The sequence below is a fragment of the Hemitrygon akajei genome, unplaced genomic scaffold (assembly GCF_048418815.1).
Source record: "Hemitrygon akajei unplaced genomic scaffold, sHemAka1.3 Scf000110, whole genome shotgun sequence".
NCBI classification, from domain to species: domain Eukaryota; kingdom Metazoa; phylum Chordata; class Chondrichthyes; order Myliobatiformes; family Dasyatidae; genus Hemitrygon; species Hemitrygon akajei.
The window spans coordinates 1,279,571-1,343,427 of NW_027331996.1; the positions used below are offsets into that span (position 1 = coordinate 1,279,571).

Genomic DNA, 63,857 nt, shown 5'->3' on the forward strand with positions numbered 1-63,857 from the left:
TCTCCACAAGGTTTCTAAATTCGAAAGACAAATTTTGGGGCTCTGCGATGCTGGGAACGTTGCGCGAAAGTGGCGCTGCGGTCAAAGATCAGGCATGTTCTGAGTGAAAGGCAGAACAGACACAAAGGGCCGAATGGCCTGCTCCTGTTTCCTTTTTATAAAGTCCGAGTTTACCTTTGCGCCTGGTTCTCCCTTGACCTTCAGCCTGTCCTTTTGCACAGGGGAGCGCTCACAGCACCGGAGATCCATCGGCAGCCGCTGCGGGCCAGCTCCCGTATCCCAGCAGCAGGAGACAGGACTGGGAGGAAACTCCGGACAATAGGCCCCGATCCACGGCGGGGAAAGACCGGGCTCCCTCTGTGTGGCTGAAATATCTCACGGAATCTCCGCCCGAATCTTCACCTCCGCCATCGGAAGGATTCAAAACTCCGGCCGCTGTTGCAGCCTTTACCCGGGGAGCTGCTCCCAATCTCGGGTCTCTCACCGGGTCCACTCGTTCCCGATTCCAAACTTCGGTCCGCTCAGCGTACCGCCCACTGACACTCCTCAGCCAATGGAGGCAGGATTCTCCCAGTGGTGTTCTCTGATTGGCTTTGAGTGTGTCCGAGGGCGGGCTGCTGCCGGGAGCCGGAGATGTCAGTCACTGTTTGTTCTCAGAATCAAAGCAAGTTCCCCGAGGCTCAAAGTTCAAAGTAAATTTTATTATTATTTTTAAATTTTTTAAATTTTTATTAAACACAAACAAAAACAGAAACACTAAACATATGCTAAAAAAGCCAGGGAGTCACACAAAAGCAGCAACAAATATATAACTATTAATTTTAAATATACAAATAAACAAGGAAATCCGCTCTAAATATTGTTGGACAGAAGGAACTGTATCTAAGAGGAGTCACAAAACAGGAACATTTACAGAGATAACTTTGACAGATTTGTACAGTCTTTACAGCCTTCTGGCGATGGGAAGTTTTCAGAGGATAAACGTATAGTTTGAAGTCTGACATCAAAATATAAATGAAGGTTTCTTATTGCTGTGATTGCATTTATGGATATAAAATTTGCTGTAAATAACAAAAGATTTATGATAAAGAAATGATCCCTATGAGATTTGGTGTTATTAGTAAACCCAAATAAGACGTTTTGAAAACAAAAAGTAAAATCCACATTAATATATTGATCTATAAATTGACCAACATCAAACTAAAATGTTTTAACATTTTCACAATCCCAAAACAGATGAAATAAATTCTCTGGATATAAACCACAAAAAGAACAGTTAGCTTCAATATCAGAATTAACCCTTGTCAAATAAACACTGTTTGGATAATATCTATGTATAATTTTAAATAAGCCCCAAATACTCCTCCACCTCAGATTCCCCAAGCGACTATTCCAAAAACTAACAGAGTAGGTATAAGTCGCCACATACAACTCCTACAAACATACAGAGCAAAGCTACAGAACGGTAACTATATCTGGATCACTGAAAGATCAACCAGAGTGCAGAAGGCAACAAACTTCACCAATGCAAATAAACAACGAGAACATGAAATAACCGCAGCGGCTGCCGATAGATGTCCGGTGCGCTCAGCGCTCCCTGTTCAATCTGACAGGACAAGAAACAGTGAGCCGCAAAGGTAAACTCGTGTTTCAGAAAATCAGAAAGAGGTGTGGCCATTCGGCCCCTTGCGCCTCTTCTACCCTTCACTCAGAACATGCATGAATTTTGACTTCAGCACCACTTTCCTGCAACTTTCCATCACCGCTGAGCCCCAGGATATGTCTATTCAATTTAGAAACCTTATGGAGATAATTGAAATGAAACACTGCACTCTGGGTGAGGAAATTTCTCCTCATCTCAGTCCTGCTGAGTTGTCCTTGGATTTTGAGTCTGTGAGCGCTGGTTCCACACCTTATGGGAAACTTCATTCCAGCCCTTCCGCTGTAAGTATCCTGTGAGATTGAATTACTCTAATTATGAGACAGGAATGTGATCTGTCTCAGTCAAACCATCTCTTATTTCACTCATTTTGAGACAGTCCCAGTATGATGATTTGTTGTGGGAGCATCTCTATGGATAGCAAGTGAGTGCAGTTATCCTGTATTGTTCCACAGACTGATGGTTGAGGGGTAGTAACTGTTCCTGGCCCTGGTGGGGCGAGTCCTGAGGCTCTTGTACCTTCTACCTGATTACAGCAGTGAGAAAAGAGCCTGCCTGTGTGGTGAGCCTGATCACAGCCACCTGTATCACCGTCCCCTCTGGCCTGCCCTATCCGGGACCAAAGGGATTGTGGAGAGTAAATGCGGTACTCTGTCGAGTATCACTGTGATCCGTCCCCTCTGGCCTGCCCTATCCGTGACCAAAGGGATTGTGGAGAGTAAATGTGGTACTCTGTCGAGTAACACTGTGATCCGTCCCCTCTGGCCTGTCCTATCCGGGACCAAAGGGATTGTGGAGAGTAAACGTGGTACTCTGTCGAGTATGACTGTGATCCGTCCCCTCTGGCCAACCCTATCCGGGACCAAAGGGATTGTGGAGAGTAAATTTGGTACTCTGTCGAGTATGACCGTGATCCGTCCCCTCTGGCCAACCCTATCCGGGACCAAAGGGAGTGTGGAGAGTAAATGTGGTACTCTGTCGAGTTCTACTGTGGTCCGGACTCTCTTCCTGCCTCTTATTATTCTTGTCTGTGATTGCAGTACGACAATCTCTGGCCCAATGTGCTCTCTTTCTACAAACCCCGTTTCTGTCCTTTGCCAAGTGTCCTCTTCATCTGCCCCGTCCGCACAATCCCGCCACCCGTTCTGGGTTCTTCGTTCGGACCCGAACTCCATCTCCTCACTACCGGTTCTCTGTGCACACTCTCGCTTTCCCCCAGTCCCTTTAAAGAGTCACTTGCTCCATATTCATCAGAATTTATGTCACCTGGGGCCAGGTCTGACACAGCGAATTGAGATTAGTTAACTTAAAGGAGTGGGCAGGCTTGTGTCTGAGACAGTTTAGAAAAGTCTGCACTGCCAGCTGGATATACTGATCAGTCCAGGGGTTTGCCGGCATTGGACTCTCACGTATCCTTAAAACGAGCTATAAAGTACGCAAGGGATTCTCCTTTTTTCTGTAGTTATCGGGTAAATTCACCAAAATCCGCATGCAGTCGGTCTGTCATTCAAATGGGTTCCCTTTCCTCAGTGACCCACCGTGCCATGGCTTGTATTACATCAGCCCCTCTGGTGGCTCCCGGTCACCTTCGGGCGTCTGCCTGGGAAAGGGGAACCCACTCCCTGTCCCTGTCCGAGAGGTTCCATATATAACCCTGAGGAGTGGCACAAGTCCCCGGGCAGGGTCTGGAAAGGGGAACACACTCCCTGTCCCTGTCCGAGAGGTTCCATATATAACCCTGAGGAGTGGCACAAGTCCCCGGGCAGGGTCTGGAAAGTGGAACCCACTCCCTGTCCTGCCCGAGAGGTTCCATATATAACCCTGAGGAGTGGCACAAGTCCACGGGCAGGGTCTGGAAAGGGAAACCCACTCCCTGTCCCTGTCCGAGAGGTTCCATATATAACCCTGAGGAGTGGCACAAGTCCCCGAGCAGGGTCTGGAATGGGGAACACACACCCTGTCCCTGTCCCGAGAGGTTCCGTATATAACCCTGAGGAGTGGCACAAATCCCCGGGCAGGGTCTGGAAAGGGGAACCCACTCCCTGTCCCTGTCCGAGAGGTTCCATATATAACCCTGAGGAGTGGCACAAGTCCCCGGGCAGGGTCTGGAAAGGGGAACCCACTCCCTGTCCCTGTCCGAGTGGTTCCATATATAACCCTGAGGAGTGGCAAGTCCCCGGGCAGGGTCTGGAAAGGGGAACCCACTCCCTGTCCCTGTCCGAGAGCTTCCATATATAACCCTGAGGAGTGGCACAAGTCCCCGGGCAGGGTCTGGAAAGGGGAACCCACTCCCTGTCCCTGCCCGAGAGGTTCCATATATAACCCTGAGGAGTGGCACAAATCCCCGGGCAGGGTCTGGAAAGGGGAACCCACTCCCTGTCCCTGTCCGAGAGGTTCCATATATAACCCTGAGGAGTGGCACAAGTCCCCGGGCAGGGTCTGGAAAGGGGAACCCACTCCCTGTCCCTGTCCGAGAGGTTCCATATATAACCCTGAGGAGTGGTACAAGTCCCCGGGCAGGGACTGGAAAGGGGAACCCACTCCCTTTTTCAATGAATTCAGGTAAAGCCCCTGGTCCGGATGGTTATACTGCTGAATTTTTTAAATCCTTTTCTTCTATACTCGCTCCTTGGCTTTGCAAAATTTTTAAAGATGCGTTAACTGTAGGTAAATAACCACAATCTTTTTATGATGCCTCCATTTCTTCAATTCTTAAAAAAGATAAAGACCCCACTGAATGTTTTATGTGAATTATTTCCATTAAATATGCAAGTTCCAATTTATAAACACTTACCATTTAAAGTTGTCACAGATCATTTTACTTATTTGGGTATTACAATTACCAAGAAACATAAGGGTTTATTTAAAGTTAATTTTTTACTTTTAATTGAACAAATCAAGCAACTTGTTACCAGGTGGTCCCCATTATCTCTGTCAGTGGTTGGTCGAATTAATACTATCAAGATGATAGTATTACCCAAATTTTTATATTTATTCCAAGCATTACCAATTTTTATTCCTAAATCTTTTTTTTGATATTATTGACTCCAAAATATCCTCGTATGTGTGGCAGAATAAAAATCCGAGATTAAGTAAAAAATATTTACAGAAGCCTAAGAAGGAAGGTGGTTTTGCTTTGCCAAAACTGAGATTTTACTATTGGGCAGTTAATATTCAGTATTTAATATTTTGGACACAAGAATCGGTCATAGTACCTTGCCCACAATGGGTAAATCTGGAGTGTAAATCTGTACAAGACTTCTCATTGTTTTCTATTTTAGGATCTTCGCTTCCTTTTGCTTTATCTAAACCGAATAAACAAATAACTAATCCTATAGTTAAACATACATTAAGAATATGGTTTCAATTTCGTAAATTCTTTGGCTTGAATAATCAAGCCCTATTATATCTAACTTCTTTTTCTAGCCCTCTTTTATGGACCAAGCCTTTGTGTTATGGAAAACAGAAGGTATAACATGTTTTCGTGATCTATTTTTAGATAACAGTTTTATGTCCTTTGAACAGCTATCCAGCCTAAAACTCTTTTTTTTTTAGATACTTGCAAGTTAGAAATTTCTTGAATGTTAGTATTTTCTGAAATTATGACCAGTGGACATTACAGAAAAAAATTCTAGCTCTGAATCGTGGCCAGAAGGGTTAAGTAGCCATCATTTATCATATGATCATGAAAATACAGCCAGGAGTATCAGAAATAATTAAGAAGGAATGGGAAAAAGAACTTCACTGTCTTATACCCACAGAGCAGTGGGAGAAAATTTTACAATTAGTCAATTCTTCTTCTATTTGTGCTAAACATGCCTAATACAATTTACGGTTGTTCATAGGGCTCACATATCCAAGGATAAACTCGCTCAATTTTATTCTAATGTTAATCCAACCAGTGACAGATGTCATTCTGAAGTCGCTTCATTGACCCACATGTTCTGGTCCTGCTCCTGTTTGCAAAATTATTGGAAAGATCTTTTTGGTATTATTTCAACAGTTCTGAATATCAAATTGCAACCGCATCCTATTACTGCAATTTTCAGTTTACCAAAGGTGGATAATAGTCGTTTATCCCCCCCCTCAGCCCGGCGGATGATTGCATTTGTTACATTAATGGCTAGAAGATCTATCCTATTGAATTGGAAAGAAATTAATCCTCCAACTATATTTCAGTGGTTTTCTCAAACTATTTCTTGTTCGAGTTTAGAAAAATTACAAGTGTTGTCTTTGACCCTTCAGTTAAATATGAAGAAACTTGAAGACCATTTATTCAACATTTTCATATAAGCTAAACTGACTTTTCCTAAACCTTACTTTTATATAATGCAATGGCCCATGTCGGTTAGGTTTTTTTTTCATTTTTTTGGGGGGAAGTTTTCTTATTTTCTCCATTTTTTCTAACCACTATGAGTTTGGGAGGTTAATATCATCTATTTGTATTTATACTTTAACCTATTAATTATTTACCCTCAAGCTCTTTGTATTTATGTTTGTTTAAAATCAATAAAAAAATTTAAAAAGAAAGGACTATTCTGAGGAAAGGGTGGAATAGGCGCAACGGGCCGAGTGGCCAGGCATGCTCCTGTTACTTATTTTCTAAAGCACGAGTTTACCTTTGCGCCTTGTTCTCCCTTGGGTTTCAGCCGTTCGGATTGCACAGGGGAGCGGTGAGAGCTCCGGAGATCCATCGGCAGCCGCTGCGGGCCAGCTCCCGTATCCCAGCAGGAAGGGACGGTTCTGGGAGACAACTCCAGACAACGGGCCCCGATCCTCGGCGGGGAAAGGCCGGGCGCCCTCCGTGTAGCTGAAACATTTCACGGAATCTCCGCCGGTCTCTTCAGCTCTGCCTTCGAAAGGATTCACGACCCGCCTGTGGTGCAGCCGAAACCCGAGGCGCAACTCCCGGTCTCCGGCCTCACTCGGCTCAGCGTCCCGCCCACTGACACCCCTCAGCCAATGAGAGCATCCTTCTCCCAGCGGTGATCGCTGATTGGCTGTGAGTGTGTGAGGACGGGCTGCTACTGGGAGCTGGAGATGTTAGTCACAGTTTGTTCTCAGAATTAAAGCAAGTTTCCCGAAACTCAAATTGCAAAATAAATTTTATTATCAGAGTCCAGATAAGTCACCACATACAACCCCGAGAAGCATTTTCCTGCAGACATACTTAGAAAAAGTATAGAATATTAACCACAACAGAAGCAGGCAGTGAAAGATCAGCCAGAGTGCTGAAGGTAACAAACTGTGCAAATACAGGGAAATAGCGATAAATAACAAGAGCATGAAATGACCGCAGCGGCTGCTGATGGATCTCCGGAGCTCTCACCGCTCCCCTGTGCAATCCGACAGGCTGAAGGCCAGGGGAGAACAAGGCGCAAATGTCAACTCGTGATTTAGGAAATAAGAAACAGGTGCAGGCGTTGTCATTCTGCCCGTTGCGCTGTTCTGCCCCTCACTCAGAATTTGGCTGATCTTTGACCTCAGCGCCACCTTCCTGCAACGTTCCCCACATCGCCGAGCCCCTAAATATGTCCGTTTAATTTAGGAAACTTGTGGAGAAAACTCCAAATATTTACCGCACTGTGTTGGGGAAATTTCTCCTCATCTCAGTCCTGCTGAGGTGATCTCGGATTTTGAGTCTGTGATCCCTGGTTCCACTGCCCAGCCAGGAGAAACATCATTCCTGCCCCTACCCTGTAAATACCCTGTGAGACTGTGTCTGTCTCAGTCAGGAAGCTTCTCCATGTGAACCTTGTGTTAATGAAATTGGTGACAGTTCTTTCAGACCAGCAGCTTTGACCACAAGAACACCAGACAGTGGTCAGCACGGAATGTCCTGCAGTTACTGCAGGAGAAGGACTGGATGGACACAGTGGAGTGGTTCCCTGAGCAGACAGTCCAGACCATCTGGCAGAATGTCTCATCACCAGATCTCACCAACAGGCACCAGGACCTCACCTGTCTGGCGGCGAGAGGGCCCCTCCCAGTCTGATCCTTGCTGCATGCCCGGAGATCACTCCCACAGCGCAATGCCCCGAGATTACTGCAGTGGAGACGAGACGGTCACTCGCCTCTTTGCGGACTGTGGGCTGGTGAAGATCTGTGGAGAAAGATGCAAGGGCCTGTGCCACAGCAGCTGCGTGACAGAAGGCTCACTGATCCTCGGGCTGTTCCCAGGATGCACAGGAAAACGGACAGCGAGTGCTGCTGGAAGATCATCAACTCGGGGAAAGAAGCTCGAAACTTGTTGGCCTGCCATCACATCGAGATGTCCCGAGAGCAGCGGTTCCCAACCTGGGGTCCACGGTTACTGGTATTGGTCTTTGGCATTAAAAAAATGTTTGGGAACTGCTTTCGTACAGGAATACTGCCGACTGACACATTCCAGTCTACAGGGACACCATTGGGACTACAAGGATTCTCTGCACTGGACAGGGAGTGGCCGGGTTGGCTGAGGAAGCCTCACAGTTATTGTAGTAGTGAACCACCCCAGGGGGACACATGGCTTCTCCTTTCAGCGCAGGACTTCAATCGTCTTCCAGGGGAAGGTCCTTCCGACCGCAGGGATGAGGCCTTTGGAGATTCAGCTGACGTTTTTGTCGCTCTGGGTTTTTAAGAGATGGGTTGGTAGCCATACAGCCAACCGTCCTCCGCTCGTAGCAGGGTTTAGACAGTCCATGGCCGCGTTTTCTTATCTGTTGCCTGTTTAATGTGTTTTTGATCCCACACTAAACATAGAAATGGCCAGAATTTCCACTGAACACATCCAGCAAAACCATGTTCATTCCCCGAGTCCGCAGCGCGCGTAGTGGACAATCGCGGTACTGCAGGGGATCAGCAGCTCCCCGAAAGTGAAAGCATTCTGAATCAGGAAGTGCTGGGAGTTAACATGGCTTCGAAAGGAGAGACCGAGAGTTTGAGCGAGGAGGTAATTTGTCCCGTCTGCCTGGATTTCTTCACCGATCCGGTATCACTGGAGTGCGGACACAACTTCTGTCGCTCTTGTATCACACAGTATTGGGAAAGGGAGGAGAGAAACTCCTGCCCGGAATGTAGAGAGGAGTTTGCTGACCGCACCCTCAGGGTGAATCGGGCCTTAGCAAATCTGGCAGAAAAATTTCGAAATCTAAACCTGAACCCGAAAGGGAAGGAAAGTAAACGTCACTGCGAGGAACATGAGGAAGAACTGAAGATGTTTTGTGAAACGGACAAGACACTGATCTGTGTGATCTGTGCAGTGGCGGAGGAACACAGAGAGCACCGCTTCAAGCCGATTAAAGAAGCTGTTAAAATCTACACGGTAAAACTAACATTAATTTAATACTTAACACATTTCCTTTCTCCTACGTACCATTACACGAGCCTACATAACTAACACATCATTCTCTGCAACTTCCACCATCTCCAACGGGATTCTAGCATCTCTCCGCCCCACAGCCCAACTCCGCACCCTGCAACTCTCCGCTCTCTATACGGATCGCGGTCCACGTACTGTATCGCCCTGATCCACTCTCTCCTCCCCACTGATCTCCCTCCTGGCACTGACACCTGCAAACGGGACAAGTGCTACACCTGACTCCTAACCTCCTCCCTCGTCACCATTCAGGGCCGCAAACAGCCCGGTTCCTCCCGTTTCTTCCATGGTCGATTGTCCTCTCGTATTAGATTCCTTCTTCTCCAACTCTTTACCTCTTCCACCTGTCCCCTCCCAGCTTCTCACTTCATCACCCTCCCCCACGTTCCCCCTCACGTTGTCTCACCCGTCACCTGTCAGCTGGTTCTCATCCCCAACCTTTATATTCTGGCTTCTGTCCCATTCCTACCCATCCTAATAAAGGGTCTCATCCCGGTACACCGACTGTTTATTTCCCCTGAATAAATGCTGCCTGACTCACTGAGTTCCTCCGGCATTTTGTGTGATAATCGGGTTTGATCACCTGTTTCTTTTGATGCATCTTTGTTTCTATTTCCTTCACTCTCTGACGTCCAGGATCAGCTAAAATCTTCCTTAGACACTCTCACAAAAAAGAAATCAGACTTCCAGGAAAAGGAGCAGCAACAGAAAGAGAAGATTTCCGGAGTTCAGGTGAGGCTTCCTGAGCGGAATTTCTGATATTACTGTCGAGTTTTGCTCCATTTAATGCAGAATAGCCGAGTATCGCAGCTCCAGTGACCTGGGTCCGATCCTGACCTCTGCTGCTGTCTGTGTGGAGTTTGCATGTTCTCCCTGTGGCCATGACAGTTTCAGACACATCCCAAGGACATACTGGATGAATGGTTAACTACAATTAACCCTGTGAAGGTGGTGGAGGGTGTATGTGAATCAGGTGGGAGTTAATGGGTCATTGAGGGAGAATAGGTTTCAGGAAAATGTGAGGGAAAGGGGTTGACGGGAATGTCTCAGAAGTAGTATAGACCTGAATGGACTGAATGGTCACTTTAATGTCATAAGGAAATACAACACAGCAATGCAGTAAACTAATCTTCACCTTTCATTCGACAGAAACAGTCACACAGCGTTCAGACCCACATCACATCCCAGTTTGCTGAACTGCGCCAGATTATCACTGAGAAAGAGCAGAGCTTACTCAGGGATCTCAGGGAAGAAGAGAAGAGGATTCTCAATCCAATGGAGAAAAATCTTCTTAAGATTCAAGAGAATATAAGGATTATTCAAGAGGAAATCACTAAGTTAAAGGAACAGATGGATCAAAAAGACAGTGTGATGTTTCTCAAGGTGAGGAATTACATTTCAATTTATTTCTGTCAAATTGAACTAAATGAACAGTGGTATATTTGAAATAAACACAGCACAGCGGCCAATTCTACCAAATCAATTTCCGCTGCTGGTGACCTCACACAGAGTGTTCTCCTTGCATGACGAACCTCCAATCACTTCGCTAATGACATTCTAAATATCGGAGATAGATATTCGATCCTTTATCGGCAACATACAATATTTAAATGATGAAATTTCAGCATAATTCATCGTAAATTAAACTGCAGTGAATCGGTCAACAAAAGATATGACATCTACCAGTCCCAGGGTCAAAACAGCCCAGAACAAAGAATGAATACGTAACTTATTCCCTTCGCTTTTACCACGTCCCCACTCACGTGACTGGTTATCGTAATAAACACATAACACAGAATACAATGCAGATAAAAAAACAGACGTGTTACTCCTACACACAGCATTTACAAATGGCAGTAAACTGTTTCTCACCAGACAATTGATGCAAATATTCAGGGTTGTTGTTTCCCCAAAACTGGACTTCCACAACTTCTGTACATCCCAGGACAGAATGTAATCTTTTCTGAAATGATTTACTCTGATCATAACACAGAGCTGCTGATTGTGTCCTTAATTACTGCATTAAATATCCTTTAATACTCCCATTAACACCCAGTTCCAGTCACAGGCTGTGAGTATGTCTGGTGCGGTGGGTGTGAGGGTCTCTCTGTCAATTAGTGAGAACAAAGAATGTGACCCACACATCAGACTTATCCTCCATATCCGGTTTCCATCAGATTACAGAAACGTTCACTGTCTCTACTTTTTCGAATTAGTTTTACATGGGATTGTGTCCCATTCTCTGTCATGAGCAGGCCATTTGGTCCATCTTCTATCAGTTTCCCCTCTGTCAAAATCCTCCTGCCACCTACTCACCGCACCCAGCAACAGTGCCCCGAAATCTCTGGCCCCTCACGTGTTTATCCAGCCTCCCCATTACATTCAATCTCTGCTGTTCCATTTCATCCACTCCTGTGGCACTGAGTTCCACATCCTCTTCACTAAATTTCTTGTGGGATTTATTAAAAACCACCTGGCATTTTATTTTTGACTGAAGGTCTCCCCATAAATAGAAACATAGAAACAAAGAAAACCTACAGCACAATACAGTCTCTTTGGCCCACAGTTCTGTGCCAAACATCTACTCACTTTAGAAATTACCGAGTAAGCCATAGCTCTCTATTTTTCTAAGCTCCATGTACCTATGTAAGAGTCTTGTGAAAGACCCTATCACATCCACCTCCACCGTCGTTGCCGGCAGCTCATTCCACCCATTCCAAAACACTTACCCAACATCTCCTCCATACTACTTCCAAGCACCTGTGTCCTCTCGAGTTCGCCATAATGAGGTACTTCCTCCACCCGCACACAATCACATACATCACTGATCTTAAATTCCTCCATCCTATCTGCCTGACGTCATATCCAGATGATAATGCACAGCCTGTCCTGTCTTTCCTGTCAGTTTCATCCTCTCAGTAATGGTCTGACATTCAGAAACATTCCCTGTATTTACCCCGTGGTTCTGTATTGTCCGTGTGTGTGAGTGACTGCGGGAGTGGGAATTTTCAACACCTTGTAATGATTTGGATGAAATTCAGGATGTGGACATTAAGTCCAAGTCTAATCAGATTTGTATTTTTATTTATTTCAGGAGGAAGCTCATCGGAACAGGAGGTAGGACATGCTCTTTACTGAAATCCTGTATGGATTTGTGAAATAGTTCAAAATTCCAGTTTATCACCAGCAGTTTAACATTTACAGAATCAGTGACGATGTCCAGGAATTGTCAGTGACAGATGAGGCCCTACCGGTTGAAAAATTCGATTGCTTCTATTTGTTGAACACAGTGCTGAGAGAAACACTTGATGCCATTAACCGAGGTAAAACTTACAAAGATTCATTTTTACTTATTCATGAAACACAATTAATTTATAAGCTGAAGCAAGGATTGGCTGTGATAATGGACTGAAGGGGAACTGAAGTTTATTCCACATCAACCCCACCCACTGGGAGGCATCACTGTCACATGGTCAGCTGGAGATGTCAGACCCCTGGACACACCAGCACAGGGTCACAATACAACCAATACACGGGACTGGCAGATGAACCACTGTGTCCTGATCCCAGGCACACTGCACTAACACACCAGGACATGAGTTTGAATCTACCACAGGAGCTGGGAAGTTAATACTGTTTTGATGATATTGTAGGGAATAAAAGCAGGTATCAGTGTGGTGACAGGGATTGTCAGGAAAATACACAAGTCCTTCATGTGCCCTGTGAGTGCAGACTCTGATTGACGCAGGTCTTCCCCCTTCTGGAACCACAACTCTCACTGTTGTTAGAGGGAGAAGAGGGGAGCAGTAGTGACAGGGGATTCAATTGTCAGGAGACAGACAGGAGAATATATGGACGTGAATTGGACACCCGAATGGTATGTTGCCTCCTAGGTGCCAGGGTCAGGGATGTCTCCGATCGTGTCTGCAGCATTTAGAGAGGGAGGGAAAACAGCCAGATAACTTGTTGCATTTTGGGACCAATTACATAGGAAGTAAAAACAAAGAGGTCCTGAAAAGAATTTGGAGAGCTTGGTAGAAAGCTCAGAAGCAGCACCCCCAGGGTTGTAATTTCTGGATTGCTGCCTGTGCCACGTGCTGGTGAGGGTAGAAACAGGACAATTGGCAGATAAACCATGGCTGAGAAGATGGTGCTGGGGACAAGGATTCAGGTTCTTGGATCATCGGGATCTCTTCTGGTGGAGGAATGACCTGCTCAGAAGGGATGGGTCGCACCTCGACCCGAGGGAGAACAATATTCTCGGTGAGAGAGGTTTCATAGAGCTTTTGGGTAGGATTTAAACTAATTTGGTGGGGGGGGGCGGTTGAAACTGGAGTGAAGGGAGAGGACTGATGGTAAAAATGCAAAGATTGCGTGCAGTCAGACTGTCAGATATGGCGGACAGATGCGAGGAGAAAATTACAGCCAGCAGGGTGAGTATCAGTGCATTAGGGATGCAGAATTAAAAAGTGTAGCAGATACAGTACATAAATTGTTATATCTCAATGCATGGAGTATGAGAAATAAGGTGGATGATCTTGTTGCACTAATACCGATTGTCAGGTATGATGTTGTGGCCATCACGGAATCGTGGCTGAAGGATGGTTGTAGTTGGGAGTTGAATGTCCAAGGTTACACAATGTATCGGAGGAAGGAAGGAAGGCTGATGGGGTGGTGTGGCTCTGCTGGTAAATCAGCAGCTAGATGTGACATAGGATTGGAAGATGTTGAATCCTTGTGGGTTGAGGTAAGGAACTGCAAAAGTAAAAATGACACTGACACCAGTCATATACAGGCCTCCCAACAGTCAGTGGGTTGAGGCCCACAGATTACAACTGGAAATAGAAAAGGCTGATGAAAAGGACAATGTTATGATAATCATGGGAGATTTCAACATTCAGGTCAATTGGGAAAATCAGGTTGGTAAAGGATCTCAAGAGAGTGAGTTTGTTGAATGCAATGTGATGGCTTTCTAGAGCAGTTTGTCGTTGAGCCTACTCGGGGAACAGCTCTACTGGATTGGGTGTTATGTATTGAACCAAAGGAGAGTAGTTAAAAGAAACCTTAGGAGGCAGTGCTCACAACATGACTGAGTTCAACTTGAAATCTGATAAGGAGAAAGTAAAGTATTTCAGAGAAGTAAAATAAATTACAGTGGTCTGAGAGAGAAGTTGGCCAAAGCAAATTGGAAGGAGATGCTAGTAGGGATGAGAGCAGAGCAGAAATGGTGTCAGTTTCTGGGAAAATGAGGAAGGTGAAGGATAGATGTATTCCAAAAATAAATAAATACTCAAATGGCAAAATAGTAAAACCGTGGCTGACAAGGGAAGACAAGTTAATGAAAAGGCAAAAGAGAGGGTATACAACTAAACAAAAATTAGCAGGAAGACGGAGGATTGGGAAGCTTTTAAATATCTACAGAGAGGAACTGAAAGAATGATTAGGATGAATAAAATAAACAAGAAATTGATTTGAATTCAATTGACTTTATTACTTACATCCTTCATATACATGAGGATTAAAAATCTTTATGGTACATCTCCGCCTAAATGTGCAATGTGCAATTTATAGTAATTTATGATGAATAATATGTACAACAGGCTGGTTAATATAACATAGAAATTCAGTTGTGTCCACACGAGTTAATCAGTCTGATGGCCTGGTTGAAGAAGCTGTCCCGGAGTCTGTTGCTCCTGGCTGTTAATCTGTGGTTCAGAATAGCATTCAATTCAAGAGCAGGGATGTGATGCTGAGGCTTTATAAGGGACTGGTGAGGCCTCACCTTGAGTATTGTGCACAATTTTTCTAAGAAAAGATGTGCTGGCATTGCAGAAGGTTCATTTCATAAGGATGTTTCCAGGAATGAAAGGGTTATCATACAAGGAATGTTTGATAGCTCTGTGTCTGTACTCGCTGGAATTTAGAAAGATGAGGGGGGATCTCATTGAAACCTTTCGAATGTTGAAAGGTCTAGACAGAGTAGATGTGGAAACAATGTTTCCCATGGCGGTGGAGTTTAGGACAAGAGGGCACAGCCTCAAGATAGAGGGGAGTCGATTTAAAACAGATGCGGAGAAATTTGAGCCAGCGGCTGGTGAATTTGTGGAACTTGTTCTGTGTATTTAAGGCAGAGCTTGATAGGTTCTAGATTGGACACAGCATCAAATGTTATGGGGAGAAGACCAGGTAGTGGGGCTGAGGAGGGAAAAAAAGGATCAGCCATGATTGAATGGTGGAGCAGACACGGTAGGCAAATGGCCTAATTCTGCTCCTATGTCTTATGGTGATCAGACCACTACATTGAAGCATTGTGAGAATTAGCTCGGACACACCAACAAGCATTGACATGGGTCAAGATTTCATCTCGGAGGAAGCACACACAGCATAACCGGCCTGGCAAAGCTCCCTCACACACATACACAGGAAGGACTGGCAGATTGTAGTCAGAGCCTCAGCAATGTACGTTGTTATTCCCCTCAGTAACCTGGAAACTAATCTCTTCAGAGACAGTCATTTATTCATTTAAACAACTCAATCAAGTGTGACACACGGCCACAGAAATAGGCACAAATTCCCATTTAGGACTGAAATCTGCCGTCCTTACCCAGTCTGTCTGTTCTGTGGCACTGAGCTGCCCTCTGACGTGACGTCACATCAACACTTCACAGACAGACTCCGGGGTGAGATTCCTCAGGAGGATGATCTGGGAGGGTTTGATGGATGTTGAACTCACGGCCCACTTCATCAATCTGCAAGACTAAGATGTCTTCTTGAGCATGGACCATTTGTGTGTGTTTGCACCCCCTCATCCCTCTAACCATTTCCCATCTGTGTACCTGCCCAAATTTATTTTAAAATCTTTTATTTTTACTTGTTTCTACAGCGTCTGATGGTAAATTCCATTTACCAACCTCCCTCTCTATGAGAATGTTACCCGATAGACCACTCAGAAAAATTTCCCGTCTCACTTTCAATCTGAGGCCTCTGGTTCTGCACTCCCATTTCTTGGAAAAAGAAACTTTATTTAAGCTCCTTATGAATTATTTACCTCGATAAGGGGTCATACCTGAACATCCTACTCTCTGCTTTTAACCCAAGCCCCCAGTCCTGGTAACATCCTCCTGAAGCCTCCTGTCCAGTGTAATGACATCCTCCCCATATTCGGGAACCGGAAATGCAGACAATGCTCCAAGTGTGGTCTATCATCGACATCAAAGGCCTTGCTGAATTTCATGTGGACAGTGTGGAATAGGCTGATGAATACAGGACTGAAAGTGTTTTTTTAGATTGGGACAAGAAGGGCGGCGTGGGAGCTAAATTCTGAAGGAAAGCAGTTTTTTTTTAATTCTGATTCTGATTCTGATTAGAGAAAATGAAGAGGTGATAGACAGGAGCTACAGGGAGGTAGTCATCCCTAGGCTACTGGGGTCAGAAAACTGGGTGACTGTCAGGAGAGGGAAGGGAAATGCCCGGATAGTGGAGAGCACCCCTGTGGCTGACCTCCTCAGCAACAAGTATATCGTTTCGGATGCTGTTGAGGGGGATGACCTGACAGGGGACGGCCACGGTGACCGGGTCTCTGGCACTGAGCCTGGCGCTGTTGTGCAGGAGGGAAGGAGGGAGAAGAGGAATGCGGTAGTCAGAGGGGATTCCATAGTCAGGGGAACAGACAGGAGATTCTGTGAGCCTGGTAGAGATACCCGCATGGTGTGCTGCCTCCCAGGTGCCAGGGTACGGGATGTCTCGGATCGGGTCCAGAATATCCTGAAGGGAGAGGGCGAGCAGCCAGCTGTCTTGGTACATGTTGGTACCAATGACATAGAGAGGAAAAGGGAGGAGGTCCTGAAGAGAGATTTCCGGGAGTTAGGAAGGAAGCTGAGAAGCAGGACCTCCAGGGTAGTAATCTCAGGATTGCTACCTGTGCCACGTGCTAGCGAGGGCAAGAATAGTAGGATCAGGCTGATGAATGCATGGCTGAGAGACTGGTCCAGGGGGCAGGGATTCAGATTCTTGGATCATTGTTATCTCTTCAGGGGGAAGTATTACCTGTTCAAAAAGGACGGGTTACACCTGAACCATAGCGGGAATGTTTAATAGAACTGTTAGGGAGGGTTTAAACTAATTTGGCAGGGGGATGGTAAACCGGAATGGTAAAGTGGAAGAGGGGGAAAACAGAAATAAATCTAAGATAGTGAGTAGGAAAGATGTCAGGAAGGACAGGCAGGTGATGGGGCAAATTTGCAGCCACTGGAATGAGTTGCAGTGCAATCAAAACAAAAAAGTACCAAATACTGGACGTAAGGTATTATACTTAAATACACACAGCATAAGGAATAAGGTGGATGATCTTGTCGTACAGCTACAGATTGGCAGGTATAATATTGTGGCCATCACTGAGACGTGGCTAAAGGATGCATGTCTCTGAGAGCTGAACGTCCAAGGATACACGGTGTATCGGAAGGATAGGCAGGTAGGCAGAGGGGGTGGCATGGCTTTATTGGCAAGAAATGATATTAAATCATTAGAAAGAGGTGACATAGGATCGGAAGGTGCAGAATCTTTATGGGTTGAGCTAAGAAATAGCAGGGGTAAAAGGACCCTGATGGCAGTTATCTACAGGCCTCCTAACAGCTGCAGTGAGGTGGACTACAAATTACAACAGGAAATAGACAAGGCTTGCCAGAAGGGCAGTGTTATGATAATTGTGGGGGATTTTAACATGCGAGTGGATAGGGAAAATCAGGTCGACACTGGATCTCAAGAGAGAGAATCTGTAGAATGTCTACGAGATGGCTTTTCTGAACAGCTTGTTGTTGAGCCCACTAGGGGATCAGAGGTACTGGATTGGATATTGTGTAATGAACCAGAGGTGATTAGAGAGATGGAGGTGAAGGAACCGTTAGGAGGCAGTGATTGTAACATGATTGAGTTCACTGTGAAATTTGAGAAAGAGAAGCCGAAATTCGATGTGTCGGTATTGCAGTGGAGTAAAGGAAATTACAGTGGCATGAGAGAGGAACTGGCCAAATTTGACTGGAAAGGGACACTAGCGGGAGGACAGCAGAGCAGCAGTGGCTGGAGTTTATGCGAGAAGTGAGGAAGGTGCAAGACAGATATATTCCAAAAAAGAAGAAATTTTCGAATGGAAAAAGGATGCGATTGTGGATGACAAGAGAAGTCAAAGCCAAAGTAAAAGCAAAGGAGAGGGCATTCAAGGAAATAAAAATTAGTGTGAAGACAGAGGATTGGGAAGTTTTTAAAAGCTTACAAAAGGAAACTACGATGGCCATTAAGAGGGAAAAGATGAACTATAAAAGGAAGCTAGCAAATAATATCAAAGAAGATACTAAAAGCTTTTTCAAGTGTATAAAGAATCAAAAAACAGGTGAGAGTGGATATAGGACCGATAGAAAATGATGCTGGAGAAATTGTAATGGGAGATAAGGAGATGGCTGAGGAACTGAACGAGTACTTGCATCAGTCCTTACTGAGGAAGATATCAGCTGTATACCGGACATTCAAGGGGGTCAGGGAAGAGAAGCGTGCGCAGTCACAATTACGACAGAGAAAGTACTCAGGAAGCTGAATAGTCTAAGGGTAGATAAATCTCCAGGACCAGATGGAATGCACCCTTGTGTTTTGAAGGAAGTAGCTGTGGAGATCGCGGAGGCATTAGCAATGATCTTTCAAAAGTCAATAGATTCTGGCATGGTTCCGGAGGAGTGGAAGATTGTAAATGCCACTCTGGTATTTAAGAAAGGGGCAAGGAAGCAAAATGTAAATTATAGACCTGTTAGCTTGAGAAATGGTTGGGGGGTTTCTGGAGTCAATTGTCAAGGATGAGGTTACGGAGTCATATGACAAGATAGGCCAAACTCAGCATGGTTTCCTTAAAGGAAAATCCTGCCTGACAAACAAGATAAGAGCCCATGGAATTACGGGAAATTTACATATGTGGATAGATCGTTGGCGGATTGGCAGGAAACAGAGAGTGGGAATAAAGGATCCCATTCTGGTTGTCTGCCGGTTACCAGTGGTGTTCCACAGGGGTCCTTGTTGGGGCCGCTTCTTTTTACGTTGTATATCAACGATTTGGATTATGGAATAGATGGCTTTGTGGCTAAGTTTGTTGATGATACGAAGATAGGTGGAGGGGACGGTAGTGCTGAGGAAACAGAGAGTCTGCAGAGAGACTTGGATAGATTAGGAGAATGGTCAAAGAAGTGGCAAATGAAATACAATGTTGAAAAGTGTATGGTCATGCACGTTGGTAGAAGAAATAAACGGACTGACTATTATTTAAATGGAGAGAGAATTCAAAATTCTGAGATGTGTTACTAACCCCGTAACTGGGTCACTTACCAGCAAAGATAGAGAGGTCGGTTGAAGTCTGATGGTACTATTTTTAACAGTATTTATTGGTAAAAATACACAAAAATAATATCAATGCAAACATACAGATAATATACGTCGTCAATACTAAATCTAAAAGTGCGGGTATAATAATAATCAATAAGAAATAACTATCGTTGTCTAGGGGATAATGTATTGTCCGATGGAAATATAAAAGTCACTCAGTTCATGCAGGCTTCAGCATTTGGTTGGAGTCAAGAGAGAGTTTTTAGAAACTTGCCAGCTTTTCCTTTTTATGATGTCGATCCTTCGAAATTTCGTTGGTGGCCTCTTCTTTAGCGAAGCCGTTCTTCCGTGGTAAGGCCCCAATCCCAGGCAACGGGAAAGGACGCATGCGAGCCCTCCACCGGCTGTCGCTATTAAACGCTGTCACGGGATTTCTAACATTTCTCCTGGAGCGTCTCAAGGGGTTGTTTCCCAGACCCGCTTTTATCCTTACTCACGGGGTCTCAGATGTCAATCAGGTTGGGATGATGCAATCCCTCAACCAGACCACTCCGGTCATTCCCTGAGGGCTTCAATGAATAGTACAGTACTCAATACACAATTCCGTCTCCAAGAGACAATGGCCGTCATCCGTGGCTTAGTCTTGCTGAGGGGCCAGGACACATTGCAAAAACCTTGAGGATTCTCTCTCATTTCCTGGGTCCCAGACCCGAATTAAAAGCCTTCTTGCGATTCTCAAGAAGGAGGGGACGAATTTGTACCCTTCGGCCCGTGAGAGTTGTTGCACATTCGGAACAGATGCAATGGGACTTGGGAGTGCTCGTGCAGGATACCCTTAAGGTTAACCTCCAGGTTGAGTCGGTGGTGAAGAAGGCGAATGCAATGTTGGCATTCATTTCTAGAGGAATAGAGTATAGGAGCAGGGATGTGATGTTGAGGCTCTATAAGGAACTGGTAAGACCTCACTTGGAATACTGTGTGCAGTTTTGGGCTCCTTATTTAAGAAAGGATGTTCTGACATTGGAGAGGGTTCAGAGAAGATTCACTAGAATGATTCCGGGAATGAGAGGGTTAACATATGAAAAACATTTGACCGTTCTTGGACTGTACTCCTTGGAGTTTAGAAGAATGAGGGGGAACTTCACAGAAATATTTTGAATGTTAAAATGCATGGACAGAGTGGTTGTGGCAAAGTTGTTTCCCATGGTGGGGGAGTCTAGTACGAGAGAGCATGACTTAAGGATTGAAGGAGCCCATTCAGAAGGGAGATGCGAAGAAATTTTTTTAGCCAGAGGGTGGTGAATCTGTGAATTTCTTGCGGCAGTGGAGGCCAGGTCATTGGGTGTATTTAAGGCAGAGATTGATAGGTATGTGAGTAGCCAGGGCATCAAAGGTCATGGTGAGAAGGTGGGGGAGTGGGACTAAATGGGAGAATTGATCAGCTGATGATAAAATGTCGGAGCGGATTCGAAGGGCCGAGTGGCCGGCTTCTGCTGCTTTGTCTTATGGTCTTATTTGAATGCACCAGTATACAGAATGAGGATCTTGTAGCACAGGTAGAGTTTGGCAGGTACAAACTTAGGCAGGTATGACTTTGGTCGAAGGAATAAAAGCAGAGACAATTCTGCAAACAGGGCGAAATTCAAAAATCAGAGGTGCAAAGGGACATGGGTGTCCTTGTGCAGGATTCCCTGAAGGTTAACTTGCAGTTTGTGTCAGTGGTAAGATTGGCAAACTCAATGTTTGCTTTCACTTCGAGAGGATTAGAATACAAGAACAAAGATGTAAATCTGAGGTTTTATAAGGAATTGGTCAGACCACACTTGGAGTATCGTGAGCAGTTTTTGGGTCCCTTCTATTGGAAGACGTACTGGCATTGGAGAGGGTCCAGAAGATTCACAAGAATGATTCCGGGAATGAAAAAATTAACATATGAGGACTGTCTGATGGTTCTGGGCCTGTACTCACAGGAGTTTAGAGGAATGTCTGATTTATTATCTCCATCAACCCTATTCTCCCGCCTCCTCCCCATAACATTGGAGACACTGACCAATCAAGAAGTTTACTTATTAACTTCTGCTTTAAAAATCAAACATGAGAAACTCTGCAGATGCTGGTAATCCAAGCTACACAGGTCCTGATGAATGGTCTCGCCAGATCTCTCTGACACCTGTCGGGAGAGAGTTGATGTTGGGAGGATGTGGGTGGGTCGAGAACGGTAAGCACAGCCTCCGACTATAGGGATGTCCATTTAGGACAGAGATGAGGAGGAATTCCTTTATCCACAGGATAGTGAATCTGCCACAGGCAGCTGTGGAGGCCAAATAATTGAGTATATTTAAAGCAGAGTAACACAAACAAATTTTTGGGGGAACAGCAGGCTGGGAAGTTTCTACGGAAAAGAGTAAACAGTCCACGGTTCAGACTGAAACACTTCAAGACCTGTGTTGCTTAAGGGTTCCTGCAAATTCATCCTCGTCCTAATGAGGGGCCGCGGGGGATGGGGTTGTGGGAAAGGGGACAAAGTCATCCTCATCTGCCATCTTTGCCCTCTCTAGCTTCTCATTAGGTCTACACACACAGTTCACCCACGGGCTTTCCACCACTCCCCCTCCTGGTTCAATCTGATTTTCATCTCTCCCCTGCTGGTTCCCATTATCACCTCCTTTACTGTCTCAAACCATCACACTGCCCCACTTCACACTCACAGATGAATGTGAACATTGTATGACGGGCCTGTTCCTGTGCTGTACTGCTCTATGTTCTCTGTTCCCAGTTTCGAAGAATGAGATGAGATCTCATGGAAACACAAAGTTCTTTCAGGGGTCAACAGGCAGGAGTGAGGGAGGATGTTTCCCCTGTTCAATGGAAAACCCTTGGGGAGACATTAGTTTTTGACCCGCTTTCGTCGGGTCAAACCTCCCCCCGATCCCCGGGGCCGCGCTGCCCGAGTCTCCCCCCGATCCCCGGGGCCGCGCTGCCCGAGTCTCCCCCCGATCCCCGGGGCCGCGCTGCCCGAGTCTCCCCCCCCCCGATCCCCGGGGCCGCGCTGCCCGAGTCTCCCCCCGATCCCCGGGGCCGCGCTGCCCGAGTCTCCCCCCGATCCCCGTGGCCGCGCTGCCCGAGTCTCCCCCCGATCCCCGGGGCCGCGCTGCCCGAGTCTCCCCCCCCCCCCCGATCCCCGGGGCCGCGCTGCCCGAGTCTCCCCCCGATCCCCGGGGCCGCGCTGCCCGAGTCTCCCCCCCCCCCCCGATCCCCGGGGCCGCGCTGCCCGAGTCTCCCCCCGATCCCCGGGGCCGCGCTGTCCGAGTCTCCCCCCGATCCCCGGGGCCGCGCTGTCCGAGTCTCCCCCCCGATCCCCGGGGCCGCGCTGTCCGAGTCTCCCCCCGATCCCCGGGGCCGCGCTGTCCGAGTCTCCCCCCGATCCCCGGGGCCGCGCTGCCCGAGTCTCCCCCCGATCCCCGGGGCCGCGCTGCCCGAGTCTCCCCCCGATATCCGGGGACTCTCTAATTCTCTGCTTCTGCCCCCAGTCTCTGTCACCCTGGATGTGGAAACGGCGGATCCGTATCTCGAGGTGTCTGAGGATCGGAAGAGTGTGAGATGTACCGGGACCGGGATCCGGAGGGATCTCCCTGACACCGGGAAGAGATTCACATTCTGGGTTTGTGTGCTGGGATCGGAGGGATTCACATCGGGGAGACATTACTGGGAGGCGGAGGTGACGGGGAATCGGGTCTGGTGTCTGGGAGTCGCCGCAGAGTCTGTGCAGAGGAAGGGACCGGTCAGTCTGAGTCCGGAGACCGGATTCTGGGTCATCAGGCGGGTTGATGACGTGTTACATCGGGATTGTGACGTGTACCGTGGTCTCACCTCCCCCGAGTCCCGTCTCGCTGCCGGTCCCATCCCCGGGAGGGTGGGAGTTTATCTCAGTTACGAGTCCGGGACAGTTTCATTTTACAACGCGGAGACCAAGTCCCGTCTCCACACCTTCACTGGGAATAAATTCACGGGGAAACTTTATCCTTTCTTCGCGACCTGGGTTGTGAACCAGTGGCTGAGAATCTGCTCCGGTTCCGCTCCGGGTCTGTAAACGGGTCGGGTCCCGGGACCGGCGTCAGGAGTAAAGTCCCTGTAAATATAAATGTGCGGAGAGTGCAGCCAAATACGTGGCTAAGGAGATGGTGCAGGAGGGAGGGCTTCATGTTTCTGGACAATTGGGCTTTGTTCCCGGGAAGGTGGGGCCTGTTCCGACGGGACGGTTTGCCCCTGAACTGGAGGGGGACCAACATCCTTGCGGGTAGATTTGCTAGTGCTGCTCGGGGGGGGGGGGGAGGGGGTTAAACTAGATTTGCAGTGGGAGGGGAACCAGAGTGTTAGAGCAGATAGTGAGGTGGAGGATGATAAAGGCCATGCGAGGACTGCATGTATAGACAGAAATCAAAGGTTTGCACATTAGGTTGTAAATTAATTTTCACAGCTTTAGAAATTGTAGAAAATAAAGATTTCCAAAAAGATTTTGATGAAGAACATGACCAGAACATATGTGAAAAAGTGGCTACATCAGTTTTATAACTATCACAATAATTGTCTATGTCAGGAAATATTTTGGATAGTCTCTCCTTTGTTAAATAGTAACAGTGAGCAATTTTAAATTGAATTAAACACTGATTGGCACATATCAAACAAGAATTGACCATCTTCATTAACAAAGGTCATATTAAGTTCTCTCTCCCAATGTTGTTTAATATTTAGTGATTAAGGGGATCAGTATTTTTGCATTTATTTATTTTTATTTTCATTTATTTTGTGATGGTCGATTGAAGACTTTTTTAGAGTTAATTAGCAAATATTCTCTCTCTCATACACACATACTGCAATATCTTCAGGTCAGACATTTTTTACAAAAATAATTATCTAAGTTTCCATATATGCAAGAATCTGATTTGTTGGTTACTATTTTGAATATGAATCTTTTAGTAAGAGGTTCCATTGGTAGAATTTATAATTTATTTTAATACATTAATACAAAAAGTTAACCTCCCACCTAAGGTTTATACATGATAGAAATATTAGCTGTTTCAGACATGATTGAGAGGGAGTGTTGAAAGGGGGGGGAGTGGCATTACTAGTCAGGGAAAATATCACAGCTGTGCAGGACAGGACAGCCCGGAGGGCTTGTCTACAGAGGTCATATGGGTGGAGCTGAGGAACGGGAAAGGTGTGACCACACTAACAGGGGTGTATTATAGACCGCCCAATAGTCAGAGAGAATTGGAGGAGCAAATCTGTATAAAGATAGTAGACCGATGTAAGAAACAGGAAGTTGTAATAGTAGGGGATTTTAACTTTCCACATATTGACTGGGACTCCCAAACGGTAAAAGATTCATATTCAAAATAGTGTCCAAAAAAATCAGATTCTTGCATATATGGAAACTTAGATAATTATTTTTGTAAAAAATGTCTGACCTGAAGATATTGCAGTATGTGTGTATGAGAGAGAGAATATTTGCTAATTAACTCTTCAAAAGTCATCAATCGACCATCACAAAATAAATGAAAATAAAAATAAATAAATGCAAAAATAAAGATCCCCTTAATCACTAAAAATTAAAAGGGCTAGATGGCTTGGAGTTTGTCAAATGTTTTCAGGAAAGTTTTCTAAATCAATATATAGAGGTACCTACGAGAGAGGATGCAATACTTGATCTCCTATTAGGAAACCAGACAGTCAGGTGACAGAAGTATGTGTAGGCGAACATTTTGGGTCCAGTGACCATAATGTCATTAGCTTCAAGTTAATTATGGATAAGGATGGGTCTGGTCCTCGAGTTGAGGTTCTAAATTGGAGAAGGGTCAATTTTGTGGAAATGAAAAAGGATCTAGGAAGAGTGGATTGGGATAAGTTTTTTTTCCTGACAAGGATGTGTTCAGTAAGTGGAAGGCCTCCAAATGTGAAATTTTGAGAGTGCAGAGTTTGCATGTTCCTGCCAGGGTTAAAGGCAAAGTTAACAGGCATAGGGAACCTTGGTTTTCAAGGGATATTGGCAATCTGGTTAAGAAAAAGAGAGAAGTGTACAGCAGGTAAAGGCAACAAAGAGCAAATGAGTTACTTGAAGAGTATAGAAAACGTAAGAAAATACTAAAGAAGGAAATCAGGAAGGCAACAAGAAGACATGAGGTGGCTTTGGCAGATAATGTGAAGGAAAACCCGAAGGGTTTCTACAAGTATATTAAGAGTAAAAGGATAGTAAGGGACAAAATTGGTCCCCTAGAAGATCAGAGTGGTCGTCAATGTGTGGAGCCTTACGAGATGGGGGAGATCTGAAACAGCTTTTTTGCATTAGTATTTACTCAGGAAACTGGCATAGTGTATATGGAAGGAAGGGAAACAAGCAGTAGTGTCATGGAACATTTGTAGATTAAAGAGGAGGAGCTGCTTGCTGCCTTACAGCGCATAAAGGTAGATAAATCCCAAAGGCCTGACTTGATAATTTCTCGCACCCTGAGAGAGACTAGTGTAGAAATTGCGGGGCCCTGACAGAAATATTTACAATGTTCTCAGTCACGGGTGCAGTGCCGGAGGATTGGAGGGTAGCTCTTGTTATTCCGTTGTTTAAAAAAGGCTCCAAAAGTAAGCCAGGTAATTACAGGCCAGTGAGCCTGACATCAGTAGTAGGTAAATTTTTGGAAGGTGTTATGTGAGATCGGATATACAAGTATTTGGACAGCCAAAGGCTGATTAAGGATAGTCAGTATGGCTTTGTGCGTGGTAGATCGTGTTTAACAAATATTGTAGAATTTTTCGAGAAGGTTTCCAAGAAAGTAGATGAAGGAAAGGCTGTGGATGTTGCCTACATGAAATTTAGTAAGGCCTTTGACAAGGTCCCACATGGGAGGTTACTTCAGAAGGTTCAGACACTAGGTATCCATGGAGAGGTTGTAAACTGGATTTGAAATTGGCTGTGTGGGAGAAGACAGAGAGTGGTAGTGGATGGTTGCTTCTCAGACTGGAGGCCTGTGACTAGTGGTGTGCCTCAGGGATCTGTGCTGGGACTATGGTTGTTTGTTGTCTATATCAATGATATAGATGTGGTCAATTGGATCAGCAATTTTGCTGATGACACCAAGATTGGAGGCGTTGTGGATAGCGAGGAAGGCTCTCAAAGCTTGCCGAGGGATCTGGATCAACTGGAAAAATGGGCCAGAAAATGACAGATGGAATTTAATGCAGACAAGCGTGAGGTGTTGCATTTTGGAAGGACAAACCAAGGTAGGACATACACAGTAAATGGTAGGGCAGGGAGGAGTGCGGAGAAACAAAGGGATCGGGGAGTTCAGGTTCATAATTCCCTGAAATTGGCATCACAGATAGACAGGGTTGTATAGAAGGCCTTTGGCATTCTGGCATTCATAAATCAAAGTACTGAGTACAGGAGTTGGGATATTATGCTGAGGTTGTATAAGGCATTGGTGAGGCCAAATTTGGAGTATTATTTGCAGTTCTGGTCACCTAACTATAGGAATCAATCAGTAAGATTGAAAGAGTGCAGAGAAGATTTACTAGGATGTTGCCAGGTCTTCAGGAGTTGAGTTACAGGGAAAGATTGAACAGGTTAGGACTTTATTCCTTGGGTGTAGAAGAATGAGGGGGGGATTTGATAGAGGTTTACAAAATTATGAGGTGTATAGACAGTAGATTAGGAAATCTAATCTACTGATTAGATTAGGAAAGATAAAAACGGGAGGACATGGCTTTAGGGTGAAAGGGGAAAGGTTTGGGGAATATTAGCGGAAACTTCTTCACTCAGAGAGTGGTGTGAGTGTGGAACTAGCTGCCATCTGACATGGTAAATGCGGGCTCACTCTTAAGTTTTAAGAATAAATTGGATAGATATATGGATGGGAGAGGTTCGAAGGGTTACGGACTGGGTGCAGGTCAATGGGACGAGCGGAATAAAGTTTCTGCACAGACTAGAAGCGCCAAACGGCCTGTTATCTGTGCTGTAGTGTTCTATGGTTCTATGGAGTGAAATAAACACAACATGAGAATTATCGATCGATTAATTTTAACTCGTTCACCGCATCCGTCAACCGAACAGTAACACCGGGGATTCAGCAGCAGCTGCGGGCGGCGGATCCTGAGCTCCCCAGGGTCCTAAAGTCCACCCGTAATGAGACAAGTTAAATGGGACAAGTGGGGGCGGTGCTAACTGGAAAAGACAGTGAAGATTGTTCATTAAGTTCATCTGCCATTTCTTTGTCCCACATTACTACTTCACCAGCATCATTTTCCAGTGGTCCAGTATCAACTCTCATCTACGTTTCACTCTTCATGGAACTGAAAACTAAACTTTTCATATCCTGATTTATATTATTGGCCAGTTTGCCCTCATATTTCGTCTTGACCATTCTTATGGCTTTTTTTCGTTGTCTTTTGTTGGATTTTAAGAGCATCCCAATAATCCAACATCCCACTCACCTTTGCTACCTTATATGCCATTTCCTTAGGTTTAACAGAATAATTACATGCCTTTTCCATCTCAAACTGTGAATTAATTTAAATTCAGTCCCATAATTGAATAAAGTTTTTATCTGAAAACTATCTACCCTCGCAAAGATTGTACTGAAGACTGCATTTGATTTTTCTTCAGCCTTATATGCTTCACATTGAAATAGTATGTGTTTCGACAGTTTCATAATGACAAAATGTACATGGCACAGAATGAAGTTTTCCAATTACATACAAGGCATAATTAAGCATAGTGTGGGCATTTCTATGTCATGTCAATATCATTCCTTCCCTTGTTTTAAGCCCTTCTTCTATAAACCCAACAGGTTTATGTATTCTGTAAAGGTGTCTGTCCTTATGTCCATTATCCTACGTCTTGCCATAAGCTCCTAATTCTTAACACTACTAACACTTTAGCTTCCAATTTGCTAACTGGAAGGTCTATATCCACAGCTTAACATTTAACAGCTTTTGTTGCTAAACAGTCAAACCCATCATTTCCCTCAACAGTGTGGTGTGCAGGGCCCATAATGTACAGACATATAAATCAAACTTTATATATGAAATACCGTTTGACAAGTTTCCAACAGTCAATCTGACCTACTGCCAGAATGACCTGTTTAAGAATCATCAAAACTGAAATGTATTCTGAGCAAATTATAAGGACCAATTTCCTCCACCCACTGTAAGCCTAAACTGTTGGCAAAGAATTCTGCTTCCTATGCTGATAAATGACTATAGGTCATTTCTTTATCATTACCTGCAATTCAGTCACACAAAAACGGCCACACCAACATCCCCAGTTAACTTATCTTTTGATTCATCTGTAAAAATGGTTACTGTATGATAATAAATTTCAGTAATATACTGATGAACCAACAGACTCTCAGGCAGAACCGAATCCGATCGTGTAACCTAAAATCAACTGAAGTCATTGGAAAAAACCAGGTGGGATTACAGAGAAAGCTACAGTGGGATATATTGTATCATCAAATACACCCGTATTCCCAGCGTGATAAGAACCCAGCCACCCACAACAAAAAACACTCTTCTTGTGATGTCCCCAACCGTCCTCCAGCACACCTTTAACAGGATGATCATTACCTTGCCCCCGCTAATTAATCCAGTATGTTGACATCAACTCGAACCTCTGTTACTTTGAGGGCAATTGTCCCATTGCAATCAGTAAAGCCAAAACAGGAGACAACATTACTGCACCAGAACATAATCAAGAACAGATCCAATTAAACAAATATAATTGGTCAAACAAGATTTTCATGTTGCACCCAAGAATACCCACATAGATGTCTGAGGAGATTTAAAGCTCCTTTACATTTATCAATTATTTTACTGATAGGTGCTTCCATGTCAGCTTATTATCCATCCACATACTGAGAAATCTTACCACTGACACTTCCTCAAGATATTCCTCAAGACACTTCCACCACGTAATGTGTTTTAACGACTGAAAGCTTAAAATTCTCATCAATCTGCCCACTGTTTGACCTATTGTAAATTGCAATTAATACCTCTAATCTACAAAGCTACATCATCTGTATATTGTGATTTACCCAGGGTATCCCATTTTCCCATCTCAGAGAAAATATCATTAATTATAATATTAAATAATGAAGGGCTACAAATACTGCCTTGTGGGATCCCATTCTCTATCTCATAGAAACACAAACATAACATGCTGACCCGTACTTGCACAGTCCGTCCAAATAAAAAAATCTCAAAAATTATACAATGCCCCCTCACTCCTAATTTAATCAGAAGTCCTCTCTTCCATATCATTTCCCTTTTCAGTATGAGGAAATACTGCTATAACAATATTTCCATTTAATTATGCTTTCCGAATATCATCTTCCAAACCTAAAACTGAATCTAATGTCATTTCACCCTTCCAAAATCCACTCTAATAAAACACTTTATCATCACTCTTTCCAAAATATAACTCAAGCACTTGATTACCATACATTCCATAAGTTTACATAAATTAGACATTCACGATATAGGCCCTTAACTAGAAGGATCAAATGGGGATCTGCCACGTTTTAGAATAGGAACTACTATTTCCATTTTCCATGAGGAAAGTAGATGCACAATTCAAACACTTAATATTTTCACAAAAGAGAATTATATACAATTACAATTTCAAATATCACTCTTTCCTGGGGACACCTGACCTGCATTATTAATAGACTTCTTAAATTCATACAAAGAAATCTCTCCATCAGTGATACTATCATTGCTATAGCTGACTTCCAGCACATCAGGGTATTCACTGAAAAACATATCCCTACATTGTTTAACTTCTTCACTTATATTATCCTGATTATGAATCTCAGCAAATGACCCAGCCAGGAACACAACCTTCCCTGTTTCAGTAGCAATCATTTTGCCCTCATTAATCAATGAGAACATTAATCAATTGGGAATATTATGATCCCCACAAATCAACCCATTTTCTAAATCATATCCCAAACAATTCCAAGTTTGCTATCCCTTCCAATATTATCTCCATATAATCTCCAGTAAATCACCTACTTCCTCACCACGGCCTTTGCCCTTTTATTGTTAATAACGTAACTCGGAGACTGATGCACCATCACATAAAAACTCACATTTCTCCCAATTTGCTTCCTGTCCCGTTATAAATCCAAATCCAAACTCATAGAGCCAGGAAGGCTGACTGACGTTCACATAAACCAATCACCCGCTGAGTTCCCATTTGAGCGACAGTCACCACAGCCAATGAAAGCAGGGGTCAGTGTTATGTCTGAGCTACGATAGGCTGGAGGAAATCGGCCCATGAGCAGCCCCTCCTCTTCCGCTCCATCGCCATGGCGGAGATCAGCGATTCGCTTCTGTCGGTGTGGCCGGCCTCGGCGCCCACAAGGACGGGTGTGATTCCCCTTCGCGCCTCGGTGGGTCTGTTTCAGTGACGTCTGTGGTGGCTGACGAAACATGCTTAGACAGGGAGCGAGCGAGGATAATGACTACAACTCCCAGAAGGCCCCACTGATGACGTTGTGGTGTTGTTCAGGGGTAAGTTATCAAAGAAAATGGAGGAAAATGTAATGCATTACGTTTTCTGTACTGTGTCGTGCCTTCAATGAAAAAATAAATTAAAAGAGATTCCAGCGAGGAATAGATAGAACATAGGACAATACAGCACAGTACAGGCCCTTCGGCCCACAATGTTGTGCCGACCCTTAAACTCTGCCTCCCTAAGCTTAAATTCCTCCATATACCTGTCCAGTAGTCTCTTAAACTTCACTAGTGTATTTTCCTCCACCACTGACTCGGGCAGTGCATTCCACACACCAACCACTCTCTGAGTATAAAATCTTCCTATAATATCCTCCTTCAACTTCCCTCCCCTTACCTTATAGCCATGTCCTCTTGTATTGAGCAGTGGTGCACTGTGGAAGAGGCGCTGGCTATCTATCTATTCCCCTTAATATCAACTATATCTCTATCATTTCTCCTCTCATCCTCCTTCTCTCCGGAGAGTAAAGCCCTAGCTCCCTTAATCTCTGATCATAATCCATGCTCTCTAAATCAGGCAGCATTCTGGTAAAACTCCTCTGTACCCTTTCCAGTGCTTCCACATCCTTCTTATGGTGAGGTGACCAGAACTGGACAGAGTACTCCAAGTGTGGCCCAACCAGAGTTTTATAGAGCTTCATCATTACATCGCGTCTCTTAAACTATATCCCTCGACTTATGAAAGCTAAGACCCCATAAGCTTTCTTAAATACTCTGTCTACCTGTGAGGCAACTTTCAGGGATCTGTGGACATGTAGCCCCAGATCCCTCTGCTCCTCCACACTTCGAAGTATCCTGCCATTTACTTTGTACTCTGCCTTGGAGTTTGTCCTTCCAAAGTGTACCACCTCACACTTCTCCAAGTTGAACTCTATCTGCCACTTCTCAGCCCACTCCTGCATCCTATCAATGTCTCTCTGCAATCTTTGAAAATCCTCTGCACTATCCACAACACCACCAACCTTTGTGTCTTCTGAAAACTTGCCAACCCATCCTTCTACCCCCACATCCAGGTCGTTAATAAAAATCTCGAAAAGTAGGGGTCCCAGAACTGATCCTTGTGGGACACCACTAGTCACAACCCTCCAATCCAAATGTACTCCCTCCACCACAACTCTCTGCTTTCAGCAGGCAAGCCAATTCTGAATCCACCTGGTCAAACATCCCCGGATCCCATGCCTTCTGACTTTCTGATTAAGCCTACCGTGTGGAACCTTATCAAATGCATTACTAAAATCCATGTAGATTACATCCACTGCACTACCCTTATCTATATACCTGGTCACCTCCTAAAAGAACTCCATCAGGCTTGTTAGACACGATCTGCCCTTCAGAAAGCCATGTTGACTGTCACTGATCAGACCATGATTCTCTAAATGCCAATAAATCCTATCTTTGTGAATCTTTTCCAACAGCTTTCCCACCACAGATGTAAGGATCAATGGTCTATAATTATCCAGACTATCCCTACGACCCTTTTTGAACAAGGGGACAACATCCGCCTCCCTCCAATCCTCCGGTACCATTCCCGTGGACAATGAGGACATAATGATCCTAGCCAGAGGCTCAGCAATCTATTTCCTCGCCTCGGATGCAGAACTGGGAAGTGGCAGAGGGAGTTCAACACAGATGAAGAGGTTCATTTCTGCAGGTGAAGTTTAAACACAGAATAAAATATTAATGGTAAGACTCTTGGCAGTGTGGAGGGTCAGAGAGATCTTGGGGTCCATGTCCATACGACATTCAAAGCTGCTGTGGAAGTTGGCAGTGTTGTTAGGAAGGCGTCTGGTGTGATGGCCTTCATCAACCGTGGGATTGAGTTCAAGAGCTGTGAGGTGATGTTGAAGCTATATTTCTCCCAACCTGTACATAAGTAATTGTAATAAGATGATGAGAGGCTTTGACCATGTGGATAACCAGAGGCATTTTCCCAGGCTTGAAGTGACTAACACGAGGGAACGTAGTTTTAAGCTGCTTGGAAGTCGGTACCGAGGGAATCTCAGGGGTAGGTTTCTTACACAGAGAGTGGTGGGTGCATGGAATGCACTGCCTGCAGCGATGGTGGAGGTGGATACAATAGGATATTTTCAGAGACTCTTAGATAGGTTCATGGAGCTTAGAAACATAGAGGGATATACGATCAGGATATCCTAGGCAGTCTCTAGAGTAGGTTACATGGTCGGTACAACATTGTGGGCTGAAGAGCCTGTAATGTGCTGTAGATTTCTGTGTTCTGTGTCAAAGACAGGCAGAGGGATTAGTTTAAAAGGACAGGAGGACAGCATGGAAAGGTTGGGCTGAAGGGCCTGTGTTAGTGCCGTAAGGGAGGGGTTCTGTCCCTACCATCGACTCTATTCCCCTCAACAGATGCTGCCTGACTTGACAACGTTCTTGAAAAGTTGCATTCAGTTCCGCTTAGCATTCTGTACAAAGGATGTTTTGTGCTGGAAGAGTGCAGAGGAGATTCATCATGATTGAGGGGGCTTCTGTTCATAAGTCCATAAGGCATAGGAACAGAATTAGGCCATTCAGCCCATTGAGTCAGCCACCTTTCCATCATGGCTGATCCCAGATCGCACTCAATTCCAGATATCTGACCTCCTGCCATATCCTTTGATACCCTGACTGATCAGGAAACGATGAACTTCCGCCTTGAATATACCCACACACTCGGCCTCCACCGCAGTCTGTGGCAGAGCATTCCACAGATCCAATACACCTTGGCTAATAAAAAAATAAGCTACTTACCTCTGTTTGTAAAGGTGGCCCCTCGACTTTGTGGCTGTGCCCCACCACAGGAAATACCTTCTCCACATCCACCTTATCCAGTCCTTTCAACATTCGGTAGGTTTCAATGAGATGCCCCGCATTTTTCAGAATTCCAGTGAGCACAGGGTCAAAGCTGCCAAGTGCTCTTCATTCCCAAAATCATCTTTCTGAACCTCCTCTGGACACTCTCCAATGACAACACATCCTGTCTGAGATGTGGGGCCCAACACTGTTGACAATACTCCAAGTGCGGCCTGACTCGTGTCTTATAAAGCCTCAGCATTATCTAGTTGCTGTTGTATTCATGGGGTGATCTTGGACTGTGTTGATCTACAGGGCAGCGGGGCCCCGGGGATCGGGGGGAGACTCGGGCAGCGCGGCCCCGGGGATCGGGGGGAGACTCGGGCAGCCGGGCCCCGGGGATCGGGGGGAGACTCGGGCGGCGCGGCCCCGGGGATCGGGGGGAGACTCGGGCAGCCGGGCCCCGGGGATCGGGGGGAGACTCGGGCAGCGGGGCCCCGGGGATCGGGGGGAGACTCGGGCAGCGGGGCCCCGGGGATCGGGGATGGGAGACTCGAGCAGCGCTGGGGATCGGGGGAGACTCGGGCAGCGGGGCCCCGGGGATCGGGGAAAGGCCGCTGGGCCTCAGGCGCAGTCGGGTGGCCGACACGAACCTTTCCTGTGGTTTGACTCGACGAAAGTGGATGGACATCTAATGTCTCCCCAAGGGTTTTACGCTGGACCGAGAGCAGAGAGACCCCTGGCCCTTGACTCCTCAGACAGGGGCTCTCATGGCCCGCCTCAAAGTGCCTAATTGGGCAGACGAGCTTCCCTGGGTCCTGCTTGGAATCCACACGGCGCTCAGAGAAGATCTGCGCACCTCGTCGGTTGAGTTGGTGTACGGCACGTCCCTTGTCGTCCCAGGGGAGTTCATACCAGCCCCAAGGGGGCAAGAGGAAGAACCCGCAGCAGTCCTGAGCAGACTACGCGAGAGGCTCGGCAACCTGGCCCCCATACCCACTTCGCAGCATGGGCAGAACCCGACCTGCGTACCCAAAGACCTGCGAAACTGTAAGTTTGTTTTTGTACGACAGGGCGGACATCGGGCACCGCTACTGCGGCCCGACAAGGGGCCGTTTAATGTGATCAGGAACAACGGGTCCACGTTCGTGCTGGACATTGGGGGGAGAGAGGAGGTTTTCTCGGTGGACCAACTCAAACCGGCCCATGTGGACGTGGCGCAGCTGGTCGAGATTCCGGCATCGCGGCGCAGAGGCAGACCTCCCAAACAGGGTCCGGCCCAGACTGTGGACATTGGGGGGTGTATCGCCGGTTCTGGGGGGTGGGGTATGTGGCGACCCACTTCCCAGCGCACTCGAACCGGCTCACAAAGTGGTGCATTGAGGCCGGTCCCAAAAAGAGCGCCAAGCCTGCTGGGGAAAAGCCAGGAGATCGTGAGGAGGGAGGGCTTCATGTTTCTGGACATTTGGGCTTTGTTCCCGGGAAGGTGGGATGTTTCGACGGGATGGTTTGTCCCTGAACTGGAGGGGGACCAACATTCTTGCGGGTAGATTTGTTAGTGCTGCTTGTGGGGGGGGGGTAAAAAAGATTTGCAGAGGGAGGGGAACCAGAATGTTAGAGCAGATAGTGAGGTGGAGGAGGATAAAGGTCATGCGAGGACTGCATGTATAGACAGATATCAAAGGTTTGTACATTAGGTTGTAAATTAATTTTCAGAGCTTTAGAAATTGTAGAAAATAAAGATTTCCAGAAAGATTTTGATGAAGAACATGACCAAAACATATGTGAAAAAGTGGCTACTTCAGTTTTACACCTATCGCAATAATTGTCTATGTTATATTTTGGATGGTCTCTCCTTTGTTAACAGTGAACAATTTTAAATTGAATTAAACACTGATTGGCACATATTAAAGAAGAATTGACCATCTTCATTAACAAAGGTCATATTAAGTTCTCTTTCCCAAACTTGTTTAATCTTTAGTGATTAAGGGGATCTGCTTTATTTTTGCAGATTTATTTTTTTTATTATCATTGATTTTGTGATGGTCGATTGATGACTTTTGAAGAGTTAATTAGCAAATATTCTCTCTCTCATACACACTTACTGCAATATCTTCAGGTTAGACTTTTTTTTTTACAAAAAATAATTATCTAAGTTCCCATATATGCAAGAATCTGATTTGTTGGATACTATTTTGAATATGATTCCTTCAGTAAGAGAATTTGTAATTCTCATTGATAGAATTTATAATTTATTTTTAATACATTAATACAAAAAGATAACCTCCCACCTAAGGTTTATACATGATATAAATATTCGTTGTTTCAGACGTGATAGAGGGGGAGGGATGAAAGGGGGAGGAGTGGCATTACTAGTCAGGGAAAATATCACAGCTGTGAGTAGACAGGACAGACCGGAGGGCTTGTCTACAGAGGTCATATGCGTGTAGCTGAGGAACGGGAATGGTGTGACCACACTAATAGACCGCCCAATAGTCAGAGAGAATTGGAGGAGCAAACCTGTATAAAGATAGTAGACCGATGTAAGAAACAGGAAGTTGTAATAGTAGGGGATTTTACCTTTCCTCATATTGACTGGGACTCCCAAACTGTAATAGGGCTAGATGGCTTGGAGTTTGTGAAATGTTTTCAGGAAAGTTTTCTAAATCGATATATAGAGGTACCTACGAGAGAGGATGCAATACTTGATCTCCTATTAGGAAACCAGACAGGTCGGGTGACAGAAGTATGTGTAGGCGAACATTTTGGGTCCAGTGACCATAATGTCATTAGATTCAAGTTAATTATGGATCAGGATAGGTCTGGTCCTCAAGTTGAGGTTCTAAATTGGAGAAGGGCCAATTTTGTGGAAATGAAAAAGGATCTAGGAAGAGTGGATTGGGATAAGTTTTTTTCTGGCGAGGATGTGTTCAGTAAGTGGAAGGCCTTCAAAGGCGAAATTTTGAGAGTGCAGAGTTTGCATGTTCCTGCCAGGATTAAAGGCAAAGTTAACAGGCCTCGGGAACCTTGGTTTTCAAGGCATATTGGCGATCTGGTTAAGAAAAAGGGAGAGGTGTATAGCAGGTATAGGCAACAAAGAACAAATGAGTTACTTGAAGAGTATAGAAAATGTAAGAAAATACTGAAGAAGGAAATCAGGAAGGAAAAAAGACATGAGGTGGCTTTGGCAGATAATGTGAAGGGAAAACCCAAAGGATTTCTACAAATATATTGACAGTAAATGGATAGTAAGGGACAGAATTGGTCCCCTAGAAGATCAGAGTGGTCGTCTATGTGTGGAGCCTCACGAGATGGCGGAGATCTTAAACAGTTTTTTGCATCAGTATTTACTCAGGAAACTGGCATAGTGTATATGGAAGGAAGGGAAACAAGCAGTAGTGTCATGGAACATTTGTAGATTAAAGAGGAGGAGGTGCTTGCTGCCTTACAGCGCATAAAGGTAGATAAATCCCCCGGGCCTGACATGATATTTCCTCGGACCTTGAGAGAGACTAGAGTAGAATTTGCAGGGGCCCTGACAGAAATGTTTAAAATGTCCTCAGCCACGGGTGCAGTGCCGGAGGATTGGAGGGTAGCTCATGTTGTTCCGTTGTTTAAAAAAGGCTCCAATAGTAAACCAGGTAATTACAGGCCAGTGAGCCTGACATCAGTAGTAGGTCAGTTATTGGAAGGTGTTCTGAGAGATCGGATATACAAGTATTTGGACAGCCAAGGGCTGATTAAGGATAGTCAGTATGGCTTTGTGTGTGGTAGATCGTGTTTAACAAATCTTGTAGAATTTTTCGAAGAGGTTACCAAGAAAGTAGATGAAGGAAAGGCTGTGGATGTTGTCTACATGAACCTTAGTAAGGCCCTTGACAAGGTCCCACATGGGAGGTTAGTTCAGAAGGTTCAGCCACTAGGTATCCACAGAGAGGTTGGAGACTGGATTCGAAATTGGCTGTGTGGGAAAAGACAGAGAGTGGTAGTGGATGATTACTTCTCAGACTGGAGGCCTGTGACTAGTGGTGTGCCTCAGGGATCTGTGCTTGGACCATTGTTGTTTGTTGTCTATATCAATGATATAGATGTGGTCAATTGGATCAGCAATTTTGCTGTTGACACCAAGATTGGAGGCGTTGTGGACAGCGAGGAAGGCTTTCAAAGCTCGCCGAGGGATCTGGACCAACTGGAAAAATGGGCCAGAAAATGACAGATGGAATTTAATGCAGACATTAAATTCTGCATGAGGTGAGGTGAGGTGAGGTGTGAGGTGTTGCATTTTGGAAGGACAAACCAAGGTAGGACATACACAGTAAATGGTAGGGCACTGGGGAGTGCGGAGAAACAAAGGGATCTGGGAGTTCAGGTACATAATTCCCTGAAAGTGGCATCACAGGTACACAGGGTTGTAAAGAAGGCCTTTGGCATCCTAGCATTCATAAATCAAAGTACTGAGTACAGGAGTTGGGATGTTCTGCTGAGGTTGTATAAGGCATTGGTGAAGCCAGATTTGGAGTATTATCTGCAGTTCTGGTCACCTAACTATAAGAAGGATATCAGTAAGATTGAAAGAGTGCAGAGAAGATTTACTAGGATGTTGCCAGGTCTTCAGGAGTTGAGTTACAGGGAAAGATTGAACAGGTTAGGACTTTATTCCTTGGGTGTAGAAGAATGAGGGGGGGATTTGATAGAGGTTTACAAAATTATGAGGGGTATAGACAGTAAATGTGAGTAGGTTCTTTCCACTTAGATTCGGAAAGATAAAAACAGGAGGACATGGTTTTAGGGTGAAAGCGGAAAGGTTTAAGGGGAACATGAGGAGGAACTTCTTCACTCAGAGAGTGGTGGGAGTGTGGAACGAGCTGCTATCTGACGTGGTAAATGCGGGCTCACTCTTAAGTTTTAAGAATAAATTGGATAGATACATGGATGGGAGAGGTCTGGAGAGTTACGGACTGGGTGTAGGTCAATGGGACAAGCGGAATAAAGTTTCCGCACAGACTAGAAGCGCCAAAATGGCCTGTTTTCTGTGCTGTAGTGTTCTATGGTTCTATGGAGTGAAATAAACACGACATGAGAATTATCGATCGATTAATTTAAGCTCGTTCACCGCATCCGTCAACCGAACAGAAACATCGGGAATTCAGCAGCTGATGGGGGCGGCGGGTCGTGAGCTCTCCCGGGTCCTAAAATCCACCCGTAATGAGACAGGTTACTGGGACAAGTGGGGGCGGTGCTTAACGGAGAAGACAGTGAAGATTATTCATTAAGTTCATCTGCCATTTCTTTGTCCCCCATTACTACTTCACCAGCATCATTTTCCAGTGGTCTAGTATCAACTCTCATCTCCCTTTCACTCTTCATGTAACTGAAAACTAAACTTTTAGTATCCTGATTTATATTATTGGCCAGTTTGCCCTCATATTTCGTCTTGACCATTCTTATGGCTTTTTTCGTTGCCTTTTGTTGGATTTTAAGAGCATCTTAATAATCCAACATCTCACTCACCTTTGCTACCCTATATGTCATTTCCTTAGGCTTAACACAATTATTACATGCCTTTTCCAGCTCAAACTGTGAATTGATTTAAAGTCAGTCCCATAATTGAATAAAGTTTTTATCTGAAAACTATCTACCCTCGCAAAGATTGTACTGAAGACTGCGTTTGATTTTTGTTCAGCCTTATACGCTTCACATTGAAATAGTATGTGTTTCAACAGTTTCATAATGACAAAATGTACATGGCACAGAATGAAGTTTTCCAATTACATACAAGGCATAATTAAGCATAGTGTGGGCATTTCTATGTCATGTCAATATCATTCCTTCCCTTGTTTTAAGCCCTTCTTCTATAAACCCAACAGGTTTATGTATTCTGTAAAGGTGTCTGTCCTTATGTCCATTATGCCAGAATGACCTGTTTAAGACTCATCAAAGCCGAAATGTATTCTGAGCAAATTATATGGACCAATTTTCTCCACCCACTGTAAGCCTAAACTGTTGGCAAAGAATTCTGCTTCCTATGCTGATAAATGGCTATAAGTCATCTCTTTATCATTACCTGCAACTCAGGCACACAGAAACAGCCACACCAACATCCCCAGTTAACTTTTCTTTTGATTCATCTGTAGAAATGGTTACTGTATGATACTAACTTTCATTAATTTACTGATGAACCAACAGACTCTCAGGCAGAACCGAATCCGATCGTGTAACCTAAAATCAACTGAAGTCATTGGAAAAAACAAGGTGGGGTTACAAAGAAAGCTACAGTGGGACATATTGTATCATCAAATACACCCGTATTCCCAGCGTGATAAGAACCCAGCCACCCAAAACAAAAAACACTCTTCTTGTGATGACCCCAACCGTCCTCCAGCACACCTTTAACAGAATGATCATTTCCTTGCCCCCGCAAATTAATCCAATATGTTGACATCAACTTGAACCTCTGTTACTTTGAGGGCAATTGTCCCATTGCAATCAGTAAAGCCAAAACAGAAAACAACATTACTGCACCAGAACACAATCTTAAAACTGTAATTGTATCAAATACAAACATTTTTAATTTGAAGATGAAGCTGATCCATAAGCCACACAGACAGAATCAAGAACAGATCAAATTAAACAAATATAATTGGTCAACAAAGATTTTCATGTTGCACCCAAGAATACCCACTTAGATGCCTGAGGAGATTTGAAGCTCCTTTACATTTATCAATTATTTTACTGATAGGTGCTTCCATGTCAGCTGATTATCCATCCACATACTGAGAAATCTTACCACTGACACTTCCTCAAGATAGTAATCATTTAATTTATAATCAAGTGCAAGTCTATTAATCCTGCTTGTAAACCACGTAATGTATTTTAACGACTGAAAGCTTAAAATCCTCATCAATCTGCCCACTGTTTGACCTATTAATTGTAAATTGCAATTAATACCTCTATTCTATAAAGCTACATCATCTGTATATTGTGATTTACCCAGGGTATCCCATTTTCCCATCTCAGAGAAAATATCATTAATCATAATATTAAATAATGAAGGGCTACAAATGCTGCCTTGTGGGATCCCATTCTCTATCTCATAGAAACACAAACATAACATGCCGACCCGTACTTGCACAGTCCGTCCAAATAAAAAACTCAGAAAAATTATACAATGTCCCTCTCACTCCTAATTTAATCAAAAGTCCTTTCTTCCATATCATTTCCCTTTTCAGTATCAAGAAATACTGCTATTACAACATCTTTATTTAATTGTGCTTTCCGAATATCATCTTCCAAACCTAAAACTGAATCTAATGTCATTTCACCCTTCCAAAATCCACTCTAATGAAACACTTCATCACCACTCTTTCCAAAATATAATTCAAGTGCTTGATTACCATACATTGCATAAGTTTACATAAATGAGACATTCACGATATAGGCCCTTAACTAGGATAAAATGGGGATTTAATATTTTCACAAAAGAGAGTTATATACAATTACAATTTCAAATATCACTCTTACCTGAAGACACCTGACCTGCATTATTAATAGACTTCTTAAATTCATACAAAGAAATCTCTCCCTCAGTGATACTATCATTGCTACAGCTGACTTCCAGCACATCGGGGTATTCACTGAAAAACATATCCCAACATTGTTTAACTTCTTCACTTAAATTATCCTGATTATTACTGTTAGCAAATGACCCAGCCAGTAACACAACCTTCCCTGTTTTAGTAACAATCATTTTGCCCTCATTAATCAACACTGGAATATTATGATCCCCACAAATCCCATTTTCGAAAACATATCCCAAACAATTCCAAGTTTGATATCCCTTCCAATATTATCTCTATATAACCTCCAGTAAATCACCTACTTCCTCACCACGGCCTTTGCCCTTTTAATGTTAATAATGTAACTCGGGGACTGATGAACCATCACATAAAAACTCACATTTCTCCCAATTTGCTTCCTGTCCCGTTATAAATCCAAATCCAAACTCATAAAGACAGGAATTCTGACTGACGTTCACATAAACTAATCACCCTCCGAGTTCCCATTTGAGCGACAGGCACTATAGCCAATGACAGCAGGGTTCAGTTTGAAGTCTGAGCTACTATAGGCTGGAGGAAATCGGCCCATGAGCAGCCCCTCCTCTTCCGCTCCATCGCCATGGCGGAGGTCAGCGATTCGCTTCTGTCGGTGTCGCCGGCCTCGGCGCCCACAAGGACGGGTGTGATTCCCCTTCGCGCCTCGGTGGGTCTGTTTCGGCGACGTCTGTGGTGGCTGACGAAACATGCTTTGACAGGGAGCGAGCGAGGACAATGACTACGACTCACAGAATGCCCCACTGATGACGTTGTGGTGTTGTTTTGGGGTAAGGTATAAAAACAAAATGGAGGAAAATGTAATGCATTACGTTTTCTGTACTGTGTCGTGCCTTCAATAAAAAATTTAAAAAAAAAGAGAGATTCCAGCGGGAAATAGATAGAACATAGAACCATACAGCACAGTACAGGCCCTTCGGCCCACAATGTTGTGCCGCCACTTAAACTCTGCCTCCCTAAACTTAAATTCCTCCATATATCTGTCTAGTAGTCTCTTAAACTTCACTAGTGTATCTGCCTCCACCACTGACTCGGGCAGTGCATTCCACGCACCAACCACTCTCTGAGTATAAAATCTTCCTCTATTATCCTCCCTTGAACTTCCCTCCCCTTAGCTTAAAGCCATGTCCTCTTGTATTGAGCAGTGGTGCCCTGGGGAAGAGGCACTGGCTGTCCACTCTATCTATTCCCCTTAATATCAACTATACCGCTATCATTTCTCCTCTTATCCTCCTTCTCTCCAGAGAGTAAAGCCCTAGCTTCCTTAATCTCTGATCATATTGCACACCCTCTAAACCAGGCAGCATTCTGGTAAATCTCCTCTGTAACCTTTCCAATGCTTCCACATCCTTCTTATAGTGAGGTGACCAGAACTGGACAGAGTACTCCAAGTGTGGCCCAACCAGAGTTTTATAGAGCTGCATCATTACACCGTGACTCTTAAACTCTGTCCCTCGACTTATAAAAGCTAACACCCCATAAGCTTTCTTAACGACTCTGTCTAAGTGTGAGGTAACTTTTAGGGAACTGTGAACATGGAGACCCAGATCCCTCTGCTCCTCCACACTTCCAAGTATCCTGCCATTTACTTTGTACTCTGCCTTGGAGTTTGTCCCTCCAAAGTCTACCACCCCACGCTTCTCCAGGTTGAACTCTATCTGCCACTTCTCAGTCCACTCCTGCATCCTATCAATGTCTCTCTGCAATCTTTGACAATTCTCTGAACTATCCACAACACCACCAACCTTTGTGTCTTCAACAAACTTGCCAACTCATCGTTCTACCCCGACATCCAGGTCGTTAATAAAAATCACGAAAAGTAGAGGTCACAGAACTGATCCTTGTGGGACACCACTAGTTAAAACCCTCCAATCCGAATGTACTCCCTCCACCACAACTCTCTGCTTTCTGCAGGCAAACCAATTCTGAATCCACCTGGTCAATCATCCCTGGATCCCATGCCTACTGACATTCTGAATAAGCCTACCGTGTGGAACCTTATCAAATGCATTACTAAAATCCATGTAGATCACATCCACTGCACTACCCTCATCTGTATGCCGGGTCACCTCCTAAAAGAACTCCATCAGGCTTGTTAGACACGATCTGCCCTTCAGAAAGCCATGCTGACTGTCACTGATCAGACCATGATCTCTGAATGCCAATAAATCTTATCTTTGTGAATCTTTTCCAACAGCTTTCCCACCACAGATGTAAGGCTCAATGGTCTATATCCGGACTATCCCTACTACCCTTTTTGAACAAGGGGACAGCATTCGCCTCCCTCCAATCCTCCGGGACCATTCCCGTGGACAATGAGGACATAATGATCCTAGCCAGAGGCTCAGCAATCTAATTCCTCGCCTCGGATGCAGAACTGGGAAGTGGCAGATGGAGTTCAACACAGATGAAGAGATTCATTTCTGCAGGTCAAATTTGAACACAGAATATAATATTAATGGTAAGACTCTTGGCAGTGTGGAGGGTCAGAGAGATCTTGGGGTCCATGTCCATACGACACTCAAAGCTGCTGTGGGGGTTGGCAGTGTTGTTAGGAAAACGTCTTGTGTGATGGCCTTCATCAACCATGGGATTGAGTTCAAGAGCTGTGAGGTGATGTTGAAGCTATATTTCTCCTAACCTGTACATAAGTAATTGTAATAAGATGATGAGAGGCTTTGACTATGTGGATAACCAGAGGCATTTTCCCAGGCTTGAAGTGACTAACACGAGGGGACGTAGTTTTAAGCTACTTGGAAGTCGGTACCGAGGGAATGTCAGGGGGAAGTTTCTTACACAGAGAGTGGTGGGTGCATGGAATGCACTGCCTGCAGCGATGGTGGAGGTGGATACAATAGGATATTTTAAGAGACTCTTAGATAGGTTAATGGAGCTTAGGAACATAGAGGGATATACGATCAGGAAATCCTAGGCAGTCTCTAGAGTAGGTTACATGGTCGGTACAACATTGTGGGCTGAAGAGCCTGTAATGTGCTGTAGATTTCTGTGTTCTGTGTCAAAGACAGGCAGAGGGATTAGTTTAAATGGACAGGAGGACAGCATGGTAAGGTTGGGCCGAAGGGCCTGTGTTAGTGCCGTAAGGGAGCGGTTCTGTCCCAACCATCGACTCTATTCCCCTCAACAGATGCTGCCTGACTTGACAACGTTCTTGAAAAGTTACATTCAGTTCCGCTTAGCATTCTGTACAAAGGATGTTTTGTGCTGGAAGAGTGCAGAGGAGATTCATCATGATTGAGGGGGCTTGTGTTCATAAGTCCATAAGGCATAGGAACAGAATTAGGCCATTCAGCCCATCGAGTCTGCCGCCTTTCCATCATGGCTGATCCCAGATCGCACTCAATTCCAGATATCTGACCTCCCGCCATATCCTTTGATGCCCTGACCAATCAGGAAACGACCAACTTCCGCCTTGAATATACCCACACACTCGGCCTCCACCGCAGTCTGTGGCAGAGCATTCCACAGATCCAATACACCGTGGCTAATAAAAAAAATAAGCTACTTACCTCTGTTTGAAAAGGTGGCCCCTCGACTTTGTGGCTGTGCCCCACCACAGGAAATACCTTCTCCACATCCACCTTATCCAGTCTTTTCAACATTCGGTAGGTTTCAATGAGATGCCCCCGCATTTTTCTGAGTTCCAGTGAACACAGGGTCCAAACGGGCAAATGCTCCTCATGTTTTAACTCCTTCATTCCCGAAACCATCTTTCTGTACCTCCTCTGGACTCTCTCCAATGGCAACACATCCTGTCTGAGATGTGGGGCCCAACACTGTTGACAATACTCCAAGTGTGGCCTGACTCGTGTCTTATAAAGCCTCAGCATTATCTCTTTGCTGTTATATTCATGGGGCGAGATTGGACTGGGTTGATCTACAGGGGGATCTTGGAATCCGAGTTCATAACTCCCAGATAGTGGTTCCATTGTCAGACAGTTATGTTGCAGTTGTATAAATCTCTAGTTTACCCACATCTGGAGAATTGCATTCGAATACAGGAATAATACGGAGGTTTTGGATGGTGAGTGGAAGAGGCTTAACAGGATGCTGCCTGGATAAAGTGAGACCGGACAATCTCGGGTAATTTTCTCCGGAGTGGCAGAGGCTGAGGGAGGTCTCACAGACGTTTACAGGAATGTGAGAGACACAGACAGAGTGGACAGCCGGGATTGTTTATCTAAGGAGGAAATGTCCAATGCCAGTGGGCATGCACTTCAGGAGAAAGGGGGAACACATCCTCATTGGTCCTTTTTGCACTATTGAAGTATTTTGTAATTTAGTGTAATTTTGTATCTTTTCTCTGCATAGCTGCTGTTGGAAAAAAACAATTAGAAAAGTCAATGATGTTAAAAACCTGACTCAGGATGCTTAAAGGAGATTTGCGTTTCAAGTTTTGTTTTTCATTCCCATCGTGGTGGGTGTCTGGAGTGAATATCAGGTGGTGATGGAGGCAGATGCGAAAGAGGCTATCAGATACCACGTGAATGTGAGGAGAATGGAGGAATGTGTTCCTTGTGTGGGCAGAAGGGATTGGTTTAGTAAGGCATGAAATGACCAGTTCAATGGGTTCAGAACAACACAGTGAGCAGAAGGGCCTGTTCAAGGACAAGTACAGCAAGCAGAGCAGGTAAACTGGATAAAGTGATCCCACTCAGAGAATAGACTGTGATGTCAGTGGATATATACCGGCGTCACAGTTCTCTCACCAAAGATACTTCACTGCTGGATAAAATGAAGTTTGTGATGTTTATAACCAATGTGGTGAATTGTACTGCTCAGACATCTCATCCTACTGAGGAAATTAAAATTATTGTGAAAGCTGCAGTAAGGTATCTTGGTGTAACTGGTGTTTTGTGGGAAGCTGTAAATGAAGCTCTGATTTGTGGGGGTTTCTGCATCCCAGTCTACTTGTGAAGATATGTAATGGAATTGAAATATTGAAGTGAAATGCAAGAAGCCTGATTTTACATGGTCAACACTTTCAGCAGTTTATTTCCGATTTGTCAGATTCTTCCGATGTTATATCTGTTCAGGAAACCTGCACATTTTAAGTTTTATTGCTGTGCAGGATTATATTGTCGTTTGGCTTGACAGGTTAGTTGGTAGAGGCATGGTGTTGTCAGTTTTATAAGGAAAGGGGCAAAGTATAGTGTTGTGAATGGGAATAAAATGTATCATGAACTTGTAGAAAATCTTGATTCAACAGTTATGTGTGTAATTTTCTTTTGTGAGAATATTAACTTTCTGAATCGTATTTGGAGGTTTGGCCATCGACTTTTCTCATGGAAAATGGTTGTAGTAGTTCCCATTCTAAAACCCGGATCTCCCCGTCTGATCGTCCTTCTTGTAGACCAATATCATTAAAGTCTCATTTATGTAAACTTGTGGAATGTATGGTAATTGAGTGTTTGAATTATATTTTTGATAAAAGAGGTCATTTCACGTTTTATCAGAGGGGAATTTGGAACGGTAGAATAAGACCATAAGACAAAGGAGCAGAAGTCGGTCATTCGGCCCATCGAGTCTGCTCTGCCATTTTATCATGAGCTGATCCATTCTCCCATTTAGTCCCACTCCCCCAACTTCTCACCATAACCTTTGATACCCTGGCTACTCAGATACCTAGCAATCTCTGCCTTAAATAACATTGGAATCAGTTTGGGTTTGGAAGATCATATTAGGAAAGTACAGTTAAATAAAGAGTTGTAATAGCAATATTTTTGATATTGAAAAGGCAAATAATATTTATTGATGGACTTTTGATAAATTTTTGGAAATGCAATTGAGAGGGCTATTGTACAATTTTTTCTGATTGTTTCTATTTGTACGTCTTGTAATGGTCTGGATGGGCAAGTATGACATTGAATACATTTTTATATTTGGAAGATGGTATTAGTAAAACCAGTTAAAATCACTCTCTCACCTAGATGGGGTCAGTTGTGCTGTGAGGATTACATTCCTTGACTTCTCTAGTGCCTTTAACACCATCCAGCCCAAGATATTAAAGCACAAACTAACGGAGATGGGAGTAGACTCTTACATGGTGGATTGGATAGTGGACTACTTGACAGATAGACCTCAGTATGTGCGGTTGGGAGACTGTAGGTCTGACACAGTGGTCAGCAGCACAGGAGCGCCACAGGGAACCGTACTCTCTCCGGTCCTGTTCACCCTGTACACATCTGACTTCCAATATAACTCGGAGTCCTGCCATGTGCAGAAGTTCGCTGATGACACGGCCATAGTGGGGTGTGTCAGGAATGGACAGGAGGAGGAGTATAGGAAACTGATACAGGACTTTGTGATATGGTGCAACTCAAACTACCTGCGTCTCAATGTCACCAAGACCAAGGAGATGGTGGTGGACTTTAGGAGATCTAGGACTCACATGGAGCCAGTGATCATTAATGGAGAGTGTGTGGAGCAGGTTAAGACCTACAAGTATCTGGGAGTACAGTTGGACGAGAAGCTAGACTGGACTGCCAACACAGATGCCTTGTGCAGGAAGGCACAGAGTCGACTGTACTTCCTTAGAAGGTTGGCGTCATTCAATGTCTGCAGTGAGATGCTGAAGATGTTCTATAGGTCAGTTGTTGAGAGCGCCCTCTTCTTTGTGGTGGCGTGTTGGGGAGGAAGCATTAAGAAGAAGGACGCCTCACGTCTTAATAAGCTGATAAGGAAGGCGGGCTCTGTCGTGGGCAAAGTACTGGAGAGTTTAACATCGGTAGCTGAGCGAAGGGCGCTGAGTAGGCTACGGTCAATTATGGAAAACCCTGAACATCCTCTACATAGCACCATCCAGAGACAGAGAAGCAGTTTCAGCGACAGGTTACTGTCGATGCAATGCTCCTCAGACAGGATGAAGAGGTCAATACTCCCCAATGCCATTAGGCTTTACAATTCAACTGCCAGGACTTAAGAACTTTTTAAAGCTATTATTAATGCTTTTTGAGCTAGTGATTTAGATGCATATCATATTATTACTGAGTTAAGTATTGTATTGTATGTAATGAGTTTTTGCTACAACAAGTGTATGGGACATTGGAAAAAAATGCTGAATTTCCCCATGGGGATGAATAAAGTATCTATCTATCTATCTATCTATCTATCTAAATATAGATGTTGTAACAGCAGTATTTTTACTATTCAAAAGGCAGATGTTATTTATGGAAGGAAAGAATTTTTAATAAATTTTGGAAATGAGGATGGAAGGGCTGGTATCTAACTTTGAGTTGTTTTAATTGAACGTTTTGTGTCAGGTATGGGTGGGAAAGTTATATTCAGGTTGTTATGAGATAGAAACTGGGATCCCAAAGGCAGTATTTATTATTTTATATTACAATTAATATTTTTTTCTGAGATAGGTTTATCGTTGTGTAAATCTCTATATGCAGATGATGGAGGTTTATTGATTAGAGGTAGAAATTTCAATTTTACTGTATATAGGATGCATTCGCAATTAATAAGGTCGAAAAGTCGGCAAATACATGGGACAAGTTATGTGTTTTACAGACAGGATTAATGAACCTGCACTTGATTGGAAATGATAGGAACTAATATGGTCAAACTCCTTAAAAGGTGTCAGTGGTAAGATTTCCAGGCATGTGGACGGATAATTAGCTGACATGGAAGCACCGGATAAGAAAATAATTGATTAATATAAAGAAACATTAAATATGCTCAGTTATCCCTGCGGGTATTCTAGGGTGTTACATGAAAGTATTTGTTGACCAATCTCATTTGTTTAATTGGATCTGTTCTTGATTATAGTTGTGGTTTATAGATCAGCTTCAGCTTCAACTTTATTATGTTTGGGTGTGATACAAGCACAGGCTTTGAGATTGTGTTGTGGTGCAGTAAAGTTATCCCGTTTCGGCTTTACTGCATTGGTCAGGCCTAATCTGGAGTATTGTGTGTAGTTTTTGTTACTGGCCTGAAGGAAAGTTATCAACAACATTGAAAGAGTGGAGAGAAAATTTACAATACGTTTGCTGGGACTTGAGGACTCGAGCTTTAGGAAAAGCTGAGGACTTTATTCCCTTTAGTGTTGGAAAATGAAGGGGGATTTTGCAGATTTATACCAAATTATGAATGCTGTTGACAGGGTAAATGCAGGCAGGATTTTTCCTCTGAGTTTGGGTGAGATGGGAACTGGAGGTCGCAGTTTAAGGGTGAAAGGTGAAATATTTAATAGGAACCTGAGTGGGATTTCCTTCACTCAGAGGGTGGTGAGGGTGTGGGAAGAGCTGTCAGTGGAAGTTATGGATTTCACTGCAGAGAAGTTTGGATCGGTACATGGACGGGAGGGGTATTGAGGGCCATGGTCCAGCTGCGGTTATGGGACTCGGCAGAATAACAATTCGGTACGGACTAAATGGGCAAAAGGGTTTGTTTGTTTGTTATAGTGCTCTCTGACTCCAAATAAAGTGTCAATGAAGGGGAATTGGTTGGGGCTGTTGTCGGGAAGCAAACGATGTGCTTTCAGGATTTCCTGCTGGGAATAGAAGTGAATTGATACTGGATATCAATGGTCAAAGTGTGGCGATCAGAGCCAGGGATTGTAAAGTTTTTGAAAACAAACAAATACATACAACCCCCCCCCCCCACACACACACACTCTCTCTCTCTCACACTCACACACACACACACACACAAACACACACACACACACACACACACACACACACACACACTCTCTCACACTCACACACACACACACACACACACTCACACACACACACACACACTCTCTCACACTCACACACACACACAGACACACACACACACACACACACACACACACACACACACACACACACACACACACTCCCTTCAACTTCACATTGGCGTTCACCCCACTTCCCAAAAATATCTAGTTCCTCATCTTTGGCTCAAAATCTCGCCACCCTCCTGCCCCCATCTTCACCCCTTCCCACTTTTGCCACCTCATTCCCTCACTGTCTCTTTCTCTCCATCTCTTGTCTCCCACTCCCTCATTCTTTCTCTTCCTCCTCTCCCCTCACCTATTTCCTTCTCTTCCACACACTCTCTGTCTCTCTCTCCTCTCTTCATCTGTTCCCTTCCCCACTGACACACCCGTGTCCTCAGCACATTCCTCCCTACCCTACCCACTCACACTCTCCTCCTTTACCTTGTTGTCTCTGTCTCCCTTTCTACCCAAAGCTTCCCCTGCCTCTCACACTCACCCCAATTCCTCCTTTACTGCAGCTTGTTTTCCCGGCCACCCTCCCGTCTCCACATCCCCCACCCCGCACTGTGATGACGGTTGACTCGCACAGTGAATTGTCTGATGTTGTACAATTCTTCGTTGTTTGGACAGTGACAATGTTCTCTCAGAAGATGAAGGCTTGTAGTTTCCGGGAGAGGCCAGTTTGTTCCCTTTTTATGTGCTACAGAATAGGCAGGGGAGGGGAGTGTGGAGGAGATTTGGAGAGAGAGAAAGAGAGAGAGAGATAGACTAAATATATATAGCCTCAATCTCTTTCTCCCTGTCCTCCTCTCTTCATCCGTTCTCATCCACACTGCCCCACTCTTTCCTCCACACATTCCTCCCTAACCTTCCCCCTTTTCTGTCGCCCGCTTTCCCGGCCACCCTCCCGTCCCCACATCCCCCACCCCGCACTGTGATGACGGTTGACATTCACAGTGAATTATAGATGTTGTGTAATTCTTCATAGTTTGGAAAGCAGCAATGTTCTCTCAGAGATGAAGGCTTGTGGTTTCCGGGAGAGGCCAGTTTGTTCCCTTTCTGTGTGCTGCAGAATAGGCGGGGGAGGGGAGTGTGGAGTAGACGGGATAGCCATGTGTTCTCAGTAGCTACACCGTCACGACAAAGACCGAGCACCCTCTGCGAGCTGGTCTCTGACACAAACACACACAGACACACAAAGAGACGGACAGACACATACGAGGACGCATATAAACACACAGACATTCAGACATACAAAAATACTTTAAATATGAATGCAGTTTGCATTTTCAGCGTTTTAAGATGGATGTCGCTATTCTGTGAACTGTTTGAAATGATTCTTGCTCTGGGATAATCTAGTGTGCTTGTGGGGATGTCAGCGGGTTTTGGGGGTTCACATGGAAATGATTTGCACATTGATTTGCGGATGTGCGAAGGTTTCAGGGTATGTTGGTGAATATGGATTTTGGAGTGTCGGTGAATTTGGGGGTGCACACTGCTTTGGGCATTTGAGGGTGCACGGGGATTTGGGAGTATTTAGGGCTGCGCACAGATTTGAGTGTCTCAGCGGATTTGGGGTTGCACACGGATTTGAGGATTGTGCTGACTTAGAAACGTTTTGGAGAATATGGGGTGCACAGGGATTTGCGCAGACATAGGGGTTTGTCAGTGAATATGGGGATGTTGGTGGATTTGCGGGCACCCACTGACACCGGGGTGAGGATGGTTTGGGGAGGAGCGTAGATTTAAGGGGATGTCAACTAGAATATGGGGACTATGCATGTGGACGTGTTTGAAATTTGAGCTTTGTTCTTGCTACTTTTCAGGAGGAGGCAGCTGTTTTGTGAACACAGTTCTTAAATATTCTCTCTCTCTTTGGCTGTCACTCAGAAACCAGCTCCAGCCTCTGAAAGTGCCACTCAGAGTTAAGTAAACAGGAGCTGGTAACAGGTGTGTCGGTTGCTTTGGGGTGCACACTGACTGGAGGGTTGAATGTGGGTTTTTTCGGTGAGCACAGATTTGTGGGTGCACACCGATTTGCAGATATGTGAAGAGTGGGTGTGTTGGCGGATTCGGGGCTGAACACTGACTTGGGGGAACCGGTGGATTTCGAGGTGTTACAAATCTCATGGTTTTTCCCTTTATACAGACTTCAATAATAAATGCAATATGAACTTTGACCTCTGTGTTTGATTTTTTATTAATGGAGACAGCCATTTCGTGAAATGATTCTTGCACTTAATGTGTATGTGGGGCTGTGTGCAGATTTAGAGCTGTGACGAGTCTCAAGGCAAATTTACACTGACAGCATATTCAATTGATCCCAACCTTTGTTGAGACAACTGACTCCCACATATGGTTAAATATTAATTCATTAATGTAATCACAATCTGTCTCCGTGGGGATTGCGCCGGTCAGACGTTATCAGGTGATGAACCGGTGAAATATCCGGTCACCTCGGGGCTTCAGTTCATTAATAAAGCCGCGTCCTGAGCACACGGCAGTGGCTGCCGCAGTGTCTCCGGTCCGGGCTCCAGCTCCTCACATTCACCGCCTCATCTCCCAGGTGTTATTCCCGGGCGGATTGTCCCTTTGACCGGCAGTGGCGGGACATTAGGATAGTGTGGGTGGAGGGGGTGGGGAGTGTAAATGGATTGTCCCGGAGTGTCGAAACCTCACTGGGTCCGTCAGATGTCAGTCAAACAACTACTCCAGATGCCCCTCGCTCATTGGTCTGTACATATGTTCATCTATTCCATTTCCCGCCCACCGAACGCACTGCCTGACGCCACAAAATGGCGACGGTCTATTCGGATGCTGGTTGGCTAATCCACTGTCAATCACAACAGTCTCCGCCTTCCCCTTGAATGATTGGCTAACGTGAAGAACGAGGGCCGGGGTTTGTATAAATGACGGTGGACATTCCACTAACTGTACTGGAGTGTGGTGTAGAGAATTGGAACATAAATCCCTCACTGCTTCCTTTTTCAAATGAAACCTAAATAACCCCTCAAAAGTCCTATAGATTGTACGTAACGAAACACAATACCGTGAATTAAATTAAAATTACTGCCATTACTTAAGAAAGCTTTTAAATGAAAACTAAACGACAGAGAGTAATGTTTTCCAACACGAACGAAGGAATAATGATGCATAGTGTGCCAAATTCTAAGTCGTGTCAACGTGATTACTTACCTTCTTGTTTTACCCCCGATCTCCCATAAACCCAACAGGTATGTATTCTGTAAGGGTGTCTCAGTTGATGTCCTTTATCCTACCAGTCTCGATATAATTATTAACCCACCAACCGCTTAGCTTCTGATATGCTAGTTGAAATTTTAACAGTTTTTGTAACTGAACCGCTGTGTGCAGGGACCCATAAGAAGTGGAAATATAAATCAATACTCTGCTTCTTAAATAATGTTTGATGAGTTTCCAACAGTAAATCTGTCCTACTGCAAGAATTACCTGTTTTAAGACTCATCAAAACAGAACAGGCATCTGAACAAATTACAACTTAACTGGGATTGTTTTTGTGCATGAATTACAGGTAATGATAAAGAAACAACTTACCAACCATTTATCAGTATATATAGTAGAATCTGTTTCCCTCAATTTAGGCTTACAGTGGGTGGGTGGAAATTTGTTCATGTAAAGTTGTAATTTGTTCAGATGCCTGTTCGGGTTTGATATCATAATAATTTTCCACAATATATTGACGAATCAAGATTCTCAACCAGTACAGAATCCTTAGACTTCATTGAAGTGTGTATCCTTAAATCAACTAAAGGCATTGAGAAAATCAATGTGGGGTTACAAAGAACGCGACAGTGGGACATATTGCATAATCCAACGAACCCATATTCCCAGCGTGATTAGATCCCAGTCCCTGGACAACAAGCTGTGTGAAACACAATACAATAAATCACAATACAATAAATGTTGTGTAATTGTGGGAATTATACAACATTGCATTGTTTGTAAGGGATACACAATATCATGGGATTTATTCTGAAGAGGGGAGATCTCGGAGAGTCTCTGCTGTTACCAACCCGCAGGTTCCGTTTACTGTGGACTGCCGCTTTAAGCGCCTGAGTGAGGCGGGACTATGACGTCAGTGACAGGCTGTCGCGGTGTGTGCAGATTAAAATACAGAGACGCAGAGAGAGAGAGAGAGAGAGAGAGAGAGAGAGAGAGAGAGAGAGAGAGAGGGAGGGAAGGTGAGAGAGAGAGGGAGAGAGAGGGAGGGAGGGAGGGAGGGAGGGAGAGAGAGAGAGAGAGAGAGAGAGAGAACACAGTTACTCTGGCAGTCTTCGCAAGACTTGAACAAGAACTACCGGGGCAAGTTTGCTCCAGAATGTGTGATTGTCACTTCGTATAATCCACAGGAGTGGATTTTGGGATATCTTGTGGGACCACTTACGTGTTAACCCTTGACTGGGTATGTTGTGTGGTGACCTCTGGAAGACGATATTCCTGTGACAGGTCGTTTTCGGTGATAATTCGTATGTGGATTTGGAACGATGACGGACAAGATCTACGGCGGCTGTTATCTCGTTTTCCCAGCATGGAACCTGTGGAATACTTGGTACTTGCCTTCTCTCTCCAGTACAACGTCCATTGCGAATATATCTTCCCCATCATTTATTCCGTGGATGACTGAACTTTCCTACTTTACCATCTCAAGACTCTGAGCCTTATTTCCCCATGCTCAATAGTTGGGAGTTATATTTACACACACACACACACACACACACACACACACACACACACACACACACACACACACACACACACACACACACACACACACACACACACACACACACACACACACGCACGCACACACACACACACACACAACATTGTGAACTTTTGTTTATCTTGGTTAAGTTACTATATTACAAGTAGTTACTAATAAAGATAGTGGTTTTAACATCAAAACCAGACTCCAGGTGTAATATATTGCTGCTGGTTCGTTTCTTAAACGTTACATTTAGTAACACTGCTCAATACATTTGTGGAGGTTGAACAGGGAATAAAAGAGAGAACATATGAGGAGCGTTTGATGACTCTCGGCCTGTACTCGTTAAGTTTAGAAAAATGAGGAAGAAATCATATTGAAACCAACCGAATATTGAACTAACACAGAACAGAGTGGAGACCTGGGGAGGCAGATGTGACTGTGTGTGTGTGTGTGTGTGTGTGTGTGTGTGTGTGTGTGTGTGTGTGTGTGTGTGTGTGTGTGTGTGTGTGTGTGTGTGTGTGTGTGTGTGTGTGTGTGTGTGTGTGTGTGTTCACAAGATCACGCGATTCTACACATGATTTAAACCAAATGAAGAGCCACATTGGCTCTTAATATGACAAGGCTTTCAATCCACGAATCATTTATGCGAACCTCTTGTGAACCCTCTCCAATGTCAGCACACCCTTTCTAAGATAAGAGGTCTAAAACTGATCAGAATACTCCAAGTGAGGCCTCGCCAGTGCTTTATGACGTTTCAATATTACATCCATCGTTTTATATTCTCGTCCTCTCGAAGTGAATGTTAACACCGTATTTGCCTTCCTGACCACTGACTCAACCTGCAAATTAACCTTCATAGAATCTTGCACAAGGACTCCTAAATCTCATTGCGCCTCATAATTTTTTTTTATAATTTTCTGTCCATCAGGTAAATAGCCTACCCTTCTATTTATTTTAACAATGACTCGACAGTTTTGACAATATATTCCATCTGCCACTCTTTGCCCATTCTTCTAATTTGTCTGACTCTTTCTGTAACCTCTCGACTTCCTCAAAACTATCTGCCTCTCCATTTAACTTTCAAATATCCAGAAAACTTGTCCACAAAACTATCAATTCCGTCATCCAACTCATTAACATATAACGTGAAAAGAATCGGTCCCAACACAGACCCTGTGGAACACCACTATCTACCGGCACCAACCAGAAATGGTTCCCTTTATTCTCCACGACTCCAACATCTTCCCAACCACTGCGAGCAGACTAACAGGCCTATAATTTCTTTTCTTCTTCCTCTTTCCCTTCCTGAAAAGTGGAGGAATATTTCCAATTTTCCATTCCTTCTGACACATGCCAGAATCAATTGATTCCTGAAATACCATTACTAATTCCTCCACAGTCTCTTCAGCCACCTCTTTCAGAACCCTGCAGTGTACACCACCTGGTCCAGGTGATTGATCCACCTTCACACCTTTCATTTTCCCCTGAGGGTGAAAAGCCTCTGTTTGGGTGTAACTGGACCTATTGAATCTTTCAGTGAAACTCAGATCCGCAAGCCCTGGGAGCACCATCATAAAGATTCGCTGCAATTTTCAACCTTACTGATAATTTTCCTGTTGATAGGTGACCAGAACTGCACACAATACACCAAGTGTATCCTCCCTAATGCCCTATACAACTTTAACTTTACATCACAATCTGTGTACTCAATAAGGTGACTACGGTGTCCATAGATCCCTGAAAGTTGCCTCACAGGTAGATAGCGTAGTTAAGAAAGCTTACAGAGTGTAAGCTTTCATAAATCGGGGGATAGAGTTTAAGAGTCACGGGGTAATGATGTAGCTCTATAAAACTCTGGTTAGGCCACACCTGGAGTACTGTGTCCAGTTCTGGTCCCCTCACTATAGGAAAGATGTGGAAGCATTGGAAAGGGTGCAGAGGAGATTTACCAGGATGCTGCCTGGTTTTGAGAGTATACATTATGATCAGAGATTAAGGGAGCTGGGCTTTACTCTTTGGAGAGAAGGAGGATGAGAGGAGACATGATAGAGTTAACAAGATATTGAGAGGAATAGATACAGTGGACAACCAGCAGCTCTTCCCCAGGGCACCATTGCTCAATACAAGAGGACATGGCTTTAAGGTAAGCGATGGGAAGTTCAAGGGGAATATTAGAAAAAAGGTTTTTTTTACTCAGATGGTTTTTGGTGCGTGGAATGCACTAGAGAGGTATATGGAGGAATTTAAGGTGAGGAGTTATATGGGAGCCAGGGTTTAAGGGTCGGCACAGCATTGCGGGCCAAAGGGCCTGTATTGTGCTATACTGTTCTATGTTTAAAATAGAAGCTGGTGCGGATACCAGACCAATGGAAAATGATGCTGGAGAGGTAGGACAAAGGTAATGCCGGGCGAACTGAGTAATATTTTTAATCAGTAATTTGGATAGGTACATGGATGGGAGGGTATGAAAGGTTGTGGTCCTGGTGCAGGTCCATGCGACGAGGCCAGAAAATTGGAAGTGCAAGAGGGTAATTTAAGATAATTGGAACAGTTTATTGTTGTGGGTTTCAATGGGTCTATCGTTAAGAATCCTCTGCAGTAACTTGCCTACCGCAGACATGAGACTCACCAATCTACATTTTTCCCATATTATTCATTCCAGTTCTTAAATAAGAGAATAACATTTATTCCCGCTCTCCGGGTATATTAATTGTGGCTAGATACAACACAAACATGTTGGTAAAGTCCACTGTAATTTCATTTCCTGCCTCTCCCAATAATCTGAATTATACCCCGCCAGGCTGTGCGGAAATAACCCCCGTTAACTTACTAAACGCGGCCTCCTTAGTGGTCCTGTACTTATATAAATTGCAAAGACATTGTGGATAAGAATAGGACAGGAAAGGTTTAGTCATTGACACTTCCAGCAGGGAAAGAATCCTTCAGCCCATGTGTCCATGTGACAGTGACGTACATTCAAGCTAATTCCTGTCCCGTAAGAGATGGGTCAAACGCCGGCAGGTGGAATTAGTTTAGGTGGGCACCAGATAGGTAAGGAAGAGTTGGGCCTAAGGGCCAATGTCAATTCTGAAAGGGAAGGAAGACGTTCAGTTCTGGTCAGAGTTATATACAAAATTATATTTTACGCTGGAAAACTGCATAAGAGATTCAGTATTTGGTGGGAGAATTTGAGGGTCTTGTGCCATGGGACGAGATTGTTCTCTGGATATACAAATGGATCTTGGGATCCTAAATTATAGCTCCCTGAAATGGGCTACACACGATGGTGGGTTCTTCAAGGCGATGTAGGGCCTCCTTGTCTTTTGTAGTGGAAGCGCACAGTTCCAGTATCAGGTAGTTGTTTTACAGTTTTATAAATTGCTAGTTGAACAGCTTCTGGAGTATTGCATTCCACTGTTGGGAAAATGTGGAGGTTTTGAACGGTGATTAGAAGAGGTTTACGAGGACACGGCAGGGTAATGAGAGATTGAACAATCTGGAGATATTTTCTCGGTAATGGTAAAGGCTGAGGGAGGCGGGCCGAGGTTTATAGGAATATGAGAGGCACAAACAGCGTAGACAGCCTGAGGAGCAAATGTCTAACACTAGAGGGCGAGCGTTTAAGGTGAACAGAGGAACACGGCCTCATTAGTCCTTGTTTATGCACTATTTATTTAGTTTGTAATTCCGTGTACTTTTCTACCTTTTCCCGACACTGCTACTGTAGAACAATTCGCTTCTGCAATGTTAAACCTGTCTCAGAATGGTTCAAGGAGATGTGTGTTGCAACATTAGTAAAACATGAAACGATAGTTCAATTGGATCAGAACAGCACAGTGAGCGGAACGGCCTGTTCCCCTGCTATACTGTCCCATGCTGATGATATCACGGCCGGAGTACTGTCTGCATCTCGGGTCTCCGCCACAGGAAGGACGTGATTAACCTGGAAAGGAGCAGTAAGGATTAACGACTTTTGTTTCCTGGACTGGAGGACTCGTATCCGAAGGAGACTGGATAGAGGCGGAGGGTGATGAAACACTGATTCCCCTCTCCGACAGCACAGGTCCCACTTTTGAATGTGAATGGAACGTATGTGGGATCTGTAGCAGAATTAATTCATTCAATGTGTAGGGGCATTAAAGTGTTTAGTTTTAAGCACATGTATGAGACGTTAACGATATAGATCCCCCTCCCGGATCATTCTAGTTATGGACCTATATCGTTAACGTCTCATTTACATAAACTTACGGGACGTTTGTTAATCTAGCATTATGTTTTGGAAGAGAGAGGTGATGTATCGTTTTATCAGAGTGGGTTTAGGAAGGGTAGAATGACATTAAGTAGAGTTTTATGTTTGGAAGACGATACTGATACTGTTGAAGTGCTGTTAAATAAAGTTGTAATAGCAGTGTTTTTAATATTGAAAAGGCAGATGATATTTACGGAAGGAAGGGCTTTTGATTAAATTATGGACATCAGGAGGGGAGATTGTACCATCTTTTCTGAGTTTATTTTAATTTGGACGGTCTCTGCAAGTAAAGGTAGGAAAGATATATTCTAGTTTCTATGGGATCGAGAATGGTATCCCACAAGGCAGTATTTGCAACTCTTTATTGAATAATATTTTGATCAATGCTGTTTTCTCTGAGATAGTGTGGTTAAATTACTATGTACAGTTGAAGGAGCTTTCTGCATTAGAGGTAGACATTTGAATTTAAGTGTATGGAGGCTGCATTTAGCAATTAATATATTTACTCAATAGGCAAATAGCTTTCAGTAGCTAAACACAAGTTATGTGTTTTACAAACAGGACTAATGGACTTGCCATTGATCTGAAATTATATGATCAAACTCTTGGAGACGAGTCCGTGCTGAGACTTCTAGTCGTGGGTGGATAATAAACCGACACGGAGACACCATATCAGTAAAATAATTGATAAATGTAAAGGAGCATTAAATATTCTCAGGTATCTATGTCTGTATTCTTGGGGTGCTACACGAACATCTTTCTGGATCATTTATATTTGTTTAATTGGATCAGCTTCATCTTCTACTTTAAAATGCCTCTGTGTGATTCAGAACACGGGCTTTGAAATTGTGTTGTGGTGCAGTAGATTCGCGCCCTATCAGGCCTCACTGCTTGAAATTGTACAATCACCCTGACAACTGCGGCGGCTGAACTTGATGTTAACATGGATTAATTTGATGGGGCAAGGAAAAGATCATCCTGTTAAAGGCGTGTTGGTGGACTGTGGTGACGTCACGGAGAGTGCTTTTAGTGTTGGGTGGCTGAGCTCTTATCGCGCTCGGAATATGGGTTTGTTGGTTCATGCAATCTGTCCCACTGTCGCGTTCTCGGTAACCCCGCCCTGTTTTACTAATGACTTCCGTTGATTTTGTGTTGGACAGTTTAATAACGTTTAAGGATGCTGTCATGTTTGAGATTCTATTAGCTCATCAGTATATTCAGGAAAATTATTATGATATGTGAACCATTCATCATTAACAAGGTCAATCATTTTAACCATTTTTGCAGACGGATCGAAAGATAATTTAACCGGGAATGTTGGCGGGGGCCCTTTTTTTCTGACTGAACTACAGGAAAGGGTAGAGAAATGACTTACCTACCACTTATCAGAACATACGGCAAAATTGGTTGCCATCTGTTTTCGGCTTAGAAGGAAATTTGCCCAGATAAATTTGTAATTCATTCAGATTCCTTTTCGGTTTTGATGAGTCTTAAAACAGGTGACTTCGGTAACAGGTGATTTCATGTCGTGTTGGTAAACATCATTCTGGGTCGTCTACGTTTTCTCATAATGAAACAGTTGAACACATTTTAATTCACTGTGAAGCATATCAGAAAGAAAGACCTCAACTGAAGGCCCCTATACAGTCTTCGGGAGCTGTTAGATTTTATTTAAAAACTTTCTGAAGTCATGGGAGAGACTTTAATCTAATTCACAATATTGTGTTTCATTCCGTACGATCTCTGGGACTTTGGGGTAATTTAACTTTCAAATGGAAAAACAATGGAAGCGGCCAGGGTTTTATTTCCCAATTCTTCGCACCACACTCCAATCCAGATGGTGGCGGCATCAGCGCCTTGAAGTGGGAATGTCGACCGTCGCTTATTCAAATCCCGCCCTATTCCTTCACGTTAGCCAATCATTCAAGGGACAGCGGAGACTGCTGTGATAATATTGGAATAGCCAACTAGCATCGTACTATACGCCGCCGACATGGTGGAATGTCGGTCTGTGAGGATGGTCGAAGGGAATGGAAATAGATGCAAATATCCACTGACCAATGGGTTTGCGCCTTCCGGAGCAGTTCTTCGACTGACATCTTCCCGGTCCAGTGAGATACTGATCCTCCGGGACGGTGCTTTGCCCCACCCCATACACAAACTATGCTGATATCACATAGCTGCCGGACGATGGGACAATCGGCCTGGGAATAACACCTGGGAAATCAGGTGGTGAACGTGAGGTACCCTGAAATCACATCTTTAATCATGGACTCCAACACTTACCAACCTAACTGACCTGAGTGAGGCTAACTCATCTATAATTTTCTTTCTTTTGCTTCCCTCCTTTCTCAAAGACTGGAGAGACATTCGCTATTTCCCAGTCTTCTGCAACAATTCCAGAATTTGGTGACTCTGGATCAGTCATTGATATTAACTCAACAATCTCTTCTGCTGCCAGGTGACCTATCTACCTTCAAACCTTTTAGCTTCCAAAATACCTTCTTATTAGTAAAGGCAGCTCACACATTTCTACTGTCTGATATTCCGATGTTCAGGTGTTCTGTTGCTGTCTACCATGGTGGAGACTGACGCGAAATAACATTGACTTGATCTGCTATTTTTTGTTCTGCTCTGGTCCCTCTCCAGCAGCATTTTACAGTTGTCTGATATCCACTTTACCTCTCTTATACGCTTTGTGAGAAATATCTGAAAAAGGGGATTTCTGGTTTCCTCTTTTATGTTGCTGCCTAGATTACCCTGACATTCATCGTTTCTGTCCTCACTGCTTTGTTTTCTTTGCATTCCGCATTTAGATGGCTGAGAGCGTTATGACGCGGCAGGGCCCAGAACCAGAGGCGTGGAATGACCTGCGATTCAGGAGGTTGAAGTACTAGGATAGGCTGAAAATGTCAGGGTATTGGGGCTGGAGGACAGGACAGGTAAGTTCAGATCACAGCACTGCGGGGTTTCCTTGTCTCTGCGCTGGTCTGCAATAAACGGGCTCCTGAATCGGCTGCAGTGATGACTGGTTCTGTGGCTTTAGACTCACTATCGAGCACTTCAGTTCAATATATATTTAGACTATAAAAGCTTTCCATTCCTCTAGCTTTCTACAAATTGATTTTGTGTTGAACAGTTTAATAATGTTTAAGGATGCTGTCATGTTTGAGATTCTGTTAGCTCATCAGTATAATAAGCAACATTATTATGATATGTGAACCACTCATCATTAACCAGGTTAATCATTTTTAACCACTTTGCAGACGGATCGAAAGATAATTTAACTGGGAATGTTGGTGGAACCTTTTTTTTCTGACTGACTTACTGGAAAGGATAGAGAAATGACTTACCTACCATTTATCAGTACATACGGCAAAATTGGTTGCCATCTGTTTTCGGCTTAGGATGGATGAAGGAAATTTGCCCAGATAAATTTGTAATTTTTTTATATTCCCTTTCGGTTTTGATGAATCTTAAAACAGGTTACTTCAATAATAGATCAGATTCATTGTTAGAAACTCATCAAGCATTATTTCCCATTCAAAGTATTGGTTTATCTGTCTAATTCTTAAGGCTGGACGCACATAGAAGGGTTAAGGGGAATGAGCGGGTTGACTGTTTAGTTACAAAAGCTGTTAAAAGTTCAACTGTCGATAAAGAGCTTCCACCTAGGAAATCAGCAGGTAAGGGGTTTTTAGTGCTAATAATTGTGGGCTTATGGCTAGACTGGTGGGATAATGGTCACAAGGGGAGATACCATTACAGAATACATAGAAGTGTTGGATTTATGGGAAAAGGGCTTAAAACACGAATCGTCTTCCAATTGGCAATACTATACCTCATGTCGTGTTGGTAAACATCATTGTGGGTCGTCTACGTTTTGTCATTATGAAACAGTTGAACACATTTTAATTCAGTGAGAAGCGCATCAGAAAGAAAGAAATCTAAAGGAGCCTTCATTACAATCTTCGGGGGTTGTTAGATTTTAGTTAGAAGCTTTCTGAAGTAATGGGAGTGACTTTAATTTAATTCAAAATATTGTTTTTCATTGCTTACGATCTCTGGGACTTTGGGGTAATTTACCTTTCAAATGGAAAAACAATGGAAGCGGCCAGGATTTTATTTCCCAATTCTCCGCACCACACTCCAGTCCAGATGGCGGCGGCACCAGCGCCTTGAAGTGGGAGTGTCGACGTCGTTTGTCCAAATCCCGCAATATTCCTTCAGTTTAGTCAATCATTCAAGGGACAGTGGCGACTGCTGTGATAATATTGGAATAGCCAACTAGCAGCGTACTCTACGCCGCGGACATGGTGGAACGTCGGTCTGTGAGGATGGTAGAAGGGAATGGAAATAGATGCAAATATCCACTGACCAATGGGTTTGCACCTTCCGGAGTAGTTCTTCGACTGACATCTTCCGGGTCCAATGAGATACTGATCCTCCAGGACGACGTTTTGCCCCACCCCTTACACAAACTATGCTGATATCCCATAGCTGCCAGACGATGGGACAATCGGCCTGGGAATAACACCTGGGAAATCAGGTGGTGAACGTGAGGGGCTGGACACGGACTGGAGACACTGCGGCCGCCTATGGCATGTGCTCAGGACGCGGCTTTATTAATGAACTGAAGTACCGAGGTGGCCGGATATTTCACCGCGCTGATCACCTGCTCCCTGAATTTCGACTGAGTCACCACGTAAATAAATGTGTTCGTGCAGCAGCTGAAATTCTTCAGCAAAACCCCGGCGTAGTGAAAGATCCATTCAGAATCATTGAAATC

The 63,857-nt window shown here is 44.3% G+C and overlaps 1 long non-coding RNA gene across 1 annotated transcript; it reads left to right on the top strand.

The window, feature by feature from the left end:
- The first annotated feature begins 30,736 nt into the window (after nucleotides 1-30,736).
- On the top strand, nucleotides 30,737-43,797 carry LOC140723366 (uncharacterized). The gene is made up of 3 exons (XR_012097872.1): nucleotides 30,737-30,938; nucleotides 32,357-32,592; nucleotides 43,539-43,797. It is a non-coding gene; the product is annotated as an uncharacterized lncRNA (long non-coding RNA).
- The last annotated feature ends 20,060 nt before the right edge of the window (nucleotides 43,798-63,857 follow it).